The sequence below is a fragment of the Tasmannia lanceolata genome, unplaced genomic scaffold, assembly GCF_043159265.1.
Source record: "Tasmannia lanceolata isolate RefF3 unplaced genomic scaffold, GAP_Taslan_0.1 ptg000003l, whole genome shotgun sequence".
Lineage (NCBI taxonomy): Eukaryota > Viridiplantae > Streptophyta > Magnoliopsida > Canellales > Winteraceae > Tasmannia > Tasmannia lanceolata.
This window is the reverse complement of record NW_027518680.1, coordinates 62,271,967-62,342,467: the sequence shown is the minus strand read 5'-3', so window position 1 is coordinate 62,342,467 and position 70,501 is coordinate 62,271,967. Positions and strand designations below refer to the sequence as shown.

The following is a 70,501-nucleotide window of genomic DNA, read 5'->3' as shown; positions in this document are numbered from 1 at the left end:
TTGATATCAAGAGAACAATCTTCTTATCTTGAAACTCATATTCTCCCTCCAACCTCGTTGGTTTCATTCCAACAAAGTGGTATCAAAGCATAGGTTTAAGGTTGATCATGGCTTCCAATATGTTGCAACCTCAACTTCCTCGATTCAATGGCAAGAACTACAACCAATGGAGCATCCAAATGAAGGTTTTGTATGGATCTCAAGATCTATGGGATATTGTTGAGACCGGCATTGAAGAACCGGAGGATCAAGCGGCTCTCACTCCACAACAACTCAATGAGTTGAAGGACAATCGAAAGAAAGACAAGAAGGCTTTGTTCTTTATCTATCAAGCGGTGGATGAAGTCATCTTTGAACGAATTTCATCGGTGACTACGGCAAAAGAAGCATGGGATACACTCTATACATCGTACAAAGGAGAAGACAAAGTAAAGTTGGTAAGATTACAAACCCTTAGATGTGAGTTTGATGCATTAAGGATGAAAGATTCGGAATCGGTTGAAGATTTTTTCAATCGTGTTATTTCTCTTGTGAATCAATTGAGAGTAAACGGTGAAGATATTCAAGATCAAAGGATAGTAGAGAAAATCCTTAGAAGTTTGACTCGAAATTTTGAGTATTTTGTTGTTGCAATTGAAGAATTAAAGGATCTTGCTTCTTTATCCATAGAAAGTTTGTTGGGATCACTCCAATCCCATGAACTACGAATGAAGCAATTTGATTCTTCTCCTCTAGAACAAGCTTTTCAAACTCAAATCTCTTTTAGGGGAGGCTCTAGAGGAAGAGGAAGAGAAAGAGGAAGAAATTCTTTTTGTGGAAGGGGGAGAAATGGTGGAAAAAGAAATCAAGAATATGAAAAAGATGAAGGTGGTTCTTCTACAAGAGGAAGAGGGAGAGGAAGACCTCTATCCCAAATTCAATGCTATCATTGTCAAAAGTTTGGTCATACCATGAAGTATTGTAGAAAGAAGATTGCGGAAGAAAGCAAGAAAGACTCCACCTTCATGCATGAGAAAGAAGAAAGTAAAGAAGAAGACACACTTTTTCTTGCTTGTAATGTGCAAGAAGTGGCTCTTGAAGAGACGTGGTATATTGATAGTGGTTGTAGTAACCACATGACCGGCAACAAAGGCGTATTTGTAAAGTTGGATGAATCTCTCCAAAGTGAAGTTCGAACGGGTGATGACAAGAGGCTTTCCGTAAGGGGAAGTGGTGATATTCTTGTTCAAACAAAGAAAGGCGCCAAGCGTATCTCCAATGTTTTCTATGTTCCCGGTCTAAAGCACAATCTCTTGAGTGTTGGGCAACTTCTAATGAAAGGGCACGATGTTCATTTCAAGGAAGATGTATGTGAAATCAAAGACAAGAATCATGTTCTCATAGCCAAGGTGAGAATGACTCAAAACAAGATGTTTCCTCTAAAGTTTCAAAGTGAAGCTTTTCCTTGCTTCAACACTATTGTCAAAGATATGTCATGGCTATGGCATCTTCGCTATGGTCACTTGAGCTTTAGCACTTTATCTCTCATGAACAAGAAGCATATGGTGAGAGGCGTGCCGAATATCGACCGCCAAGATCAAGTGTGTGAAGGATGTTCACTTGGAAAGCATCAAAGAGACTCTTTTCCCATTGGAAAGGCATGGAGGGCATCAAATCCTCTTGAGCTAGTGCATTCGGATTTATGCGGGCCTATGCAAACAACATCAATTGGAGGTAATCAATATTTTCTCACCTTCATTGATGATTATAGTAGAAAGACATGTCTTTATTTTCTTAAAGAAAAATCGGAAGTCTTTGGATGTTTTAAAACTTTCAAGAGCTTGGTTGAAAAGCAAAGTGGTTTCATGTTGAAAACTTTGCGTTCCGATAGAGGTGGTGAATATGTTTCTCATTAGTTTGAGAATTTCTTGAAAGAGAATGGGATTCGGCATCAACTTACCACTTGGTACACACCTCAACAAAACGGGGTTGCCGAAAGGAAGAATCGGACGATTATGGAATTGGCTAGAAGTATGTTGAAAGCTAAAGGGATGCCTAATATGTTTTGGGCGGAAGCCGTTGCATGTGCTATTTATCTCTTCAATCGGGCATCATAAAAAAGTATTCAAGGTATGACTCCTCAAGAAGCTTGGAGTGGTCATAAGCCTTGTGTTTCTCACTTGAGAATTTTTATCTCTTGAATCGGGCATCATCAAAAAGTGTTCAAGGTATGACTCCTCAAGAAGCTTGGAGTGGTCATAAGCCTTGTGTTTCTCACTTGAGAATTTTTGGTAGTATTGCCTACTCTCATTTGCCGGATGAAATAAGAAGAAAGTTGGATGATAAATCTGAAATATGTATCCTTGTTGGATATAGTGAAAATTTAAAAGCGTACAAGTTGTTCAATCCCATGACTAAGAAGATTGTCGTAAGTAGGGATGTGAAGTTCAATGAATAAGAACGTTGGAATTGGGATCAAAGTGAGAAGAAGAAAGAAGTTTTGGTAGATATGGATGAAAGCAAATATACTCATGATGGTGGAATTGAAGAAAATGAAGAGGATGTGGCTCCTACTATCACTCCATATTCTTCTCCATCTTCTTTGGCTCCATCATCTTCATCGTCTTCAACAAGCCCCAACTCTCTTCCAAGGAAGACGAAAAGCATAAGAGAAATTTATGAAAAGTCTAGAAGAATTACAGATGAAGAGTTGGCAAATTTTGCTTTGTTTGCCGATGCCGATCCGATTAGTTTTGAGAAAGCATGTCAAGAAGAAAAGTGGAAGCAAGCAATGAATCAAGAAATGTGTTCAATCCAAAGGAACAATACTTGGGAGCTAACAGAGCTTCCAAATGGGCAAAAGACTATCAGTGTGAAGTGGGTTTACAAGATAAAGTTGAATGCAAGTGGTGAAGTTGAAAAGTATAAAGCTCGCTTAGTAGTAAAAGGCTACAAGCAAAGGTATGGCATTGATTACAAAGAAGTGTTTGCTCCCGTTGCTTGTCTTGAGACAATTCGTATGGTTCTAGCTTTGGCGGCATAAAATAGTTGGAAGGTTTATCAAATGGATGTCAAATCGGCATTCTTAAATGGGTTTCTTGAAGATGAGGTGTATGTTGATCAACCTCCCGGTTATGTGAAGAAAGGTGAAGAAAGCAAAGTGTGCCGATTGAAGAAGGCTTTATATGGCTTGAAACAAGCACCAAGGGCATGGTATAGTCGCATTGACGGATATTTCATGAAGAATGGTTTTAAAAGGTGTCCTTATGAACACACCCTCTACATCAAAGAGAACACTAAAGGTGAGCTTTTGATTGTTTGCTTATATGTTGATGATTTAATTTTTACTGGCAATAGTTCAAGTATGTGTGAAGAATTCAAAAGAAATATGATGCAATAATTTGAGATGACCGACATGGGTCTTCTCCATTTCTTTCTTGGTATTGAGGTCAACCAAAGAGAGGATGGAATTTTTATTTCTCAAAAGAAGTATGCAAAGGATTTGCTAAAGAGGTTTAGAATGGAAGGTGCTACACATATTAGCACACCTATGGAAGTTGGTTTGAAACTATGCAAGAATGAGGATGAGAAAGGAGTTGATGCAACTCTTTATAGAAGTCTTGTCGGTAGTCTCATGTACTTGACGGCTACAAGACCGGATCTTATGTTTGCGGTGAGTATGTTTAGTAGATTTATGGAATCACCAAAAAGAAGTCATTGGGAAGCCGGTAAAAGAATCCTAAGGTATGTAAGTGGAACGGTTGATCATGGGATACCTTATGGAAGAGTTAAAGATTCAAGTTTGATTGGTTATTGTGATAATGATTGGGGCGGAAGTGTTGATGATAGCAAGAGTACTTCCGGCTATATTTTTAACATTGGTTCGGGTGCAATTTCATGGGCATCAAAGAAGCAAAAGGTTGTTGCTCTTTCTATGGCGGAAGCGCAGTACATTTCATTATCTTCGGCGGGTTGTCAAGCTCTTTGGCTACGATGGATATTAGAAGAACTCAAACATCCTCAAGAACGTGGTACACATTTATTTTGTGATAATAGTTCGGCTATTTCACTCACAAAGAATCAAGTTTTTCATGGCAAAAGCAAGCACATAAGGATCAAGTATCATTTCATTCGAGACTTGGTAAATGGTGGAATTGTCAACATTCGTTTTTGCAAGACTCAAGATCAAGTTGCAGATATTTTTACGAAGGCTTTGAAGACCGATACATTCATCAAGATGAAGGCAAAACTCGGTATTGTAGTGGTCTAGCTTAAGGGGGGCTGTTGGGATTTAATCTTGACCACTAGATCATGATCATCTATCCACTTGACTTCTTGGCTTGGAAGATTCTTGACCATATTGGAAATCTCCTTTGTGGCATTTAATGGCCTAGGGACTATGTTTTGTATTTTGGAATTGTGCTAGTCATTTACTGTGTGTTAGTGGTATTTAGGGAAGCTAAGATTACTTAAGTCTTATTAAATTCGGATTTGGAATGTAGGTTATGTTTTAGACTATGTATCTTCTTCATTTGCAAGTTCTTTAAGTGAAATTTGAAGGGTTTTGAGTAATACAACAACTTGGGTTACTTTCTTTGTGTGTTTGATATCAAGAGAACAATCTTCTTTTCTTGAAACTCATATTCTCCCTCCAACACCTTTGCGGATGGCGACGACTGCATGTGACTCCCTGCCATTGGCAGATATGGAGAGAATTGTTCCATGAGGTCAAGGCTCCCTTAGGATCGGTTATTACATATTTGAAGGCGAGCAAAGCTAGTCGATCGGTTTCGTTTCCTGTGGTGCCTGATTCTACTGATAAGAAGAGCAGAGGTGGAGGGTGACATGGAAGAGAAATGTTGAACTCAATAACCCACAACTCATTTTATTGGGAAGATCCATGGCAAGTGAAAAGAATCCCTTGAACTCTAAAAAAGCAAGCCTGGGTGGAAGATGTAGAGTCATCTTCAAACCCTTCTATTTATCGTATGTACTGTGTTGGACTTCTACTGGCTGAATATGGGTCGATGACCAGTTCTCTCGTTTGGTAAAACACATTTAATGCCCACAAAAAAATCGACCCTAAGATAATTTAAGTGTGCCGAACGGTCTGGCTTTTGGATGCGAGAGCAGCCATCTCAGATGAATTAAATGAATAAGACAAAAGCTTATGAAAAGTGCGCCTATGTGGCTGTTCTCTCATGCAAAAGTAAGCTGTGGAATGCCTTTCCGCGAAATTCCTTGGGAAATCCCTTTTAACGATTCTTATGTTTGACCAAATTATATATTTGCTATGATTATCAAACCAAGATTGGAATAGTTATTTCTAGGCTTTCGAACATTTAAATGGACCAAACAGACATTTTACTTGTCATAGCCATCAATGTTCAGTGTATTATATTAGCTCTCATAAGGATTGGAATCTTTCTTTCTTTTTTTTAACGCTTCCAAAGTTTTAAATTATGTTTGACCAAATATTATATAAGGCCCTGTTTGTTTTGGATTTTGAGAAAGCAATGGTCCAAACAGAGAGGAAGCTCCACTTGTCATAGATATTAATATTCAGTGTATTATAGTAATTTTCCTAGGACTCCATTTCTTTTGAACCTATTTTTACTGTCCAAAACCTAGGGCTGCAACTCGGGTCGGCCGGGTCGGGTTTTGGAGAACCCAACCCTACCCGAGAAATATCTCGGGTCGGGTCGGGTCGGGTTTTTTTTTGGAAAACCCACGATTCCCAAACCCGGCCCTACCCATGATAAATCTCGGGTCGGGTCGGGTTTTTTCACGTTGACGCAATTTTTTAAGGAAAATTCTTGTTTGGCAAGGCAACTCAACTCATAGAAGCAGAAATTACACTCACATTACACTTGAATCAAACAATGATGTAATTACACTCACATTACACTTGAAGCAAACAATGTTGTAATCAAACAATGTTGTAATTACAATCAAACAATGCTGAATCAAACACTTGAATCAACTCAACTCATAGAAGCAGAAATTACACTCACATACAATAACAGTGGGTGCGTAGGTTTTCACTTTTAACTTTAAAACTAACAATAGAAAAAAATGTACATACTATAACTTATGTAACTCGGGTCGGGTCGGGTCGGGCCCCTTCAAACCCGGCTCGACCCGAGATTCATGCGGGCTTTTGAATGCTCAACCCGGCTCGACCCGAAACCCATGAAACCTGAACCCAACCCAGGCTATTTTCGGGTCGGGTCGATGCGGGTCGGGTAAAACCCGGCTCGAGTTGCAGCCCTACCAAAACCTTCTAGTTGTGAATATTATTTGTATAAGACGTACCGGCCCATGAATATCGCTGCTGCGGAGCAAAACAAATTGAATTAGTCTCGGGAAGTGATATATCCACCCCTTTTGATTACTTGGGACACCCAGCAGCAGTGTATCAATGACTGCAGTGGGGCTGATGTGGGGCTGATTGCCATGTACCCTTCTTGCTGAGTGTCCCAAGTAATCAAAAGGGAGGATATATCACTTCCCATTAGGCTTTGTCAACTGGGATGTTTATTCTTATTATCGACTTGACATGAAGAGAAAGGTCTATCAATTTTATTCACTTATTCAATTAAACCAATGATTCGTTATTGGAGCAGATAGCAAGGACTATTTCAACAGACATGCATTTGTTTTATTTTCGAATTGATTTACATCTTTCATTAATGTTACGTTTCTTTCGACGTAAAATGTGTGTAAAACAAATTTTACACCCATTTTTAAGTTAAAATGGATGTAAAAATTGTTTCTCGCCCATTCTATGTTGAAAAAAGCGGACACTATTGGAAACTATTTGATGTAGTTAGTAATAAGCTCTGGCTGTCCGCCTATCAAGAATTCTACCTCCTGGCTAATTTTGTTCCACTTAATCTCTCTTTTATGGCCACATATTTTTCTAGCTAAGGAATGGGAAATCTTTCTCCTATTACATGAATCAAATGTTTCATTTCATTTGGTAAAAGCCATCTCTTTCTCAACAATACCTTTGTCATTTGATCCAATAGTGTTCTGTTATAAATATTGATTACTTAAAGTATTAGAGCGGAAAGACCCATTTGATAATGAACTATTGGTTCTATCAGAAAAAAAATTTCTTGGAATTTTTTTTCTTTCCATGCTTTAGGCATTTGGAATAATTTATTGCCTAAAATCACAGGATAAAATCTTGATTGGATATAATTTGTTGATTGAGCGTGTGAGAAGCATTTCGAACGCCATTAAGAACTGGGGATTCAAATAAAAGGCATTGAAGATACATGTACTAATCGAAGCGACACGAAGGATAGAGGTTATGCGTCATCTTGTCATTTGGATAGCGGCTGGTGGACGCTTAACAGTGCACTTGTTGTTAAAGTAGTTATGAACTATCAATCCACAACCGTCTTTGAAATATATAAACAAGGGAAATCTCTCTATCGACACATCAATACGCAACTTGTACCTTTTCTTCTTTCTAGGAGTAATTTGTAGCTTAGATCTGTTCTTCCCTCTACTTTTTCTCCCTACAATTCAATTGTGTACAGTAAAGGCATCAATGGACATTGCCTCGAAGAAGGTATTCTCTGGTCGTGTTTTGTTCTGGTTTTTTAAATTTATTCTCTCTACACTAAATGAATTGTTAAATTCCTTATTCACAAGGCAATCAAAATAAAGGTGATACAGTTCAGATCGACGAACGCAATCCTTAGGGTTGTGGAGGAAAAACAAGAAGTAGAATTCTTGTCAAAATATTAGAAAAGATTTTCTTCTTTAACAAAATTTCCATTACAGTGTCTGGTGCACTTTTAATAGAGGAATACAAGAGAAAAAACATACAACCTAGCCCACTAACTAGTTTAGGGACTTGTAAACTCATAATTAACTTAGTAACTCACAAACACATTAATCATCCTAGGAACTTACTAACACTGTCGACTAAAACAGTCATATCTCACTAACCACTTGTCCGAATTTTTCATCCCTATACTCATTGTAAACATCTTTCAAAGGGATAAAACTTCCTAGTTCACCATTTATCCAAATTCTTTCATCTAGTTATCCAAAAATTGCCTTGAAAATCAGGCAGAAACACGGAGCGGGTATGCACCTGCATCAATCTCCCTCAGTTTAACGTCAACTCGTCCCTGAGTTGAAAGAGTCACTTTCATGATTTGGAATAAGATCATACACATTGAAAGTAGCAGAAACACCGTAATCACTGAGTAATATAATCCTGAATGCATTGTCCCCATTCTCTTCAGCACTCGAAACAAACCATCCGCACGATCTTGAAGTTTGCCAAAACTTCCCTGGTTCAAGAAAACGCGTCCTCAAGTTTTGAAGGATCGAAGAATGTTCATCAACTGAAACTCTTGAGGATAAAAACGTGTTTCATAGTCTCCAAGATGAAGAGATGTTATGTCACGATCTTGAATTGACTCGAATTCATAAATATCCATTTTATGCTTCAACATAAGATATAATAAAAACGGATCAATATAAATTGATAAAAAATAGATGAAATATTCTTCCATAGACCCATATTTCTAATCAACATCTGTCTATCTAATGTGCTCTTACATCCTCTGCTACATCCAATTCTTTTTGTGATGAATTCGTCAAATTGCCATTGAAGTTCCTCGTGCTTCTCATTAGCTTCAACGAAAAGTATAGCATAGAAGATGCCATTTTCCTTGGTCTCTTGATCAAATTCGGTCTTCGAAAGAAAAGAGTTACTCTCCTCCTTGTCTGGTTTCAGTCCTCTTTCTATCCTAGAGGGTGATAAAGAGACCTTAATTCCATCCTTAACAAAAGAGTGGGTGTTCTTGAAGCCATCGTGGATGACTTTGTGGTCGAACTCCCTAGGCTGGCCCAAAAGTAAATGAGATGCATCGATAGGTAGTATGTCACACCAAATTTCGTCTCGATACTTAGTGCCAATGGAAAAAGGAACAAAGAAACACTTAGAGACCTTTACCTCATTTCGATGATTAATCCAATAATTGGAGAGACATTCGAAAGATAGTCGAAGGATATTTCTCTCTCTTATATAAATAGGAGTGGAGGATTTTTTCACCAATACCTAGGTCATATTTATATTGAACACAATTAGGGTTTAAGGGTTTAAGAAGGGAAGAGAGAGAGAGAGAGAGAGAGAGAGAGAGAGAGAGAGTCGTCATGGAAACGAAAAGCAGGAAAATGAAATGTTATTTATGGTTTTGAGTAGGATTTTAAAATGTTACGAAAATACCACTCATGAATAGACAAAAATGAACAAAAATATCAATCCAAAATAATTTCAGACCTAAATGAACAAAACGCCCTAAATTTTCATGAAAATATTCATGTTTATGATTAAATTTATTTTAATAAGAGAAATGCAAAGAAGATATGCAGGTCACTCAAATTTCCATCTCTATTCTGTCTTCTTTTCAAAGATGCATTTTTATAATAGAAGTGCCATATTATTTAATTAAATAACAAGGGAAATGTTATCAGCACTCCCGTATTTTGATGATCACACTCCTCCCTTTATTAAAAAGTACGGTATGGCCCACACCACAGGATGATCCAAACCGTCCACTAGATTGGCCACAACCTAAATAGATTTTTCCCCCAAAATCATTTCCATATGTTGATCCTAACCCTCCGATCAATAGAGTGTTGGATCAACCCTCTAATATTGAGTCCCTCTATAGATCGGAGGGTTAGGATCAACCTACGAAAATGATTTTTGGGGCACAACCTATTTAGGTTGTGGCCCATCTAATGGACGGTTTGGATTATCCTATGGTGCGGGCCATACCGTTTTTAATAAAGCGAGGAGTACGATCATCAAAATACTGGAGTGCAGATAACATTTCCCAATAACAAATATGCCCCTATTTTAGTATACTTTTCAATATTCCGATTTCCAAAGCCTTTGCAAGATTGATTTACTTTGGCAAATTGTTCGGCATAGATCACGTTCGCCAAGTACATGCCGGTGCGTGCACACCGTCAAAGGGAACATATAGTGGTGTTGTATCCTGGAGATAGGTCGCAAGAAACCCGATTGCATATTGATTGTGAGTTCCGGATTGCGTACATTACTATTGACAGTGAGTTCATATTCTTCATTCTAGCTGTTTGATTTGTTAATTATATTGTGGAAATATATATGTACCCTATTTTCCCAATATATGGTTCACGTCTTCACGCTATTCTTATCTTCTCCTTTTTCTTTGCCACACTGTATGTTATATGCTTGAGATATTAAAACCTCTTTGTAAGTGAATACCTTTTCTTTTTTCACCCACAAAAGTACACATTACAAATTACAGAGGGGGTAGAGAATGTCGCGCATACAATATCTCTACTAAAGGTATGGATTTGAAGATTTTGTCTTGTTTTCTTTAGCTATTGCTAGTGAAGAACCATAAGTTTGTTGTGGCTATGACAGATGAGATAAAGTTACTCCATTGATAGCTCGAAGCCTCATTCACTCCAGCTAACACTTACAATTTATCGAATAAAATATTATTTTAAACACACATCTTTTCAAAATAAATATATTTACAAAATAATTTGTGAATCTTCGATTAAATACTTGACATTGCTATTGAATCAAATTTGTTACTAAGTTACACTAGTCAGAATAAGTTCTCATCGAATCAGATTATATGAATCATCTTTACTGAATTACACTATCAGGATAAGTTCTCATTGAATCGGATTATCTGATTCATCTCAGCCCGTGATTGGGCCATTATTTTTACCCCCATCAGGGCACTTGAGATGGTTGGAGGAGGAAGAAGGGTCTAGAGGAGGAAGAATGGTTTGCAAAGCATGCATGGGGGAAAGGCTTTTGAGAGATAGTCCCATAAACTCATTTTCTTGTTTCCACAAAGTGACAAATAGTCTCTCTAAATAAAGGCATGACCTTAAAAAAAACATAAAAATGATACTTTTGAATTAGGGAAAATTATTAAACTATAGGGGTAGAAGTGGATGTGTCGGAAACTAGAGGGGGTGTAAATGTAATTTTCCCTTTGAATTAATAACGAACAAGCTTTTCTAATGTCTTCATGAAAATTTTCTAAAGGATTCATTAGCCGACCCCAACTAGTTCCCCAACTAGTTTGGGACAAAGGCTTAGTTGAGTTGAGTTGAGAAGCTTTTCTAATGTCTTTGGTTTTATTGGATGAAAAATTCAAAGAATCCCTTCTCGACTTAATTTTTAAGACATTCGGATATCGGTTAGCTACTTCATTAGCAATGTAATCTTTTGAAGGGATAAACCACCACCATGTCATTGGCCTTTCTTCACACCCTTTGAAAGTTATCTCAAAATTGAAAGATTAGGTGACTAATAAGTTCTCATTTGGATAAGTTCTCATTTATAGTTCATCATGATCTTTTGAGGGATCAACACAACTTATGTTTATCATGGTCTAAATGTACAAGCAGCAGACTTGCCTGTCAAAGAGTCTTACTTAGTAATGGATTAAATTTGTTTGAGAAAGCCATTTAATTATATTTATTTCATTTAAAAAGAATTACGCCATTAAATGTATACTATTACTTTTACCTTCACTGTTTTTTTTTAATTTAAACTGTCCATTTGGAGGGCATTGAAAAATTAACATTTACTAGTAGGTGAGATCATTTGATAAAATTCTTGGTGGGACCTATCCATTTTTGGGTTCTTCCAATCCATCCACTAATATTGTTAATAATGTAAAGTAATCAGCCACCAAAGTACTCATGGTTTACCAGTCCCCACGAGCAATTATATTACAAAGGTGGGTGGGTAATTTAATCTCCTGCTTCAAAGAACTATATAACCTATACATCATTACTAGAAAGCATGTTCATTACATAATATGCATATACATCATATGGTTCCATGCCAATAATTTAAGTGATGATTATTATTATGTGCGCAGAATCTTGGCATCAAATTTTTAGCCACCCACCACTTTTTAATTCTTTTTTTTCTCTTTTCAATGAACAAACATAACGTTATTAAAGAAAGGAAATAAAAAGTTCAATGTAGGGGGAAACAACCTAGAGAAATTAGAAACCGTGGAAATCAACATTAAGGCGGGACACAACCATCTTCGATAAACACCTTAGTAATTACTAAGATAAGATGAACCCTCATGTAAATCTGGCATCCCAGTTTGCATATCTCGATAGATGCCACGTCCAAGATATAAGTCTATGATCACATGCAATTCTCTGACGACGTCATCCATCTGCATTCGATGTCTTGGCGATTTTGCACAACAAGAGACACCGATTCTGTACATTGAGACCATACATTCATGCATTCTAGGTCTCATAGTGCTATGATTTTCGTTGTTCGTATTGTTGACAACTGGGACTTCTTCTGAGAGCAATTGTGGGTCAGTGATCTCCATTACTCGATCTGGTAGAGCCATCTTAACGAACTGATAGAGACTTAGGCCATCCATAAACATGCTATCGGTAGGACTTTTTCCTGTGAACATCTCTAGCAACAAGATTCCATAACTGTACACGTCTCCATGTGTAGATGCCTTTCCACCCATACCATGCTCTTTCCATTTAAACATGAATATAAAAATCCAAGCTTTGATCTTGTTATAATGAAAATATGAGATGTTGCAAATTAAAGCTTCATCGCATAATTAAGTTAATTAACGAAAAATTCAGAATTTTTATAAGACAATAAAAAAGAATAAATTTTTTTGAGAAAGCCATTTATCTGGAGCAACATATCCAATAGATCCCTTCATCATCATCGAGCTACTATTTTTGTTAGGACGATTAGCAGTGGCTTCAAAAATAAACTGTGCTACCCAAAATCACCTACATGGCCACCCATGTCATCATCAAGGAGAACATTGCTCGGGTTTAAATCACAATGAACAAGTGGTATTTGTCCATGGTGATGAAGATAATCCAATGCAGAGGCCACATCAATGGCTACGTTTAGCCTTTGTATAAGGGTCAAGTTCATCAGTGGATGTTGCCCATCTCTACTTTGATGCAACCACTTCTCTAAACTCCCATTAGGCATGTACTCAAAAACCAAAGCTTTGAAATCATTGCCTTGGTAATCAATACTTGAGCAAGAAGTTAAGATCTTAATGATATTCCGATGCCGAATGTTTCTTAAGGCTTCACATTCGGCGTTGAAGCTCTTTGTAGCTCCGTGTCGTTGAAGGTTGAGAACCTTCACTGCAACAACCATTTCATTGTGTTCTACAAATCCTTTATAAACGGCACCATAACTTCCAGCACCAACCAAATTTTCCAAAGAGAACCCATTGGTTGCTCTAAGGAGCTCCGCATAAGAAAGCTTTAAACATCGATCATCCAAAGATGATGTAACAGAAGGATTCTTTCTCGAGTGTCTTATCCAATAGAAGGTAGCAAAGAAACAAGATGATATAGTAAAGAATAAAACCAAACCGACTATTGAAATTATTACTCATAGAGAATGAGATATTCCACGTTTCTGATAAACTTGGGCAGGGCATGCTGGCAACTGTAGTTCTAGGATACCCCCACAAAGCTTGTTGTTTCCTTGAACTGAAATCCCACTCGTATTTCTAAAAATCCCTTCTTTTGGTACTTCACCCACAAGATCATTAAATGACAAATTTAGATACTCGAGAAAGAGAAAGTTTTCCATGGATTCTGGAATCTTTCCAGACAAGTTATTGTGGGAAAGATCTAGCTGTTGAATACCTTTTAAATTGATCAATGATAAAGGAATGGTTCCTTGAAAGAGGTTATGATCCATATAAAGGTATTCCAAACTAAGACAGTTGCCTAACGTGCTGGGAATTTCTCCTGATAAATTATTGTATGAGATATTCAATCCCCCAAGTTGTGTCAAGCTTCCAACTTCTGATGCAAGGGACCCTGTGAAAGAATTATGGGATAAGTCAAGGTATATCGATAGAGAGGAAAGCTTAAGAATTTGTGTGGGTATGATACCACTAAGCTTATTTTGACGAAGGGTTAATTTATTCAAATATCCACAATTTCCAAGACTTGATGGAATGCTTCCTTGTAATTTATTTTCAGATAAATCGAGTCTTAACAAATGAGTTATGTTGCCAAGGGAAGATGGAATTTGGCCGAACAGTCCATTTGTGTACAAGGTCAATACTTGCAGCTTGTTAAGCTTTCCAAGTACAACAGGAATAGTACCTGTGAGAAAATTCATCTCCATGCCCACTGCCGTTAATCCTGAGAGATTTTCAATACCTGAAGGGATGCTCCCAAATATCTGGTTGCTTCCTAATGTCAGGTATGTCAGTTGAGTTGAGAGATTAGCTATAGAGTTGGGCAGTGCACCACTTAAGTAATTGACTGCCAGTTGTAGTACTCGTAAACTAGTACAATTGGTTAAGGAAGTGAGAAAAATCATGTCGTTGGATTTGCCTCTGCTTCCTAGCTGATTATGTCCGAAGCTAAGAAAATAGAGATCTTGAAGGCTTCCCAAATTCGTAGGCAATAATCCACTAAAGCTATTGGTACCAAAATCAAGATATGAAAGTCGTGACGCATTAGATAATGAAAGTGGAATGGCTCCTGTGAATAGGTTTACATCCATGAGAAGCGCTTGTAAATTAGGAAGAGAGAGGCCCAGGTCGGGCGGAAGGCTTCCATGCAAATGGTTATCCGCCACAATGAATATAACTAGAGATGAGAGATTGTAAAGCGAGGGAGGAATCATACCAGACAAATTAATCGCTCCGAGTTCAAGAGATTCTAAGGCTGCTAGTCTTCCGAGCTCATACGGGATGCTTCCTTCCAAACTATTCGATGTTAGCTCTAACTGGATAAGTGACGAAAGGTTCCCAAGCGTAGGTGGGATTTTTCCTGTGAGGTTATTATGTATAAGGTTTAAGAAAGCGAGCCGAGAGAGTGAGTGGAACTTGTTGGGAACTCCCCCAACAAAATTATTGTAACTTAAATTCATGGCTGTGAGTTTTGGGCAATGGGCTGTTATATTGGCCGGTATTTCACCTTGATATGAATTAAGGCTTAGATTGAGATAACGCAAATGGGATAGACGACTCATGTGTGGGGAGATTTGACCGTAGAATTGATTGTTTGTGAGGTCAATTTCATTGAGGAAGGTGAGATTTGTTATGTGGGGAGTCATGGGTCCAACTAAGCCTTGATCGGCAAGGTTCAAGGCAATGACCCTTTGCGGATGGCGACGACTGCATGTGACTCCCTGCCATTGGCAGAAATGTAGAGAATTGTTCCATGAAGTCAAGGCGCCCTTAGGATCAGTTATTACATATTTGAAGGCGAGCAAAGCTAGTCGATCGGTTTCGTTTCCTGTGGTGCCAGATTGTACTGATAAGAAAAGCAGAGAATGGAGGGTGACATGGAAGAGAAATGTTGAACTCAATAACCCACAACTCATTTTATTGGGAAGATCCATGGCAAGTGAAAAGAATCCCTGTAACTCTTAAAAAGCAATAGAGTCATCTTCAAACCCTTCTATTTATAGGGAGGAGAGAGAGAGGAGGGTACATTTTGATTTTCTCTCTGCACTGTACTTCTACTGGCTGAATATGGGTCGATGATCATTTTTCATTTCGTAAAACACATACAAAAATCGACTGTTAAGATTTACGTGGGCCCCTTCACATTAGATAATTTTAAGTGGGCCGGACGGGCTTTACTTGACTTAGCTACCGTCCAAATGAGGGGCCCTGTGCAATGGGTGCAGAGATTCTCCTAGATTTCATGAAGAAACACCGTCAGCTGACTTTTGCATGAGACAACAGCCACCTCAGATTAATTAAATGAATAGGACAAAAGCTTGTGAATAGTGAGCCTATGTGTCTGTTCTCTTATGCAAAAGTAAGCAGTGGAATGCCTTATTTTCAGGCTTTCAAACATTTAAATGGTCCAAACAGAGAGGAAGCTCCACTTGTCATAGCCATCAATGTTCAGTGTATTATATAAGGCGTTCAAACTAACTAGGATTGCAATCGTTTTTTTACGCTTCCAAAGATTTAAATTATGTTTGACCAAATATTATATAAGGCTTGTTTTGGATTTTGAGAAAGCAATGGTCCAAACAGAGAGGAAGCTCCACTTGTCATACCTATTAATATTCACTGTATTATAGTAATTTTCCTAGGGTTCCATTTCTTTTGAACCTATTTTTACTGTCCAAAACCTTCTAGTTGTGAATATTATTTGTATAAGACGTACCGGCCCATGAATATCGCTGCTACGGAGCAAAACAAATTGAATTAGTCTTGATATATCCGCCCCTTTCATAACATCTATTTATAATAAAAGAAATCCTAAAATTTAACTTAAGGCTTAAGCAACTAATCGTAGCCGTCCATCTAAAATAACATAAATAAAACCTAAAACTTGACTAAAACTTACCTAAAATAGTAATTCCATAATAGACACTTACCATATCCTAAAACTGCCTATAACTTAGCCAAATCAAGTCCAAATCGCATAATCTTGGTCTCCTTAAATAGGTAATCGAAAAACCTCCCTAAAAACACCAAAATTAGGCCAAAAGAACAAGATTTGATGCCCTAAAAAAATACCTCAAAAAAAATGACGAAAATACAATTTTTTTAAAAAAAGAAACTTTTCCACGCCAACGAACAAAGCTATTCTTGGTGATTTTCGTCCGCAGCAGACATTTACCTCATTTCGATGATTAATCCAATAAATGGAAAGGCATTCGAAATGAAGGATATTTCTCTCTCTTACATAACTAGGAGTGTAGGATTTTTTTCACTAATACCTAGGTCATATTTATATTGAACACAATTAGGGTTTAAGGGTTTAAGAAGGGAAGAGGGAAGAGACTAGAGAGAGAATCGTCATGAAAACGAAAACCGGCAAAATGAAATGTTGTTTATGGTTTTGAGTAGGATTTTAAAATGTTATGAAAATACCACTCATGAATAGACAAAAATGAACAAAAATATCACTCCAAAATAATTTCAGACCTTCGATATGGGGCTAAATGAAATGTTGTTTATGGCTTTGAGTAGGATTTTAAAATGTTAAGAAAATACCACTCATGAATACACAAAAATGAACAAAAATATCAATCCAAAATAATTTCAGACCTTCGATATGGGGATCTAATGGGCACAGTTGGATCCGGCTGTTGTGCCCAAATCCTCTCCGCTACCATTCGGATCTTTTGGATCCATTGTGCCCGCTCATTTAATAAAGGGGATTTTTGTACAAGTCCCCTTGTAATGAATATAAATTACACTTCGTTCCCTCCCTAAACACAAAATATCAAGATCTCTATCCTTCAATAGCCTACTTTATGTGAAGTTTTTTTTGTTCGACTAACTCTAAATTTTTAGAGCAGTGGTGAATTCAACTCCTTAAAGGATGAATTCACCCCCTTGAACGGAAATCGTTAAGTTTTAATGGCTCTTGGAGTTATGCTTGCTCCTCCATCCGATAAATATATCCTAACAATTCTATTTCAGGGGGTGAATTTATCACTGCCCAATTTTTATTATTCTTAAAATACCGAAATTAAATAACCCACCCTCTCTACGCAAATTAAATACCCGTCTCTCTTCTCTCTCTCTCAAATATTAAACTATCCAATTGGAATTTTAGATAGATGCCAAGACAATTTAGAAGAGGGGGAAATAAGAAGCATCCAACGAATACATAATGATCTTCAAACACGAAGATAAAGGATGCTGATCAAAATTCAAGATAGACGAGTTCTTGATCATAAGCTGCAACGTAAAGAATGTCTAAAGAGTTAAATCCCACACAGAGATAAAGAAATTGCTAATCAAAGAAAAATCAATGACCATCAATGTCACGCCCCGAACCCAGAATTCGAGGTAAGGTGCACGTGATAGCCGCCGCATACCCATAGGGTCGCCCCCACAAGCATGCAAGGCTCCTTTACAATCAACTATTCTCAACATTCAGAGTAACTAGTAAATGCGGAAATTTTAGTCTCAATTAGAGCTCAAATGAAATACAAATATAGATTAGGTCCATAAGTCTAAATCCAAACAATTCTTATTAGACGACAATCACCTTAATAACGTAATAAAAGTCTCTAGCTCGAATAATGAAAGAAAGCAAGAAATTTCCTAAGCTCCAATCCAAGTGCCTGATCTCAGCAAGTCTACTGCCGCTCCTCTGTGTCTGAAAATTGTTAAACCACATAATGAGCTAACAGCCCAGCCGGTTTTCCAAATCCAAGCCAGCTAATAGGAAAACGAAAACAAAGCTGGTGCGGAAAAGAAGTAACATGCCATAAAATTTAGCCAATGCAGAAATTGATAAGAATTAAAAAGATCATTTCTACATAAGCTATATAAGAAAGATACATGTTTTTACAAAAACAGTTCCAACCACTCGGTTATGCAGTTTTCCACTTGGAAATCAATGACAAGAATATATATTTTCAAACACTTGATTTTGCATCTTTCCACTTGGAAATCAAATACTTAACAGTCTTCTCTGTGGCCAATTTCCAACCTTATTGGCAAGTAGCATACCCAAGGCGAACACTCGTTCGCAGGACTCACAGGTCCTAAAGCGCGCAATTTAATATTATCAATAGCCAGAGGACTCCCTACTGGCCGCCTGAGATCAACCTTACGGGCAGATAAAATTTGACCGGTCAACGTGATCACGTCCAGTGTACTCACCCACTGGCAGGTTGGGCACTAGATCCCCACCAGAGATCAACCTTATTGGCGGAATCCATTCCATACCAAGACTGTATACAATTATAGATAGAAGCAATTTAATGTTTGCAATACCGTGCCATAAATTTTGTAAACGCTTCAAGCCATAGGGGACTCCCCCCATTCCAATCTATGAAAACCATATCGTAAACAAAGTGCTTTTCAAATTGTTGCTTCATGAATTCTAGTTTTCAAAATCATGTTCTTCATAAAGCTTTTTATGTATAGGAATGAAAACATTTCAAGACTAAAGGATACCATGCATAATGACATTCAACTATTTAGAATAACATACTAAAAAAACGGTCAGTGAGAATCTTCTCCAAAACAAGTTCCAAGTGAGTAGATATGCAAAAATTGTAATAGAAAGCTTTCAACTTAGCTAAATGTAAATATTTGATAATACACTGACATAGGGTAGGATCACCTACCTTAAGCGCTATTCCAAGAATTTCCTTTAGCGAAGTACCCAGTTTGAAACTTGCGGCTGCTAAATTAGTAGAGATTCACCAACGGATGGAGTTTATGGGCGAGATCCAATGCTATTATAAAACTATCAAGAAATGCAACTTTTATAAGTTGTTTGCAGATTTCTTGAATCCGCACAATGAGGGCAGCATAGGCTTCCAATGGCTAAAAATATAAAAATCTACTTGAGACAAGAGTTGCAAGGTAAGGCTCATCAGTTTCTAAACCTTGGAAGCAAGCTTCAAGTAGCAAAAGAAATCCATTGCAAGTCTGGGGTAGAAGTAGATATCATAAGGCTTCTGTGCATTTTGAAACTCACGACCCTTCTCACCTTCTATATGATTTCCCTCAAGATTTTAGTGATTTTCGTTCATGTATAGAGGCACCCTCTTTCCTAGAAAGTAATTCAAATCAATTAGGCAGTTACCATTACATTTAGTGTCTTACTTTATTAAGAATAGAATCCTAATTAAATAGAGAATTAAAGACCTTCAATTAGCCTATGAAGCAGCTCCTTTCTAAAGATATGATAACCCAATATTTCCCCCCATAGGAACTGTCCAAAACGATGTGGCTCACATGCCTTTTTCGTTGCAAGCAATATTTTGAAACAAGGAATTATTGACCGTCCCTTTTCCTTTTTGAATATGTAGATGCTACCTTATTCTCTACTAGCTGAAAATCCATAGGAGGAAACCTACCAAGATTGAATCTTGAAATGATAGAGCTTCCTAAAAAATCCTACCCACTAGTGGAAGATTCTATTCAAAGCCAAATTTAACTTTAGTGAAGGTGTTATATACGGTCAACCTTATTGCTTCCCAAAATGAGCAGCCTTTTAAAAGGTGTTTAAATGGACTTTACTCCATTGATGATAATAGCACCCTTTACCATTTTCAATAAAATTAATCTTAAGTTCATTTGGTATTAACTCCCATTTCAAAGAAAATTCACAAGTTTCATTTTGGTAACGACAGTCATTTCTAAGCAATTAATCCTGAGCTTGATTTTTGGTGATGACACCCATTTCAAGAAGTTAAAACAAGTTCAAGCATTGGGGCTGGGTGTTACAATCAAGGACTCAAGCATGCACGAACAATCAAGAAGACCCAACTCTCTCAAATAAGTTCTAAATTACTGTGCAAGTAATTCGCCCTTTGCAATAGACTCTGACATTCGGATTATCCCAATGGAAGGCTTCCACAAATAAAATACGGCTCAATTCAATCCCAAAAATTTTCTCAAAACCCAAAAGACACCCCAACCTCGATATAAGTACACCTTAAAAAACACTATATTTTCCAGACCTCACTCAATTCTCTCCTGATTAGTGGAGAGGTGATGTTAAGGTCTTCCCTCTTGGATCGTAACATCATCCCCTTACCCTATTTCGTAATCCCATAGTTATGATCAAGATCTAGGATTGATTCTCCCAAAAGACCAATGTACCGACTCTAGGCAATAAGAGTTTGCCATTTCACTTCCTCTATGTGTATAATCTAAATGTGTCCGGATGGAAGATTTCTTCTACAAACTCAAGAATGAAGTAAAATATGATATTATTCCCATCATTAGAGGGTGTATAATCTTAATTTTTATTGCATCACCTATCCACGATATGTTCATAATATCGATGGTCTGAGTCATCCTATATCACATTAGAAATTTTACGTGATTGGAATGCCTAATGATGGGTTTCCGGTTACACACATTCATTGGATTTTGTGTTGATCTGTCTGTTTCCAATTCAAAATAATTTTGGACATAAAGATATGAATCCATGGACACATTTGAATCTAACGTTTGTGCCCATATCCTATCCATCAACGTTCCAATCTTTTAAATTAATTGGATTTGGATGCATTAACACCCCAGAGTTAGGCGTCAACAATCTCGAAAGTATTTTGTGTGGGAAGATAATATTGATACTCACTAAATCAGATAAAGTTGTAGGAAGAGTGCCGTTGTTCTATTTCCAACAAATCTCAATTTCATCCCTCCGGGAGAAGGGGAGGAGACAAATCTAGAACTATTCATCAAAGATGAAGATGTGCAAGAAGCCAAGCACAAATGGTCAAATTGCCTTGTGGGATACTTTTTGGGTAGATGACCCTATTTCATCACTCTGAAAGAAAACCTCTCTCGTAGATGGAACCTCAAAGTAGACCACCAGATGTTTACTTTGGAGAAAGGCTTCCTCCTATTCAAGTTTTCCAACTCTGAGGATTGCACTCGTTTTCTCGAAGTCCCCAGTCACAATTATGGTGGTAGGCCATTAATCCTCCAAAGGTGGACACCCAAAACTTGCCCTCGAGATGAAACTGCCATTGCATTTTCCCCTTTCACGTTACTTACATGTAAATTTGAATTGATAAGATTAACATGCTGAATGGATTAGGTCAAAGGAAAAGATGTATGACTCTAAACTTCTTTCCTCTATATTTGGGATTGATAGATTTCTTTGTTTATATTTTTGCATTATCTCAACAATAAAATCTTTATACAAGTGTAAATAAATGCTAAGAGTATTAGGGTCTCCTTGGGTGCATTGTGAATTAGTCTATATTTATCTGCAAGAATATTTTAACTTAATTGTATTTCTAAATAATGACATTAGTTAAGAGTTAATTATTAACTAGATATCATTTATGTCTCGTATAACTCTTTTATTTCAATTTTGTAATTTTGAGTACAGTTGGAGCTCTAATAATTAATGCCGCTATAAACAATAAAAGGCAACCCATCTATTGCGATTTCCAAAAGGCGCCTTTGAGCTAGAGATCACCAACTAAAAATTCACTTTTACCATCAACAATAAAAAGCAGTTACCTCAACCCTAGCCCAACACAACGTAGATCTCAACCGTAAGCAGACCCAATCTGAGGCTCGGATTGTAAAGGGTCAATTGTAACCTAACCAACCTCTCAATCTATCAACCCTAATCCAACCCATCTAACCCGATTTTCAAAATTGGTCGGGGTTAGTTTTGATTGGTGTATGTCGAAAAAACATAAAAGATACACAAAAAAATAACTTTAAGATTTTTGATATTGCAATAAAAAATTTAGCTGACAACTATTTTGCATGTAGCAAAATTTCATCGTACTACACCATCTTGACGAAAACGTCAAAATGATGCCATTCTAAGTTGTTTCTCGATGATAACACAATTTTCGAGGAACTTTAATTCCTTATACGACGCATGGAAAAGACTCAGATTTTCCACATCTAGGGGATAATGCAAAAAACTGTAGAGAATATGGAAACAACGAGTGAGGTTTGTAGTAGTGGGATCCAGCGATCGACACATTCTCCGCAATAATCAGGAATCATTATCTTTTTTGGCAAACATAAGAAGACATTCCCTATCACCCGTCACCATCATCAAGGGATCTTCGTCGTCAACTTTTGGCACTATTTATCAAATTGTTAGAAATTTGGGAATTCTATTCTTTTTGGAAATTGTTTTGTAATCAAACACATATCGATGTTTAATCTATATACATTTGAGGGGGCGTGGTAGAATATGTGGGATCCAATGGTTGGATTCGGTAAGTTCTCACCGTTGGATCATCTTGGAGGAAGATTAGGTAAGTTGGGTAAACAAGGCAACTAGAGAAATTAGGCAAGTGGATTAGAAGTGGCAAGCAAGAGAGATTAGGAAAGTAGATTTGATTTGGTAGATTTGATTAGGATTATTTCCTTCTATAAATATCTTAATTCCATTCCATGTTTATAAAGTAAGTGCTCTATATAAGCACACATTCATCCCTTGTAAAAGTATCCAAAAGTTTAGTGAAATCTCCTAAATTTATCAGAGAAATAGATGATTACTCATTTTCTTCAAAATAGAAAATTACAACTTTATTTAATCCTAAGAGGTGAAATGCAACTTTTCTAGTTAATAAGAGTCCTAGCTAAATATCCTTCTTACCTACAAAATACGTGAGAGTCATAGCTAATGGCAGGAATACTACATAATATTCATTTTCTAACTAGTTAATATCTAATAAGAAGATAAGTGCTAAAAATAAGATAAATAGTTCGCATTACTATCATTCGGCATTACTAGAAACAACCGCGCTCTTCTCCTTGTCGAAGCTCTTTCATCCGTCCGAGTGTTTTAAAGTTTCGTCTTCGTGCATCCATTTCCGGCATCAAAACCGACTTTGAGGGCATGTGTGGACGTAGGTAATGTTCTTTCTTGGAAAGTAAAACTTTCCAAGAAGGTTTTTTCTTTGGAATTTTGAACTCTGAGGTTTGGTTCACACACTTCAATTTTCTAGGCTTTTAAATTAATGTTTGGCTCACCTCCTTTAACTTTCTGGAATTGATTGAGGAAAGTTTTATACGATGAAAAACTTTACCTACATCCAAATATGCCCTTTAGGATTCTTCGCTAGCAAAATCCTTTTCTGTTTGCAACTTCCATGAAAAAGGAGTGAGGTACTGCACATTCGTTACCGTCCAATACTTCTCATTATAAGGAAAAATTATGGGAAAAATACATTTACACCCTCTCAACTTTCTGACACATTCGACGATGACCCTATAGTTCCAAGTCATCAACTACACCTCCTGACTTTTCAATGGGTTTTTTTAACGTGACGGAATGGACGAAAATGAGGAAATGCCTATAATGCCCATGTCTTCTTCTTCATAAAATTCCTCAAAATTAGGACTTTTACAGCTGAAGGATAACCTCACCAGGAAACCTCGTCGTGAGGGTAGCAATCGAAAAAAGGGTATTTTTGTCCTTCAAATATTAACCCAGGTTAGTTTGAGCAATTCCCTGAGGTTAAAGTGACGGCCCGTCAACAGAGGGGGGTCTACCTTATACACATTGAAAAGTTAGGGGGTGTAGTTGATAACTTTCAAACTGTAGGGTCATCGTTGAATGTGTCACCAAATTGAGGGGGTGCAACATTATTTTTCCTAAAAGTTATATCTCCACCGTAGTGGGGACTCCATCACACCAGGTAGGCCCTTCCGTTTCCTTTATTTGCAAAAAGAATCTTCTGCTTTGACGATTTGCAAATAGAGTAATCAAGTTGGTTGAATTTTGCAAATCAGGTTAGTCCATCTTTTTGGGACTAAAACAGGAGATTTTATACGGTGTAAGCCCTTATAGTCCCTTATTTTTCAAAAAGTACTATACTGACCACACTATAGGATGATCCAAACCGTCTATTAGGTGATGGGCCACAACGTAAGTCGGTTGTACCCAAAAAATCATTTTCCATAGGATGATCCCAGCCCTCCGATCTATAGAGGAACTGCTAGTTATGGGAACCTCTATAGATCTGAGGGCTAGGATCATCATATGGAAATGATTTTTTGGGGAACAACCTATTTTCGTTATGTTCCATCACATTGACGGTTTGGATCATCCTATGGTGTGGTCCCTACAATACTTTTTGAAAAATAAGGGACTATAAGGCTTACACCCAATCATATCTCACAAAATAGAAGTTTTTTTTTTTTTTTTTGGTCTCTTCACGTTACCAAATTTGTCAAATTGTCTGTCCAAGTACAAGGTAATTCCAACGTCATATCTCCGGCCGTTATCTTGAATCTAGAAGGTTCTTTTTTTCCAAACAAAGCAAATTACCAGAATTGTTTTGCAAAAGCCTCAAATTTATATCTCCACCCTGTCAAAATGAAAGAAGCGTGGAGATATCACTACCCTTATGATTTTCTATAAAATGACACCTTCTCTTCTCTTGTTTTCCACGTTAGGGCTGAGAGAGAAAAAGCGATGAAGAAGAAGAAAAAGAGAGATGGAGTCGTCTTGAGAAGGTGAGGAGTTAAATTCTTCCGTATTGTGTTCTTTTATTCTGACTGATAGATCTAGGGTTGTTGGTATTCATTTCTTTAACTGTTTTTCTTTATCCTGTCCTCTGATTCTCATGATAATGATGTAAATCTTTTGGCACTGTTTAGATTAAAGGAAGTTTTTTCGAAAAGTTTGGAAAAGAAACTTTGTTTTCACCAGAAGTATTTCTTGCAATCCAAACAGGGCATTTGTGAATCACATTAGATCATAAATAACTACCTCATGAGATTGGATAAGAAACCAGGTTAGAAAAACAAATCAGAAATGCCTTTCTCATGCAACGGCCAGCCGCTAAATGACTTTCTATGAAAGTCCCTACCAAAACCCTTTTACACACTATAAAAGATAATTTGAACCATGGTTGTTCCATTTTTATCTAAAAGGACCTTCAATTTATATTATTTCCCACTAAATTTTGAAAAGGAAACCCATCATTAATAATTTCACATCACACAATAGATTCAGACTTTAGCTTAAATGGTTTCGCATCACACACCACACGGTTACCTCGCATCGGAATTAATTACTCGCAGATATGCTTGAATGACCGTCCAATACTTTTCATTCTAAGCAAGCTTAAATTAGTGTAAATCCTATCTCCACCCCTTTCGTTTCTCCCTAACAGAAAGCAAGAAATTGAAGAGGATGGAAATATCGACAAATTATATGGTAAACACTCATGTAGATTGGTATTGGTGCTACAACAGAAGTAGCAGTTTTGATATTTGATCCTCCAGCAACACCTTACAAAGTGTGTTGCTGTTTGATCAAATGTCTAGGGCGATACCGCCAATACCCATCTACATGTGCATTCACCCTATAAAATCTCAGAAATATAAATTTCTTTTAATAATATTAATATAAATACAATTGCTAGCCATTTTTTTATCCTTTCGCTGCACTCTTAAATTCTTTCATCCATTACAACTAGTTAATTGAAGCCCTAACAAACGAGCTTGATTAAAAGAGAAATGGTAGAAGTAACCAAAACAATAGATGAAAATACCTTTGTCTTTTTTTGTTTCCATGCTTATACGTAAATTCCAATTGACAGGATTAACATGGTGAATGAGATGGGTGATATAGGAAAAAGAGGTACGAGTCTAATCTTCTTTCATCTTTTATATGTGGATGGAGTATAGGTTTCTTTGTTTTTATAACATTATCGAAATTATTGGAGTTATTATATGGTGCCGGAGCGTAGGTGGTGCGTCAAAAGTTCCGCCCTTGGTATTTGATCCAACAGAAGCCTCTTAAAAAGTGGGCTACCATTGGATCAAATATCAAGGGCGGTACCACATGCATGGTACTTCACACCAGGGCACCATATAAACACTCGAATAATAAAACTTTTAAACAAATGTACATCAATGCTAGTGCTAAGAATATTAGGGACTCTTTGGATACACTGTATTAGTCGCTATTTATCGATGAGATTCTCAACTCAACTCAACTCAACTCAACAAAGCCTTTGTCCCAATATTTATCGATGAGATTATTTTAATTTAATCTTTTCTGTAAATAATAACATTAATTACAACCTCATTATTAACTAGATATCATGCATGCCTTCTAAAAATCTTCTACTTCAAGTTTCTAATATTGAGTATAGTTGAAGCTATAATAATTAAAGCTCTATAAACAATAAAAGGCAACCCATCTAACCCGATTTCTAAAAGAGTGCTTGCCCACAAAATCCACTATTACTATCAACAATAAAAGGCAATTACCTCAACCCAGCCTAACCAAGGTAGCATTATCTCAATGCGAATCCCTCCCATTCTGAACCTTGGGTTGGAAAGGGTCAACTGCAACCCAACCTGCCTCTAAATCTCTCAACCCTAATCCAACCCATCTAACCTGATTTCGTAAATGGATCTGGGTTTGTTTTGCATTGGCCTATAGTGAAAGCTGAAAAAAAATATAAGGTCAATTAACTTTAAGATTTTAAAAATCACAGTAAAAAAATTTGGGGGACGCAGTTGGATCGAGTTGCCCAATACCTTAGTCATAATCCAATTGGGTTGTCTTTTCACAAGCCTAACCCAACCCATGCCAAAATCCGGATGACCTAGTTGGATTCGGGTTGAGCCCGACCCAAGTTCCACCCGTAGTTACATTTAAGCCACAGCTAATTCAATAGTCAAGACAGGAAATCCAAAACTCGACCGTACCACAACAAGCTTTTAACTTGCTGCAAGCTTTTTTCTAAGCTACCCACATGGGTTATAGTTGTCAATACTGCCACCAACAACTGGTAAACTTTTAAAAATATCGGGTAGATCGTAAGCATCTTTGGAATCCAGTTTCGTATTTGCAAATAAGCTTAGGGCTCGTTTGGATACCACCTGCATTTGTATTTTGATTTGGATTTGAGTTTTGGATACAAAACACATCAATCATCTTCATGATCATGTTTTAAGAGAGAGAGAGAGAGAGAGAGAGAGAGAGAGAGAGAGAGAGAGAGAGAGAGAGAAAGAGAGAGAGGGAGGGAGGGAGGGAGGGAGGGAGGGATGTCTCACTGCTGCCGGAGCAACGTCGAGGAGCAGCGATGGTGAAGGAAGTTGCCACAAATATTGATTTCCAAATAATGTCTCGCAGAAAAGATTTGAAAATCGGAATTGTTTGCACTGTTGTAGCTGATTTGGAAATCTAAGGTTATGATCCAGTTCAAAATATTAACTAAATCCAAATCTAAATCTTGTTGGTATCCAAACGTGGCCTTATTTTAATCTAATCTTATTTGTAAAATATTAGATATTGAGGCCTCTTATGAAGCCATTAAGTATATGTCATTTCCAATGCTTAGAGTCATTATTTTCAAATAATCATATTTAACTTCAAGACCATTTGCAGATAACATTTTCTGCAAATAACTCTGATGGAGATCCAAAAGTGACCCTTAGCCCATGTTTGGCAAACATGAATTTGTTTTTTTATGGAATATTAGCTTACCAACTGTTGAAAAGGGGGCAAAGAGAGTAGGAGAAAGAGAGAATTGAGAGGGTATGATTGGGGAGATCCTAAGGGGGTGTAGAATAAGGAAAACAAGAACTCACTTTTGAGTAGAATTTCTTATTTTCCCTATCTTCAGCGACTTTCTCTCTCTCTCTCTCTCTCTCTCTCTCTCTCTCTCTCTCTCTCTCTCTCTCTCTCTCCAATTGATAAACCAATATTCCACGGAAAAACATTCATTGCTGCCAAACATGGCCTTAGGGCCTCTTTAGATGCTACAAAATTTTATTCTTAAAAACAAATAAGATGAAAAATGATAAATTTCTATTAATCTTAGACAATTACGATTTACTGAAATATGTCCCTGAGTTATGTCATTCAAAGATAAGCATAGAAGGAAAAGCTTATGAAAGATAATCCTAATCTAATACCTAAATGCTTTATTGCCTAATCTACAACAACTTAACACCCTAGAACCAATTTTACTAGATTTGATATACTAACATAAGTTTCTTTTGGTTTAATCTTATTTCTAAAGAGTATTTATATGGTGACCGAGTGTGAAGTTCCGCGTGTGGGCGGTACCGCCCTTGATATTTGTTCCAACAGCAGCCCACTTTTTTAATAGGCTGCGGTTGGATCAAAATCAAGGGTGGTACTTTTCACGTACTACCCACACAGGACTTCACGCTCGGCCACCATATAATTTCTCATTTCTAAATAGGACATTATGGCTTCTTTGGCTTCCAAAGAGGCCATTAAATATGGCATTGCTAAAACCACTTATAGCCATTATTTGCAAACAATGAAACAATCATATTTAACTGAAAACTACTTGCAGGTAAGACCATAAGCAAATAATTTTTACTGGCATCTTAAGAGATTCCTAATAACCATAATTGTGGGAATTACACGCAGTAATCATACACTTTTGGTTAGCCCATCACAGTTTCTTCAACATGATATGGATCATTGATCCATTTGGGTTTTACTATTGATGACAATAGCCTAAAAGTCACACACATATGATGATCTATATGCACACTTAACTCCTCGAGACCGTTCCAGATAAGCATGTTCAATCAAACCAGAGAATCAATCCAATTAATGATTCAAACCATCTCTCTCTCTCTCTCTCTCTCTCTCTCTCTCTCTCTCTCTCTCTCTCTCTCTCTATATATATATATATATATATATATATATATATATATATATATATATATATATATATATATATATATACGAGAAAGGGAGACCAATATGATACAATAAATATGGTATTGGAATAAGAGTTTGTTTACATTTTTTGGTTTAGGGGAGGGGATATAACAACAAATATTAGTTAAAGAAGAGTTTATAATAAAAGAAGAGTTAATAATAAAAGAGATAAACTCTATATTCAATAATAAAACATAATGCCACAATTGACACGGTAAAGAAGAGTACATTTAAAAGTGACCAAAGGAGTGTTGACACGTGTGGACACGCGTGTCGTGTCGGACACAACACAACACATGTGTCAGCAATAAATTCAAAGTGTCAGCTAAATCATAACAGTAAATATAGGATTGATGATTGGGTCACATTTTTAGTGAAATATATGAGCGTTTGCATGTTTTCACCTTTCTTTTTGTCATCCCCAACTTGCTTAATAACTTGAATACTGTGCTCTGGTTCTGTTTGACTTCTTGTTGAAGCTGTCCTTGTATAACTTTTATGTCAGGCTAATATCTTGAGCCTGAAGTCTTTATCTTGCTATCTATTCCTTGCTCATCAACTAATGTAGGATTCTGTTACTCCAGCATTTGTGCTTGATCCATCCAAATGATGGAGGGAAAGAGAGAACTTCTGTATGAAGTACGAAAACGGTCACAGGGAGCCCCTGAAATGGTACAGTCATGGAGTCGGCGGGAGCTTTTGTAGATCGTCTGTGCAGAGATGGGAAAAGAGAGGAAGCTGGCTTAACAAAGTCTAAAATGATAGAGCATCTTTTAAAAATTGTATCTGAGAAGAAATCTAAAAAAACATTGACAACAAACACTTCAGGTCACACCCTTCCCCAGGAAACACCCAAATCTCTTCCCAAAGACATAGGAAGATGGATCACCCATCACGAGTGGCCATTGTAACCAACCATTTTCCAGTTGACAATGGCAATTTAATGCACTGCAAAAACTTAGCTTGTAGGGCAATTGTACGAAAACAAGATGAGTTTTGCGAGAGATGCTCGTGTTGTATATGCTACAAATATGATGATAACAAGGATCCCAGTCTTTGGATGGTTTGCAACTCCAACCCTCCTAATCAGGGCAATTCATGTGGCATATCTTGCCGTATTGAGTGTGCTATTAAGCATGAAAGAGCTGGCATTGCTGAAAATGGACAATATACAAGATTGGATTGGTGCTTTTATTGCGTATCTTGTGAGAAAGTGAATCACTTGCTTGGGTAAAACTGCCTACATGCTTATTTCTTTTTATAATTGTGTTATTAAGCTTTACTTTATTGTTGGGGTTTGGGATTTTCTTCAATATAAAGACCCTATCGTCATGTTGTGTGTGTGTGTGTGTGTGTGTGTGTGTGTGTGTGTGTGTGAATCTTGGCATAGGCATGCTATTTAACATCTTTTTTTCTACTAATATCAATTAGAATAGACCTAGAACTTTATGTGCCCTCCCAGCATAAAAATGTTGGCCTATCTAGAGGCTATTAAAGATTCTCAAATATGAATATCTGATTCTTGTGATTGTGGTTGTTTCGAGTGTTTGAAGCTGCCAGAGAAATGGTGCAGAGCGGGCAGCCTTAGGCTGCGTACCATATGTTGGTTAAGGCTTCGATGCACATTGTTTGGACTATGGAAGTTGAAAAGGCTTTTATATATCTATTTTACTGTGGGATTCGATGTAAAACACTTGGGATGGAAGGATGAATGAATGAGGCTAGCTCTTCTGGCATTTTGTTGGTTTCCAATGAGGAGTTTGTGCCAATATGTTGAGGACCTTTTCATTGCCAGGCACAGTAACCTGTTTCCTCCTATGATTTGTGGACACGGACAAGAGTGTCACGTGTCGACACTGGCACAGAGTGTCGGACACGGAAAACCACCAAAATTTTGAAACATTAATACGTCTAAAATAGAAAGTATATAAAATCATAGTTTGTCGATATGGATTCGTGAGTCGAGTTTCAACATGGATATGAGTTGTCTTCCATGGCAACATCTAAAAATATAGAAATTGTGACACGAACGTACACATAAAATTATTGATTATTACACAAATATGTGTCCAGACACCCAAATTAACCGACACACCTAGCAATACAATTTAAAAGTGTCCAAAGGAGTGTCGACATGTGTGGACATGCGTGTTGTGTCAGACACGGCAGGACACATGTGTCAACTATAAATTCCAAGTGCCGGCTAAATCATAGGTACTTTCCTCTCTATTGGGTTCCTCAAGAACCACGCTGAGAATTGAATTTGATTTTATCATCTCGAAATTTGGATTTGCCAAGGCAACACTTCCCATAATGAGAACATTGTTGTTAAAAAACTGGGGAAACATGTCTTTCTGTTGATGGTTATTACTGATTGGGCGGCTATGTCTCAAAGTTGTTCACATAACTGAATTATGAAGAGATAAAACAAAGATGTTATGTAATATGGTGTCTAACAAATTCTATCATTATACATTATTATATCTATTAACTTTCAAATTGTGTCATTATGCCTTAAAGTTGCAAATTTTGACAATGTGGTGTTTTGGAATTCTGCAGTTTTTTTTCTTCATAACTACTTGTATACAAGAAGGATTTTTCTTATGCTTTAATACATGTGATATGTAACGTTTTGAATTTCTAATATTTGTTTCTACACGTAATATTTGATGCCTATGTGTAATCTATATGACATCTTTATTAGTTCCATAATTCTAGGTATTTCATACCTTTTTTTGAATGATTCTAGGTATTTCATACTTATTACAAGCTTTTTCTCCTGTTAATAATTATTAATGCAACGGAAGAAAATTTCTACTTGAAAACTCTATTACCCTTACACTTGTAAATGGGGGAGCTATACTCATGTTTTACATGAATTGAGTGCTAGTACTGCTAGGAAACATGTTAAATATCCATTTTGTTTTCATTCCAAAAGCTTGAGTAAATTAGATATTTATTTATTATGTAATTAGAAATAGTGATTTGTATCTTATAATCTATAACTTTTTTGTTCCTGAGTGATTTAGAGTATGTGAAAATAAATTTCATGTTTCAAACGCATGTCACTCTTTTTTTTATAATTATCATGTTTTCTCTTATTACTGTCACATATTTGCAGTTATAATTTCGAGTATGTATCTTATAAATGTTTTTTTGAATTTTTTATTAATTCCATCTAATTTATACGTGTCTTATATCCTATGTCATTGTATAGAATACCTATATCTGTATTTGGGTCAGATATTTTGGAAAATATGGAGTCATATCTCCATTCCTGCGGCCATGTCCATATCCATGTTTGTATTTTGGGTATCATAAGGCAAGCTTCTAATGCTTCAAGGAGTGATTTTTCTCGGGCACTTTTTTTTTTGTTCTTCTCCTTTTGATTTAGCCTTGGGGTTCACCTCGGCCGCTTTGTAGATTTTCCTTGATTTGATTAGTATATCTGTCATTTACCCTTTGAAAAAAGGCTATGATTTAGTTGACACTTTGAATTTATTGCTGACACACGTATCCTTCCATGTCCGACATGACACGCATCTCCACCTGCGTCAACACTCCTTCGGACACTTTCAACTGTACTAGTATAAGTTATTGTGGGTGTGTGGACATGTTTTTGTGTTGAGTCAAGTGTGACATTCTGTTTTATTTTTGCATATTGTGTTTACCTCTTTTAATATTAACTATTCTTTTATTATAAACTCTTTTAAGCTCTTCTTTGACTAATATTTGTTGTGGTATCATATATACTTTCTATTTTAGAAGTGTCCCCATTTCCAAATTTTGGGGGTTTGCCGTGTTCGACACTTCGTGTCCGTGTCAACACGCAACACCTGTGTCTGTGTCCACTAATCATAGATAAAAGTTATATTTCTGCTCAGGCATCTATTAAGTGTGCAGTGTAACCTGGTTAGTTTGGATTTTGCCAGTTTTCTATTTTGAGGAAAGGGATTTTTTTCCTTACAAGTACACATATCACAATCAATTACTTGAAAAAGTCACTTGGTTTTACTTGAGGTTCTTCGTTACATCCTGTTATTAACCAATTGCAATTACAATATCGGCACTCGACTATACTAACAGTTTCATTCGGTCGTACTGTCAGTTTTTGTGAATGATTATTTTTGTTTATCCTTGTTAACATGTTTCCAAGGAACATCCTGAGGTTGGGTGAGAAGCGAAAAGCATTCAGTTTAGGATTATCTGTACTTTTATGGTTAACCAGGATAAAGTAACAGTTACGTTGGTTTCTTACGAGAAATGGAATCAATGGATACCTGCACATGGAAAAGACATGTTTAGTTATTGTTTATGTGAGGGCAAAAGAGCTGAGGTACATGCCTGTTTACCAATTCTTCCTGCAATCATGTGATGATGTTTCACCTAAATCTCGCAAAAGACCTGTCACATGGTTGATATTGTTTGCTTTTATTGGCGTAGAGGATTTGATATAGTATTTGTTACCTTTTATTATGTTTCTGTGGTTTTGTTTAATTCCTCAAGACCTTGTTTCAACTTTGAACCATGAACAAGCTCTTTTTTTCCTTTGTGTGACAATCCCGGCAGGATTCCCATTGTACGAGAATAATGTATTGCTTTTTGGGTAAATTTTATATGTTACAGGGCATCAGTCTTGTTCACTGTTAAAGGGCTGGGAGGCCTTGCTCTATATTGTAAGCAAAATTTAAACAAAACCTACTGGTGATGTTAATCTTCAAACTTTTTTCTTTGGCGTTTACTAGACTTTGTAAGCTTCGTACCTTTGAACCTACTTAATTGCATTTCTGGCTCCTAACTTTGGATTGTTACTACTTGAAGCATCAAAATCTCAACTTTTAGTCGCTTGAAAATTCTCGGACAGAAAATGATGTCCCTACCTTATCCTGATCTTTTTTCGTTTCGTATGTTGTTTTTATGAGAAGTTAGCAACTGTAATACAAGATGTAGATCACTGTTTAAACACCCTTTCCCCTCTTCATCTGAGTTAATGATTAATTCGTCCTAGTTGACTCCGTTTACATTGGGTAAGTTATTGTCCTAGTGCGAGTTTACAAACAATGGTTGAAAGGCTAACTAAAACTCTGCTTTCAAGTCAAACCCTTTCTCGTTTGATGCAGGTACGATGCTGGAGGCAACAGCTAATAATAGCGAAGGATGCTAGATGAGTTGATGTACTGTGTTATCGGGTCTCTCTAAGCCGCATACTTCTCAGTGGAACCAAGAAATACCAAAAGCTACATGAGATTGTGGATGAAGCAGCAAAGAAGCTTGAGGCAGAAGTTGGATCTTTGGCATGTGGCATTGTCAACAGGCACTCATCTGGTACAGAGGTTCAGAAGCTGTGTGATTTTGCATTGGAGACGCTAGACTCTATACTTTCTTGTGTTTTGAAAGTGTTCCCTGATTCTAAGATGCAGGGTATGGATTGCTTGGAAATCCCTATAACATGATAGTATATTTTGCTTGCTCGTAAGGCAAACATGGACAGTATCAAGAAGTCATTTTGAGTGCTTAACATTTGCAGATGCCAGTTTGATGTCTCCCACCATTATCAGCTTCGAAGATGCGTCTTCGATTTCTGTTATTGTGGTTTTGGGCTCAGAAGATGCAATATCAGGAGAGGTTGCAGGTTACACCGTATGGCATCAAAAAGCTGATACTACTGACTATCCAGCAGAACCAACCTGTACTTTGCTCATACCAAACACACGATTTTTGGTATCAGATCTTGGTGCTTCCTCTTCGAGACAGGGTTTGAGCTGAAGAACAAGCTAACTGCGCCCTCATCGTGGATGAAAATAGGGTTAAATGCAAGATTCAGAACATGCTCTTAAACCAGCCTGTGTGTGGAAATCGAGTTGGTGGAGAAGGCGACCATCAATCTTTGTGCCGTTGGCATGGTCTTTGATCTCATCCTCAGCGACATGGAGATGCCGCTGGTATAAAAGACGGGCCGAAGGTAAAGCATTCTAGTTCTTGTAGGGATAAAATTGCCATTTCACTCTTGTTGGTATGATCTTCATTTGTTTTCAGCCATACATTTATGGAATCGCTTACATGAAAATTGAATAACATTTCTTTACATGGGCTATGTGTCTCATCTCATGCAAAAGCTAGTTTTGGGGAAAAATTGTCATTCCATCACATCGAACTCAATCAGAGGATAAAATGACTAGAAAATTTACCCCATAGCGGCATCTAATTTTGAGTCCAGCAGTTCTGTACTCAAAGTCATTTATCAAACGAAATGATATCAGCACAACCATATTTTGATAATATGCATGAACTCACCTTGCTCAATATGCTTAACCTGTTGTTACAATTCCCAAAAAGCTTTAAACCACGTTGAACAGCTGGCTAAAGCACATGTTACAAGTTGAGTTCGTGCCTAAATCATTTAGCTTCTCAAAATAGTGCCTAAATGAAAAAAACGCCCAAAATTCTAATGAAAATATTCATGTTTATGATTAAATATATTTACAAAATAATTTGTGAATCTTCGATTAAATACTTGACATTGCTATTGGATAGGCAGCATAGTAAGCACCATGACTATCCGATCACAATCAAGACCTCTGACTAGAAATTCGATGCATGAACTCACCTTTCTATCTACACGATGAGCTTCTCTCATGATAATAAGAATAAACATATACCTGTAGGTATAACTCTACGATACATGTTATATGACATACACGTCAAGATGTAATTCTAGATCGGTTAATATATTCACGAACTAGGTGTTACTAAATTCCATTTGGCATGCATACTATCTTTTGAGGGATCAAGTCAACTTATGTTATGGATTAAATTTGTTTGAGAAAGCCATTTAATTATATTTATTTTATTTAAAAAGAATTACGCCATTAAATGTATACTATTACTTTTACCTTCACTGTTTTTTTTAATTTAAACTGTCCATTTGGAGGGCATTGAAAAATTAACATTTACTAGTAGGTGAGATCATTTGATAAAATTCTTGGTGGGACCTATCCATTTTTGGGTTCTTCCAATCCATCCACTAATATTGTTAATAATGTAAAGTAATCAGCCACCAAAGTACTCATGGTTTACCAGTCCCCACGAGCAATTATATTACAAAGGTGGGTGGGTAAGTTATCTCCTGCTTCAAAGAACTATATAACCTAAACAATTTTACTAGAAAGCATGTTCATTACATAATATGCATATACATCATATGGTTCCATGCCAATAATTTATGTGCGCATATACATCATTTGATAAATGAGATGCATCGATAGGTAGTATGTCACACCAAATTTCGTCTCGATACTTAGTGCCAATGGAAAAAGGAACTAAGAAACACTTAGAGACCTTTACCTCATTTCGATGATTAATCCAATAATTGGAGAGACATTCGAAAGATAGTCGAAGGATATTTCTCTCTCTTATATAAATAGGAGTGGAGGATTTTTTCACCAATACCTAGGTCATATTTATATTGAACACAATTAGGGTTTAAGGGTTTAAGAAGGGAAGAGGAGGGGGCCGGGAGAGAGAGAGAGAGAGTCGTCATTGAAACGAAAAGCAGGAAAATGAAATGTTATTTATGGTTTTGAGTAGGATTTTAAAATGTTACGAAAATACCACTCATGAATAGACAAAAATGAACAAAAATATCAATCCAAAATAATTTCAGACCTAAATGAACAAAACGCCCTAAATTTTCATGAAAATATTCATGTTTATGATTAAATTTATTTTAATAAGAGAAATGCAAAGAAGATATGCGGGTCACTCAAATTTCCATCTCTATTCTGTCTTCTTTTCAAAGATGCATTTTTATAATAGAAGTGCCATATTATTTAATTAAATAACAAGGGAAATGTTATCAGCACTCCCGTATTTTGATGATCACACTCCTCCCTTTATTAAAAAGTACGGTATGGCCCACACCACAGGATGATCCAAACCGTCCACTAGATTGGCCACAACCTAAATAGGTTTTTCCCCCAAAATCATTTCCATATGTTGATCCTAACCCTCCGATCAATAGAGTGTTGGATCAACCCTCTAATATTGAGTCCCTCTATAGATCGGAGGGTTAGGATCAACCTACGAAAATGATTTTTGGGGCACAACCTATTTAGGTTGTGGCCCATCTAATGGACGGTTTGGATTATCCTATGGTGCGGGCCATACCGTTTTTAATAAAGCGAGGAGTACGATCATCAAAATACTGGAGTGCAGATAACATTTTCCAATAACAAATATGCCCCTATTTTAGTATACTTTTCAATATTCCGATTTCCAAAGCCTTTGCAAGATTGATTACTTTGGCAAATTGTTCGGCATAGATCATATTCGCCAAGTACATGCCGGTGCGTGCACACCGTCAAAGGGAACATATAGTGGTGTTGTATCCTGGAGATAGGTCGCAAGAAACCCGATTGCATATTGATTGTGAGTTCCGGATTGCGTACATTACTATTGGCAGTGAGTTCATATTCTTCATTCTAGCTGTTTGATTTGTTAATTATATTGTGGAAATATATATGTACCCTATTTTCCCAATATATGGTTCACGTCTTCACGCTATTCTTATCTTCTCCTTTTTCTTTGCCACACTGTATGTTATATGCTTGAGATATTAAAACCTCTTTGTAAGTGAATACCTTTTCTTTTTTCACCCACAAAAGTACACATTACAAATTACAGAGGGGGTAGAGAATGTCGCGCATACAATATCTCTACTAAAGGTATGGATTTGAAGATTTTGTCTTGTTTTCTTTAGCTATTGCTAGTGAAGAACCATAAGTTTGTTGTGGCTATGACAGATGAGATAAAGTTACTCCATTGATAGCTCGAAGCCTCATTCACTCCAGCTAACACTTACAATTTATCGAATAAAATATTATTTTAAACACACATCTTTTCAAAATAAATATATTTACAAAATAATTTGTGAATCTTCGATTAAATACTTGACATTGCTATTGAATCAAATTTGTTACTAAGTTACACTAGTCAGAATAAGTTCTCATCGAATCAGATTATATGAATCATCTTTACTGAATTACGCTATCAGGATAAGTTCTCATTGAATCGGATTATCTGATTCATCTCAGCCCGTGATTGGGCCATTATTTTTACCCCCATCAGGGCACTTGAGATGGTTGGAGGAGGAAGAAGGGTCTAGAGGAGGAAGAATGGTTTGCAAAGCATGCATGGGGGAAAGGCTTTTGAGAGATAGTCCCATAAACTCATTTTCTTGTTTCCACAAAGTGACAAATAGTCTCTCTAAATAAAGGCATGACCTTAAAAAAAACATAAAAATGATACTTTTGAATTAGGGAAAATTATTAAACTATAGGGGTAGAAGTGGATGTGTCGGAAACTAGAGGGGGTGTAAATGTAATTTTCCCTTTGAATTAATAACGAACAAGCTTTTCTAATGTCTTCATGAAAATTTTCTAAAGGATTCATTAGCCGACCCCAACTAGTTCCCCAACTAGTTTGGGACAAAGGGTTAGTTGAGTTGAGTTGAGAAGCTTTTCTAATGTCTTTGGTTTTATTGGATGAAAAATTCAAAGAATCCCTTCTCGACTTAATTTTTAAGACATTCGGATATCGGTTAGCTACTTCATTAGCAATGTAATCTTTTGAAGGGATCAACCACCACCATGTCATTGGCCTTTCTTCACACCCTTTGAAAGTTATCTCAAAATTGAAAGATTAGGTGACTAATAAGTTCTCATTTGGATAAGTTCTCATTTATAGTTCATCATGATCTTTTGAGGGATCAACACAACTTATGTTTATCATGGTCTAAATGTACAAGCAGCAGACTTGCCTGTCAAAGAGTCTTACTTAGTTATGGATTAAATTTGTTTGAGAAAGCCATTTAATTATATTTATTTCATTTAAAAAGAATTACGCCATTGAATGTATACTATTACTTTTATCTTCACTGTTTTTTTTAATTTAAACTGTCCATTTGGAGGGCATTGAAAAATTAACATTTACTAGTAGGTGAGATCATTTGATAAAATTCTTGGTGGGACCTATCCATTTTTGGGTTCTTCCAATCCATCCACTAATATTGTTAATAATGTAAAGTAATCAGCCACCACGAGCAATTATATTACAAAGGTGGGTGGGTAATTTAATCTCCTGCTTCAAAGAACTATATAACCTATACATCATATGGTTCCATGCCAATAATTTAAGTGATGATTATTATTATGTGCGCAGAATCTTGGCATCAAATTTTTAGACACCCACCACTTTTTAATGTTTTTTTTTCTCTTTTCGATGAACAAACATAACATTATTAAAGAAAGGAAATAAAAAGAAGGGAAACAACCTAGAGAAATTAGAAACCGTATTGAAAATCAACATTAAGGCGGGGCACAACCATCTTCATCGTGGAAGTTGCATATCTCAAGATGAGGGTATGAGAAAATGTTTGGAATGATTCTTTTCCTCGAACCAATCAACTTCGATAAACACCTTAGTAATTACTAAGATAAGATGAACCCTCATGTAAATCTGGCATCCCAGTTTGCATATCTCGATAGATGCCACGTCCAAGATATAAGTCTATGATCACATGCAATTCTCTGACGACGTCATCCATCTGCATTCGATGTCTTGGCGATTTTGCACAACAAGAGACACCGATTCTGTACATTGAGACCATACATTCATGCATTCTAGGTCTCATAGTGCTATGATTTTCGTTGTTCGTATTGTTGACAACTGGGACTTCTTCTGAGAGCAATTGTGGGTCAGTGATCTCCATTACTCGATCTGGTAGAGCCATCTTAACGAACTGATAGAGACTTAGGCCATCCATAAACATGCTATCGGTAGGACTTTTTCCTGTGAACATCTCTAGCAACAAGATTCCATAACTGTACACGTCTCCATGTGTAGATGCCTTTCCACCCATACCATACTCTTTCCATTTAAACATGAATATAAAAATCAAAGCTTTGATCTTGTTATAATGAAAATATGAGATGTTGCAAATTAAAGCTTCATCGCATAATTAAGTTAATTAACGAAAAATTCAGAATTTTTATAAGACAATAAAAAAGAATAAATTTTTTTGAGAAGCCATTTACCTGGAGCAACATATCCAATAGATCCCTTCATCATCATCGAGCTACTATTTTTGTTAGGACGATTAGCAGTGGCTTCAAAAATAAACTGTGCTAACCCAAAATCACCTACATGGGCACCCATGTCATCATCAAGGAGAACATTGCTCGGCTTTAAATCACAATGAACAAGTGGTATTTGTCCATGGTGATGAAGATAATCCAATGCAGAGGCCACATCAATGGCTACGTTTAGCCTTTGTATAAGGGTCAAGTTCATCAGTGGATGTTGCCCATCTCTACTTTGATGCAACCACTTCTCTAAACTCCCATTAGGCATGTACTCAAAAACCAAAGCTTTGAAATCATTGCCTTGGTAATCAATACTTGAGCAAGAAGTTAAGATCTTAATGATATTCCGATGCCGAATGTTTCTTAAGGCTTCACATTCGGCGTTGAAGCTCTTTGTAGCTCCGTGTCGTTGAAGGTTGAGAACCTTCACTGCAACAACCATTTCATTGTGTTCTACAAATCCTTTATAAACGGCACCATAACTTCCAGCACCAACCAAATTTTCCAAAGAGAACCCATTGGTTGCTCTAAGGAGCTCCGCATAAGAAAGCTTTAAACATCGATCATCCAAAGATGATGTAACAGAAGGATTCTTTCTCGAGTGTCTTATCCAATAGAAGGTAGCAAAGAAACAAGATGATATAGTAAAGAATAAAACCAAACCGACTATTGAAATTATTACTCTTAGAGAATGAGATATTCCACGTTTCTGATAAACTTGGGCAGGGCATGCTGGCAACTGTAGTTCTAGGACCCCCACAAAGCTTGTTGTTTCCTTGAACTGAAATCCCACTCGTATTTCTAAAAATCCCTTCTTTTGGTACTTCACCCACAATATCATTAAATGACAAATTTAGATACTCGAGAAAGAGAAAGTTTTCCATGGATTCTGGAATCTTTCCAGACAAGTTATTGTGGGAAAGATCTAGCTGTTGAATACCTTTTAAATTGATCAATGATAAAGGAATGGTTCCTTGAAAGAGGTTATGATCCATATAAAGGTATTCCAAACTAAGACAGTTGCCTAACGTGCTGGGAATTTCTCCTGATAAATTATTGTATGAGATATTCAATCCCCCAAGTTGTGTCAAGCTTCCAACTTCTGATGCAAGGGACCCTGTGAAAGAATTATGGGATAAGTCAAGGTATATCGATAGAGAGGAAAGCTTAAGAATTTGTGTGGGTATGATACCACTAAGCTTATTTTGACGAAGGGTTAATTTATTCAAATATCCACAATTTCCAAGACTTGATGGAATGCTTCCTTGTAATTTATTTTCAGATAAATCGAGTCTTAACAAATGAGTTATGTTGCCAAGGGAAGATGGAATTTGGCCGAACAGTCCATTTGTGTACAAGGTCAATACTTGCAGCTTGTTAAGCTTTCCAAGTACAACAGGAATAGTACCTGTGAGAAAATTCATCTCCATGCCCACTGCCGTTAATCCTGAGAGATTTTCAATACCTGAAGGGATGCTCCCAAATATCTGGTTGCTTCCTAATGTCAGGTATGTCAGTTGAGTTGAGAGATTAGCTATAGAGTTGGACAGTGCACCACTTAAGTAATTGACTGCCAGTTGTAGTACTCGTAAACTAGTACAATTGGTTAAGGAAGTGAGAAAAATCATGTCGTTGGATTTGCCTCTGCTTCCTAGCTGATTATGTCCGAAGCTAAGAAAATAGAGATCTTGAAGGCTTCCCAAATTCGTAGGCAATAATCCACTAAAGCTATTGGTACCAAAATCAAGATATGAAAGTCGTGACGCATTAGATAATGAAAGTGGAATGGCTCCTGTGAATAGGTTTACATCCATGAGAAGCGCTTGTAAATTAGGAAGAGAGAGGCCCAGGTCGGGCGGAAGGCTTCCATGCAAATGGTTATCCGCCACAATGAATATAACTAGAGATGAGAGATTGTAAAGCGAGGGAGGAATCATACCAGACAAATTAATCGCTCCGAGTTCAAGAGATTCTAAGGCTGCTAGTCTTCCGAGCTCATACGGGATGCTTCCTTCCAAACTATTCGATGTTAGCTCTAACTGGATAAGTGACGAAAGGTTCCCAAGCGTAGGTGGGATTTTTCCTGTGAGGTTATTATGTATAAGGTTTAAGAAAGCGAGCCGAGAGAGTGAGTGGAACTTGTTGGGAACTCCCCCAACAAAATTATTGTAACTTAAATTCATGGCTGTGAGTTTTGGGCAATGGGCTGTTATATTGGCCGGTATTTCACCTTGATATGAATTAAGGCTTAGATTGAGATAACGCAAATGGGATAGACGACTCATGTGTGGGGAGATTTGACCGTAGAATTGATTGTTTGTGAGGTCAATTTCATTGAGGAAGGTGAGATTTGTTATGTAGGGAGTCATGGGTCCAACTAAGCCTTGATCGGCGAGGTTCAAGGCAATGACCCTTTGCGGATGGCGACGACTGCATGTGACTCCCTGCCATTGGCAGAAATGGAGAGAATTGTTCCATGAGGTCAAGGCGCCCTTAGGATCAGTTATTACATATTTGAAGGCGAGCAAAGCTAGTCGATCGGTTTCGTTTCCTGTGGTGCCAGATTGTACTGATAAGAAAAGCAGAGAATGGAGGGTGACATGGAAAAGAAATGTTGAACTCAATAACCCACAACTCATTTTATTGGGAAGATCCATGGCAAGTGAAAAGAATCCCTGTGACTCTTAAAAAGCAATAGAGTCATCTTCAAACCCTTCTATTTATAGGGGGGAGAGAGATGTTGGGTATATCATATAACCCATGTATGTTCTAATATAAGCCCAATAGGTAATGGACCAGGTGTAGTGGGCCCATTTGGGCTGGAGCCCATTAACCTCTTCTAACCCTAGTGTATCTCTATATATAGGGGCTGGAGGCAACAAACTTGGTATTCCAAACTAGATACCTTGGGTGTAATGCTTTAAGCATCCTGCTTAAACCTAATAACCCTAACAATCTTAAAGCATTAATGTTTTAGGGTTTAATCAACGCCCACAAAAGGAAGAAGACGGATTTCTCCCACAGCCTCCATCTCTTTCTTTCACTTGACAGAGACTGATGTTCTTGCGTTTTATTTTTGAGAGAGAAGCATACGAGAGATCAAAACCCTTACCCAACTCTCGTTACCCAAAAATAAAAACAGAGAACCCTCGTTGGAAATACACAGCCGTGGGTTTTCATTTTTGGGCGTGGGTCTCTTCTCCACAAGAATCTTTTTTGGGCGTTTTGGAACCGAATGAAGATGAAGAAAGGGAATTGATTTTACACCCTCCTTGGTATCGTTCAAGACACCCTTGTCTTAAAACCCATCTCGTGAGAAATTTTTCTTCACCACTCACCAGGTTCTTCATCTCTGTAAGGAGACAAATCCATGAAAACCCATCTGATTGGGTTAATCTCACGTTTGGAAAGTCTTGTTTGGAACCTGATTTGAAATAAAACCCATCTGTTGAAACGCAAATCTCAAGTGGGTTTCTTCCATCGTATTTGAAGTGGGTTTCACACCTGTCAAACCTGTTTTGGGCGTGGGATTCTTTTCTCTCGAATTGCTTTGGGCGTGGGATTCTTATCTCCTTAATTGATTTGGGCTTGGGATCGTCTCTGCCTCGAGCACCAAGCAGACATCTGTCTCTATCCAACACTAAAAGAGGAGATCTAAATGGTGGTGGTTCTTCATCTGCTGCAAATACGATTTTTGCTTGGAGGCTGAAACATTGGATCCACTCTGAATCCTACCCTCTCTACATCATATTGGGCGTGGGTTTCTTCAGACCCACAGATTTTTTTTCTTTGGGCGTGAGATCTGTTTTTTGGCCTTTTCAAACCCTCGGTATTTCGCTCAGATCATCTCACGGCAGAAACGTTTTTTGGGACACCTTGTTGTTGGCATCCAGTGGTTGTTATTTACAATTTGGGTGTTATTCGACTTTTGCACTTAGGTGTTATTGGAATTTGGACCTTGCTGGCTGAATCCAAACTTGTCGCTGCTAATCTTGGTGGCCGAATTGCTTTGGTCGAATTCTTCGTGATTGAATTCTCTCCATTCAGGTGCACTCTTTCCAACTTTTATTTCCTTTTAAAAAGTATAATGGACAAGAGTTCTCTTCCCTTTGAGATGATCAAGCTTCAATCCTTTGGAGGTTCAGAATTTACCTCATGGAAGCGAAAGACTCAATTCGGTCTAAAATACATGAATTGTTTTTACACCGTTTTGAGTACCTTTGCTGAGACGGATGAAGAAGTTGATGAATCTCAATGGCTTAGAGACGAGGATTTCTGCAAAGACTACTTGTTGAATTGTCTTTCAGATCGTCTTGCAGAAACCTATAGTAAATTTAACACTGCTAAAGCAATATGGGACAACTTAGATGCTCAATTCAAGAAGGAGGAGGAATTGTCCAAGACCCATCTTGTGGACAAATTCATGGATTTCAAGTTTCAAGAAGACAAGGAAATCACTCCTCAAGTTACTGATCTAGAGAATTTGAGATCTAAGTTGAATAATGAAAAAATAGCTGTCTGTGATTCGTTTCTTGTGGGTGCAATTATATATAAATTACCATCTGCATGGCATTCTTTCAAAACCGAGATGTATCGGAAAAAGGTGCAAGTGGGACTGGATGATCTCAAACGATTCATTCGAATCGAAGATGAGAATCGAGCTAGGAATAACTTGGAGATGGTTAGACAGCAACAGTCTGCTGCTAACGCGGTAACATATCCCAAGAAATTTCCTCGGAAATCCAAGTCACCTAAAAGTGAACATCCCAAGTTGGAGGCCAAAAAGACTATCTTTCAGAAAAAGAAGGGCAAGTGCCACAACTGTGGGAAATGGGGTCATTTTGCTGCAGAGTGTAAACAACCTAAGAAGGCTAAATCTGACACACCACAAAAGGAAGCTCATATGATGGTGGGCAGTGCTGCGCCTAAGAGTTTTATTGCCATGTTAGGCAATGGTAAGGCCAGTACTTCTTCAGACTGGTGGTTAGATACAGGAGCCACCTGCCATGTTTGCAACTCGAATAAACTGCTTACGGATGCTGTTGGCGTGAAAGAGACCGTTACAGTGGCTAGTGGAGCTGAGGCACAGGTGACTCACACTGGAACTGCGAACCTGGTCCTTTCTTCAGGTAAAATACTCACTTTAAAAAATGTTAAAGTAGTTCCTGCTATTCAAAAGAATTTAATTTCTATTAGTCTTTTAGACAATGCTGGCATGTGTTCATCTTTTTTGGGTGGTAGAGTAACTTTAACTGTTAACTCTTATTATTTTGGCTGTGCTTTCTTAATCGATGGTATGTATAGACTGAGTTTAGCAAATGAAACCGTTAGTCAGGTTAGTTCCACTTTGATTGATCCTAAGTTGTTACACACTAGATTGGGACATGTGAACTATAGGAAAATGGTCACACTTGCTAAAACTTATAATATACCTTTAGATACATCGATTAGATTTGACAGGTGTGAAGTGTGTGCACAAACCAAGATCACTAGAAAACCTTTTCGTTCGGTTTTTAGGAGCACACAACTTCTTGAGTTAATACATTCTGACCTCTGTGACTTTAAAAGTTTCACTACTCGAGGTGGTCGGAAGTATTTAATCACATTTATAGACGATTTTTCTAGATATTGTCATATTTATCTCCTAAAATCGAAAGATGAAGCTTTTGATAAATTTAAAATTTTCAAGAATCGTGTTGAAAATCAATTGAACTTGAAAATTAAGCGATTTAGGAGTGATAGAGGAGGAGAATACACTTTGACAGAGTTCAAGGAATTATGTGCCTCTAAGGGCATAATACTTGAAACTACTGCTCCTTACTCACCTCAATCTAATGGCATAGCTGAACGTAAGAACCGGACGTTAACTGAAATGTTAAACTCTATGTTATTGACAGCTGGCATGCCTACTAGCTATTGGGGAGAAGCAGCTTTAACTGCAAATCACATCCTGAATAGAGTACCACACTCTAAGTTGCCCTCTACTCCTTATGAGTTATGGCATAAACATCCTTGTAGATATGACACTCTTAAGACTTGGGGCTGTATTGCTTATGTGAGGATACAAGACCCTCGGAGACCTAAGGTAGGACCTAGAACCAACACTTGTGTTTATCTAGGTGGTGCAGAAGATAGTGCTGCTGATCGGTTTTTGGATCTATCTACCAATTTGGTTATAGAATCTAGAGATGCAGTATTCTTTGAGAATAAATTTCTCAGAGATCATGGTTTGAACCTACCTGGCGATACTGAAATGGTTACAGAATCGCATGTAGAGTTTGAACAGAATACTTCTGACACCTGTCCTACACTGATTTCTACATCAGAACCTTTAAGAGTTTCTACAAGAGATAGAGTACCCAAGAACTTTGGTGAGGATTTTGTGACCTACCATGTAGAGAATGATCCATCAACCTATAAGGAAGCGATGAGATCTAGGGACTCTTTGTTGTGGGCAGAAGCCATTGATGATGAAATGAGCTCTCTGTTACAAAATCAAACTTGGCAGCTAGTCGATTTGCCAAAAGGGGCTAAGACTGTAGGCTGTAAGTGGATTTTGAAGAAGAAACTTAATCCTGACGGATCCATAGCTCGGTATAAAGCACGTTTAGTAGCTAAGGGCTATACTCAAGTCAGTGGGATAGACTACTTTGATGTTTACTCACCGGTCTGTCATTTGGCAACGATAAGAATTCTTCTTGCTTTGGCTTCTATTGAGAAGTATGTTGTGCATCAAATGGATGTAAAAACGGCTTTCCTTAATGGAGACCTCACTGAGGAAATCTACATGAACCAACCTGAAGGGTTTGTCATGGAAGGTTTCGAGAACAGACTTTGTAAGTTACACAAATCTTTGTATGGTCTTAAACAAGCACCTAAATTGTGGCATCAAAAATTTGACAAGGTAGTAAAGAGCTTTGGTTTTCAGACCAGTTACTCAGATAAATGCCTTTACTATCGTTCTGTGTCGAATAAGGTTGCGATTATTTGTTTGTATGTAGACGATATGTTGATTCTTGGTTCCGATCTCTCTGTAGTGAGTGACGTGAAAACCACTTTGGCTCAAGAATTCGACATGAAAGATCTTGGTGTGGTTGACACCATTCTTGGTATGAAAGTAAGTTTTGAAAGGCAAGGGATTACTCTTAGCCAAGCCCATTATATTGAAAAACTACTTTCTACATGGGGATACAGTGAATGTAAACCGATTGAGACACCATTTGATTATACCAAGAAGCTGATCTCTAATGGAGGAGACAGTGTGAATCAGTTAGATTATTCTAAACTGATTGGTAGTCCCATGTATGCTATGAGTTGCACTAGACCAGACATAGCCTTTACAGTTGGCATGCTGAGTCGTTTCACTAGTAATCCTGGCCATGAGCACTGGGATGCCCTTATGAGGCTGATGAGATACCTTAAGGGTACTCAAGGATATACTCTATGTTATACTGGCCATCCTCCTATCCTGGAAGGGTATTCTGATGCATCATGGGGATCAGAATTAGGAGACAGTAAATCTACCAGTGGTTATGTTTTTACACTGGGTGGAGCCGCTGTTGCATGGAAGTCAAAGAGACAGACTTGTATTGCTCTGTCATCTATGGAATCGGAACTTTATGCTTTAGCTTCTACAGGAGATGAAGCAGAGTGGATAAGAGATCTGATCCTGGACATTCCATTGACCCATTTAAAGATTAACTCTTTAAGTTTGTTCTGTGATAATCAAGCTACAATTACGATTGTGAAAAACTCACTCTTTAATGGTAAGAGGAGACATGTCAGGCTGAAACATGCCACGCTGAATTATCTTCTAGAACAAGGTATTATCACTTTGGTTGATGTGAGATCGAAGGATAATATGGCCGATGCTCTTACGAAGGGACTGAACAAAGATCGAATATTCAAAACTGCGGGGGAGATGGGGTTAAAGACTGTGTAGACGTGTCTTAACCTACATTCCTATTATTTTGAATTTTTTCAAATCTCCCTATCTTGGCCAAGATAAGCACTTGATATGTTTCAATGATGTTTACAGTTATCTTTATGTCATTCCACATTTGATGACATGTCCTTCTTGGGAAAGGTTGTTTCATTCCAAACTTGATGATACAGCTTAACTCAATTTGGATATGATGCCTGTAACATTCCAAATGGAAACATGGAATGGTTCTTTGTAAAGAAACTGTTTAGGTCTGGTTCTTGATTGAAACTTGACATTGATGCTTATTGATATTGATATTTATTTTTCAGCCATTATGAAATTGTACTAAGTTCTTCTGGTAGAACTAGATACTTTTAGTAAAATACACAAATGATTGGATTCATTTTTTAATGAAATTCATATTTGATAATTTACAGGAATTGGCGAAAATGAAGGAGATTGCCTCAATTTGGATCTTGATGAGGATGACTTACTTGATGAGTGAATCCTTATAGTGCAGTGGAACTATTATTTTCTTTTCCGTTGATTAAATAGTTCACCTACATATAAAACTGCTTATGTTTGAGTTTAGATTATTTCTAAAACTCTTGGTTATTCTTTAAAGTATTTTTTGTTTTCAGTTGGATTACAAATCTTTATTGATATGGTGATATGGATGATTCAATAATTTTGTTTGGACATCACATTATCTATCTATTGGATTGTGCTATATGTAGAACATAGGAGGAGATTGTTGGGTATATCATATAACCCATGTATGTTCTAATATAAGCCCAATAGGTAATGGACCAGGTGTAGTGGGCCCATTTGGGCTGGAGCCCATTAACCTCTTCTAACCCTAGTGTATCTCTATATATAGGGGCTGGAGGCAACAAACTTGGTATTCCAAACTAGATACCTTGGGTGTAATGCTTTAAGCATCCTGCTTAAACCTAATAACCCTAACAAGAGAGAGGGGGGTACATTTTGATTTTCTCTCTGCACTGTACTTCTACTGGCTGAATATGGGTCGATGATCATTTTTCATTTCGTAAAACACATACAAAAATCGACTGTTAAGATTTACGGGGGCCCCTTCACATTAGATAATTTTAAGTGGGCCGGACGGGCTTTACTTGACTTAGCTGCCGTCCAAATGAGGGGCCCTGTGCAATGGGTGCAGAGATTCTCCTAGATTTGATGAAGAAACACCGTCAGCTGACTTTTGCATGAGACAACAGCCACCTCAGATTAATTAAATGAATAGGACTAAAGCTTGTGAATAGTGAGCCTATGTGTCTGTTCTCTTATGCAAAAGTAAGCAGTGGAATGCCTTATTTTCAGGCTTTCAAACATTTAAATGGTCCAAACAGAGAGGAAGCTCAACTTGTCATAGCCATCAATGTTCAGTGTATTATATAAGGCGTTCAAACTAACTAGGATTGCAATCGTTTTTTTACGCTTCCAAAGATTTAAATTATGTTTGACCAAATATTATATAAGGCTTGTTTTGGATTTTGAGAAAGCAATGGTCCAAACAGAGAGGAAGCTCCACTTGTCATAGCTATTAATATTCACTGTATTATAGTAATTTTCCTAGGGTTCCATTTCTTTTGAACCTATTTTTACTGTCCAAAACCTTCTAGTTGTGAATATTATTTGTATAAGACGTACCGGCCCATGAATATCGCTGCTACGGAGCAAAACAAATTGAATTAGTCTTGATATATCCGCCCCTTTCATAACATCTATTTATAATAAAAGAAATCCTAAAATCTAACTTAAGGCTTAAGCAACTAATCGTAGCCGTCCATCTAAAATAACATAAATAAAACCTAAAACTTGACTAAAACTTACCTAAAATAGTAATCCCATAATAGACACTTACCATATCCTAAAACTGCCTATAACTTAGCCAAATCAAGTCCAAATCGCATAATCTTGGTCTCCTTAGATAGGTAATCGAAAAACCTCCCTAAAAACACCAAAATTAGGCCAAAAGAACAAGATTTGATGCCCTAAAAAAATACCTCAAAAAAAATGACGAAAATACAATTTTTTTTAAAAAAGAAACTTTTCCACGCCAACGAACAAAGCTATTCTTGGTGATTTCCGTCCGCAGCAGACATTTACCTCATTTCGATGATTAATCCAATAAATGGAAAGGCATTCGAAATGAAGGATATTTCTCTCTCTTACATAACTAGGAGTGTAGGATTTTTTTCACTAATACCTAGGTCATATTTATATTGAACACAATTAGGGTTTAAGGGTTTAAGAAGGGAAGAGGGAAGAGACTAGAGAGAGAATCGTCATGAAAACGAAAACCGGGAAAATGAAATGTTGTTTATGGTTTTGAGTAGGATTTTAAAATGTTATGAAAATACCACTCATGAATAGGCAAAAATGAACAAAAATATCACTCCAAAATAATTTCAGACCTTCGATATGGGGCTAAATGAAATGTTGTTTATGGCTTTGAGTAGGATTTTAAAATGTTAAGAAAATACCACTCATGAGTACACAAAAATGAACAAAAATATCAATCCAAAATAATTTCAGACCTTCGATATGGGGATCTAATGGGCACAGTTGGATCCGGCTGTTGTGCCCAAATCCTCTCCGCTACCATTCGGATCTTTTGGATCCATTGTGCCCGCTCATTTAATAAAGGGGATTTTTGTACAAGTCCCCTTGTAATGAATATAAATTACACTTCGTTCCCTCCCTAAACACAAAATATCAAGATCTCTATCCTTCAATAGCCTACTTTATGTGAAGTTTTTTTTGTTCGACTAACTCTAAATTTTTAGAGGAGTGGTGAATTCAGCTCCTTAAAGGATGAATCACCCCCTTGAACGGAAATCGTTAAGTTTTAATGGCTCTTGGAGTTATGCTTGCTCCTCCATCCGATAAATATATCCTGACAATTCTATTTCAGGGGGTGAATTTGTCACTGCCCAATTTTTATTATTCTTAAAATACCGAAATTAAATAACCCACCCTCTCTACGCAAATTAAATACCCGTCTCTCTTCTCTCTCTCTCAAATATTAAACTATCCAATTGGAATTTTAGATAGATGCCAAGACAATTTAGAAGAGGGGGAAATAAGAAGCATCCAACGAATACATAATGATCTTCAAACACGAAGATAAAGGATGCTGATCAGAATTCAAGATAGACGAGTCCTTGATCATAAGCTGCAACGTAAAGAATGTCTAAAGAGTTAAATCCCACACAGAGATAAAGAAATTGCTAATCAAAGAAAAATCAATGACCATCAAGGACTCAAGCATGCACGAACAATCAAGAAGACCCAACTCTCTCAAATTAGTTCTAAATTACTGTGCAAGTAATTCGCCCTTTGCAATAGACTCTGACATTCGGATTATCCCAATGGAAGGCCTCCACAAATAAAATACGGCTCAATTCAATCCCAAAAATTTTCTCAAAACCCAAAAGACACCCCAACCTCGATATAAGTACACCTTAAAAAACACTATATTTTCCAGACCTCACTCAATTCTCTCCTGATTAGTGGAGAGGTGATGTTAAGGTCTTCCCTCTTGGATCGTAACATCATCCCCTTACCCTATTTCGTAATCCCATAGTTATGATCAAGATCTAGGATTGATTCTCCCAAAAGACCAATGTACCGACTCTAGGCAATAAGAATTTGCCATTTCACTTCCTCTATGTGTATAATCTAAATGTGTCCGGATGGAAGATTTCTTCTACAAACTCAAGAATGAAGTAAAATATGATATTATTCCTGTCATTAGAGGGTGTATAATCTTAATTTTTATTGCATCACCTATCCACGATATGTTCATAATATCGATGGTCTGAGTCATCCTATATCACATTAGAAATTTTACGTGATTGGAATGCCTAATGATGGGTTTCCTGTTACACACATTCATTGGATTTTGTGTTGATCTGTCTGTTTCCAATTCAAAATAATTTTGGACATAAAGGTATGAATCCATGGACACATTTGAATCTAACGTTTGTGCCCATATCCTATCCATCAACGTTCCAATCTTTTAAATTAATTGGATTTGGATGCATTAACACCCCAGAGTTAGGCGTCAACAATCTCCAAAGTATTTTGTGTAGGAAGATAATATTGATACTCACTAAATCAGATAAAGTTGTAGGAAGAGTGCCGTTATTCTATTTCCAACAAATCTCAATTTCATCCCTCCGGGAGAAGGGGAGGAGACAAATCTAGAACTATTCATCAAAGATGAAGAAGTGCAAGAAGCCAAGCACAAATGGTCAAATTACCTTGTGGGATACTTTTTGGGTAGATGACCCTATTTCATCACTCTGAAAGAAAACCTCTCTCGTAGATGGAACCTCAAAGTAGACCACCAGATGTTTACTTTGGAGAAAGGCTTCCTCCTATTCAAGTTTTCCAACTCTGAGGATTGCACTCGTTTTCTCGAAGTCCCCAGTCACAACTATGGTGGTAGGCCATTAATCCTCCAAAGGTGGACACCCAAAACTTGCCCTCGAGATGAAACTGCCATTGCATTTTCCCCTTTCACGTTACTTACATGTAAATTTGAATTGATAAGATTAACATGCTGAATGGATTAGGTCAAAGGAAAAGATGTATGACTCTAAACTTCTTTCCTCTATATTTGGGATTGATAGATTTCTTTGTTTATATTTTTGCATTATCTCAACAATAAAATCTTTATACAAGTGTAAATCAATGCTAAGAGTATTAGGGTCTCCTTGGGTGCATTGTGAATTAGTCTATATTTATCTGCAAGAATATTTTAACTTAATTGTATTTCTAAATAATGACATTAGTTAAGAGTTAATTATTAACTAGATATCATTTATGTCTTGTATAACTCTTTTATTTCAATTTTGTAATTTTGAGTACAGTTGGAGCTCTAATAATTAATGCCGCTATAAACAATAAAAGGCAACCCATCTATTGCGATTTCCAAAAGGAGCCTTTGAGCTAGAGATCACCAACTAAAAATTCACTTTTACCATCAACAATAAAAAGCAATTACCTCAACCCTAGCCCAACACAACGTAGATCTCAACCGTAATCAGACCCAATCTGAGGCTCGGATTGTGAAGGGTCAATTGTAACCTAACCAACCTCTCAATCTCTCAACCCTAATCCAGCCCATCTAACCCGATTTTCAAAATTGGTCGGGGTTAGTTTTGATTGGTGTATGTCGAAAAAACAGAAAAGATACAAAAAAAATAACTTTAAGATTTTTGATATTGCAATAAAAAATTTAGCTGACAACTATTTTGCGTGTAGCAAAATTTCATCGTACTATACCATCTTGACGAAAACGTCAAAATGATGCCATTCTAAGTTGTTTCTCTATGATAACACAATTATCGAGGAACTTTAATTCCTTATACGACGCATGGAAAAGACTCAGATTTTCCACATCTAGGGGATAATGCAAAAAACTGTAGAGAATATGGAAACAACGAGCGAGGTTTGTAGTAGTGGGATCCAGCGATCAACACATTCTCCGCAATAATCAGGAATCATTATCTTTTTTGGCAAACATAAGAAGACATTCCCTATCACCCGTCACCATCATCAAGGGATCTTCGTCGTCAACTTTTGACACTATTTATCAAATTGTTAGAAATTTGGGGAATTCTATTCTTTTTGGAAATTGTTTTGTAATCAAACACATATCGATGTTTAATCTATATACGTTTGAGGGGGCGTGGTAGAATATGTGGGATCCAATGGTTGGATTCGGTAAGTTCTCACCGTTGGATCATCTTGGAGGAAGATTAGGTAAGTTGGGTAAACAAGGCAACTAGATAAATTAGGCAAGTGGATTAGAAGAGGCAAGCAAGAGAGATTAGGAAAGTAGATTTGATTTGGTAGATTTGATTAGGATTATTTCCTTCTATAAATATCTTAATTCCATTCCATGTTTATAAAGTAAGTGCTCTATATAAGCACACATTCATCCCTTGTAAAAGTATCCAAAAGTTTAGTGAAATCTCCTAAATTTATCAGAGAAATAGATGATTACTCATTTTCTTCAAAATAGAAAATTACAACTTTATTTAATCCTAAGAGGTGAAATGCAACTTTTCTAGTTAATAAGAGTCCTAGCTAAATATCCTTCTTACCTACAAAATACGTGAGAGTCGTAGCTAATGGCAGGAATACAACATAATATTCATTTTCTAACTAGGTAATATCTAATAAGAAGATAAGTGCTAAAAATAAGATAAATAGTTCGCATTACTATCATTCGGCATTACTAGAAACAACCGTGCTCTTCTCCTTGTCGAAGCTCTTTCATCCGTCCGAGTGTTTTAAAGTTTCGTCTTCGTGCATCCATTTCCGGCATCAAAACCGACTTTGAGGGCATGTGTGGACGTAGGTAATGTTCTTTCTTGGAAAGTAAAACTTTCCAAGAAGGTTTTTTCTTTGGAATTTTGAACTCTGAGGTTTGGTTCACACACTTCAATTTTCTAGGCTTTTAAATTAATGTTTGGCTCACCTCCTTTAACTTTCTGGAATTGATTGAGGAAAGTTTTATACGATGAAAAACTTTACCTACATCCAAATATGCCCTTTAGGATTCTTCGCTAGCAAAACCCTTTTCTGTTTGCAACTTCCATGAAAAAGGAGTGAGTTACAGCACATTCGTTACCGTCCAATACTTCTCATTATAAGGAAAAATTATGGGAAAAATACATTTACACCCTCTCAACTTTCTGACACATTCGACGATGACCCTATAGTTCCAAGTCATCAACTACACCTCCTGACTTTTCAATGGGTTTTTTTAACGTGACGGAATGGACGAAAACGAGGAAATGCCTATAATGCTCATGTCTTCTTCTTCATAAAATTCCTCAAAATTAGGACTTTTACAGCTGAAGGATAACCTCACCAGGAAACCTCGTCGTGAGGGTAGCAATAGAAAAAAGGGTATTTTTGTCCTTCAAATATTAACCCAGGTTAGTTTGAACAATTCCCTGAGGTTAAAGTGACGGCCCGTCAACAGAGGGAGGTCTACCTTATACACATTGAAAAGTTAGGGGGTGTAGTTGATAACTTTCAAACTGTTGGGTCATCGTTGAATGTGTCACCAAATTGAGGGGGTGCAACTTTATTTTTCCTAAAAATTATATCTCCACCCAAACCGTCTAGTAGGTGATGGGCCACAACGTAAGTCGGTTGTACCCAAAAAATCATTTTCCATAGGATGATCTCAGCCCTCCGATCTATAGAGGAACTGCTAGTTATGGGAACCTCTATAGATCTGAAGGCTAGGATCATCATATGGAAATGATTTTTTGGGGAACAACCTATTTTCGTTATGTTCCATCACATTGACGGTTTGGATCATCCTATGGTGTGGTCCCTACAATACTTTTTTGAAAAATAAGGGACTATAAGGCTTACACCCAATCATATCTCACAAAATAGAAGTTTTTTTTTTTTTTTTGGTCTCTTCACGTTACCAAATTTGTCAAATTGTCTGTCCAAGTACAAGGTAATTCCAACGTCATATCTCCGGCCGTTATCTTGAATCTAGAAGGTTCTTTTTTTCCAAACAAAGCAAATTACCAGAATTGTTTTGCAAAAGCCTCAAATTTATATCTCCACCCTGTCAAAATGAAAGAAGCGTGGAGATATCACTACCCTTATGATTTTCTATAAAATGACACCTTCTCTTCTCTTGTTTTCCACGTTAGGGCTGAGAGAGAAAAAGCGATGAAGAAGAAGAAAAAGAGAGATGGAGTCGTCTTGAGAAGGTGAGGAGTTAAATTCTTCCGTATTGTGTTCTTTTATTCTGACTGATAGATCTAGGGTTGTTGGTATTCATTTCTTTAACTGTTTTTCTTTATCCTGTCCTCTGATTCTCATGATAATGATGTAAATCTTTTGGCACTGTTTAGATTAAAGGAAGTTTTTTCGAAAAGTTTGGAAAAGAAACTTTGTTTTCACCAGAAGTATTTCTTGCAATCCAAACAGGGCATTTGTGAATCACATTAGATCATAAATAACTACCTCATGAGATTGGATAAGAAACCAGGTTAGAAAAACAAATCAGAAATGCCTTTCTCATGCAACGGCCAGCCGCTAAATGACTTTCTACGAAAGTCCCTACCAAAACCCTTTTTACACACTATAAAAGATAATTTGAACCATGGTTGTTCCATTTTTATCTAAAAGGACCTTCAATTTGTATTATTTCCCACTAAATTTTGAAAAGGAAACCCATCATTAATAATTTCACATCACACTATAGATTCCGACTTTAGCTTAAATGGTTTCGCATCAAACACCACACGGTTACCTCGCATCGGAATTAATTACTCCCAGATATGCTAGAATGACCTTCCAATACTTTTCATTCTAAGCAAGCTTAAATTAGTGTAAATCCTATCTCCACCCCTTTCGTTTCTCCCTAACAGAAAGCAAGAAATTGAAGAGGATGGAAATATCGACAAATTATATGGTAAACACTCATGTAGATTGGTATTGGTGATGCAACAGAAGTAGCAGTTTTGATATTTGATCCTCCAGCAACACCTTACAAAGTGTGTTGCTGTTTGATCAAATGTCTAGGGCGATACCGCCAATACCGATCTACATGTGCATTCACCCTATAAAATCTCAGAAATATAAATTTCTTTTAATAATATTAATATAAATACAATTGCTAGCCATTTTTTTATCCTTTCGCTGCACTCTTAAATTCTTTCATTCATTACAACTAGTTAATTGAAGCCCTAACAAACGAGCTTGATTAAAAGAGAAATGGTAGAAGTAACCAAAACAATAGATGAAAATACCTTTGTCTTTTTTTGTTTCCATGCTTATACGTAAATTCCAATTGACAGGATTAACATGGTGAATGAGATGGGTGATATAGGAAAAAGAGGTACGAGTCTAATCTTCTTTCATCTTTTATATGTGGATGGAGTATAGATTTCTTTGTTTTTATAACATTATCTAAATTGTTGGAGTTATTATATGGTGCTGGAGCCTATGTGGTGCGTCAAAAGTTCCGCCCTTGATATTTGATCCTACAGAAGCCTCTTAAAAAGTGGGCTACCATTGGATCAAATATCAAGGGCGGTACCACATGCATGGTACTTCACACTAGGGCACCATATAAACACTTGAATAATAAAACTTTTAAACAAATGTACATCAATGCTAGTGCTAAGAATATTAGGACTCTTTGGATACACTGTATTAGTCGCTATTTATCGATGAGATTCTCAACTCAACTCAACAAAGCCTTTGTCCCAATATTTATCGATGAGATTATTTTAATTTAATCTTTTCTGATTACAAGCTCATTATTAACTAGATATCATGCATGCCTTCTAAAAATCTTCTACTTCAAGTTTCTAATATTGAGTATAGTTGAAGCTATAATAATTAAAGCTCTATAAACAATAAAAGGCAACCCATCTAACCCGATTTCTAAAAGAGTGCTTGCCCACAAAATCCACTTTTACTATCAACAATAAAAGGCAATTACCTCAACCCAGCCTAACCAAGGTAGCATTATCTCAATGCGAATCCCTCCCATTCTGAAACTTGGGTTGGAAAGGGTCAACTGCAACCCAACCTGCCTCTAAATCTCTCAACCCTAATCCAACCCATCTAACCTGATTTCTTAAATGGATCTGGGTTTGTTTTGCATTGGTCTATAGTGAAAGCTGAAAAAAAATATAAGGTCAATTAACTGTAAGATTTTAAAAATCACAGTAAAAAAATTTGGGGGACGCAGTTGGATCGACTTGCCCAAGACCTTAGTTATAATCCAATTGGGTTGTCTTTTCCCAAGCCTAACCCAACCCATGCCAAAATCCGGATGACCTAGTTGGATTCGGGTTGAGCCCGACCCAAGTTCAACCCGTAGTTACATTTAAGCCACGGCTAATTCAAGAGTCAAGACAGGAAATCCAAAATTCGACCGTACCACAACAAGCTTTTAACTTGCCGCAAGCTTTTTTCTAAGCTACCCACATGGGTTATAGTTGTCAATACTGCCACCAACAACTGGTAAACTTTTAAAAATATCAGGTAGATCGTAAGCATCTTTGGAATCCAGTTTCGTATTTGCAAATAAGCTTAGGGCTCGTTTGGATACCACCTGCATTTGTATTTTGATTTGGATTTGAGTTTTGGATACAAAACACATCAATCATCTTCATGATCATGTTTTAAGAGAGAGAGAGAGAGAGAGAGAGAGAGAGAGAGAGAGAGACAAGACAATTTAGAAGAGGGGGGAATAAGAAGCATCCAACGAATACATAATGATCTTCAAACACGAAGATAAAGGATGCTGATCAAAATTCAAGATAGACGAGTCCTTAATCATAAGCTGCAACGTAAAGAATGTCTAAAGAGTTAAATCCCACACAGAGATAAAGAAATTGCTAAAGAAAGAAAAATCAATGAGCATCAAGGACTCAAGCATGCACGAACAATGGAAGGCCACCACAAATAAAATACGGCTCAATTCAATCCCAACAATTTTCTCAAAACCCAAAAGACACCCCAACCTCGATATACGTACACCTTAAAAAACACTATATTTTCCAGACCTCACTCAATTCTCTCCTGATTAGTGGAGAGGTGATGTTAAGGTCTTCCCTCTTGGATCGTAACATCATCCCCTTACCCTATTTCGTAATCCCATAGTTATGATCAAGATCTAGGATTGATTCTCCCAAAAGACCAATGTACCGACTCTAGGCAATAAGAGTTTGCCATTTCACTTCCTCTATGTGTATAATCTAAATGTGTCCGGATGGAAGATTTCTTCTACACAGTCAAGAATGAAGTAAAATATGATATTATTCCCTTCATTAGAGGGTGTATAATCTTAATTTTTGTTGCATCACCTATCCACGATATGTTCATAATATCGATGGTCTGAGTCATCCTATATCACATTAGAAATTTTACGTGAGTGGAATAACTAATGATGGGTTTCCGGTTACACACATTCATTGGATTTTGTGTTGATCTGTCTGTTTCCAATTCAAAATAATTTTGGACATAAAGATATGAATCCATGGACACATTTGAATCTAACGTTTGTGCCCATATCCTATCCATCAACGTTCCAATCTTTTAAATTAATTGGATTTGGGTGCATTAACACCCCAGAGTTAGGCGTCAACAATCTCCAAAGTATTTTGTGTAGGAAGATAATATTGATACTCACTAAATCAGATAAAGTTGTAGGAAGAGTGCCGTTATTCTATTTCCAACAAATCTCAATTTCATCCCTCCGGGAGAAGGGGAGGAGACAAATCTAGAACTATTCATCAAAGATGAAGAAGTGCAAGAAGCCAAGCACAAATGGTCAAATTGCCTTGTGGGATACTTTTTGGGTAGATGACCCTATTTCATCACTCTGAAAGAAAACCTCTCTCGTAGATGGAACCTCAAAGTAGACCACCAGATGTTTACTTTGGAGAAAGGCTTCCTCCTATTCAAGTTTTTCAACTCTGAGGATTGCACTCGTGTTCTCGAAGTCCCCAATCACAACCATGGTGGTAGGCCATTAATCCTCCAAAGGTGGACACCCAAAACTTTCCCTCGAGATGAAACTGCCATTGCATTTTCCCCTTTCATGTTACTTACATGTAAATTTGAATTGATAAGATTAACATGCTGAATGGATTAGGTCAAAGGAAAAGATGTATGAGTCTAAACTTCTTTCCTCTATATTTGGGATTGATAGATTTCTTTGTTTATATTTTTGCATTATCTCAACAATAAAATCTTTATACAAGTGTAATTCAATGCTAAGAGTATTAGGGTCTCCTTGGGTGCATTGTGAATTAGTCTATATTTATCTGCAAGAATATTTTAACTTAATTGTATTTCTAAATAATGACACTAGTTAAGAGTTAATTATTAACTAGATATCATTTATGTCTCGTATAACTCTTTTATTTCAATTTTGTAATTTTGAGTACAGTTGGAGCTCTAATAATTAATGCCGCTATAAACAACAAAAGGCAACCCATCTATTGCGATTTCCAAAAGGCGCCTTTGAGCTAGAGATCACCAACTAAAAATTCACTTTTACCATCAACAATAAAAAGCAATTACCTCAACCCTAGCCCAACACAACGTAGATCTCAACCGTAACCAGACCCAATCTGAGGCTCGGATTGTAAAGGGTCAATTGTAACCTAACCAACCTCTCAATCTCTCAACCCTAATCCAACCCATCTAACCCGATTTTCAAAATTGGTCGGGGTTAGTTTTGATTGGTGTATGTCGAAAAAACATAAAAGATACAAAAAAAAAATAACTTTAAGATTTTTGATATTGCAATAAAAAATTTAGCTGACAACTATTTTGCGTATAGCAAAATTTCATCATACTACATCTTGACGAAAACGTCAAAATGATGCCATTCTAAGTTGTTTCTCTAAGATAACACAGTTTTCGAGGAACTTTAATTCCTTATACGACACATGGAAAAGACTCAGATTTTTCACATCTAGGGGAAAATGCAAAAAACTGTAGAGAATATGGAAACAACGAGCGAGGTTTGTAGTAGTCTCCTTATAATCAATCCCATGCGGGAATGCATTTTTTACATCCATTTGATAAAGATTCCACTCATGGTTAACCGCAATAGAGATAAGGATTCTAACGGATCCCATTTTAGCTACTTGAGCAAAAGTCTCCTTATAATCAATCCCATAGGTTTGGGTAAACCCTTTGGCCACTAGCCTTGCTTTGTATCGCTCTATTGAGCCATCACTACTATGTTTAATCCTGTAAACTCACTTACACCCGACAGGTTTTATCCCAACTGGCAACTGGACTATATCCCATGTATGACTTTTTTTCCAATGAAGAAAGTTCTTCTTGCATAGCCCTCCTCCATAGAGGTTGGGAGTTAGCGTCATGAAAGAAGGTGGGTTCAACTTTATCAGAAATTTTTGAAAGAAAAGAAGAGTGTAAAGTAGATACGTTACAATACAACAAATGATTTTGGATGGGATACAGACACGAGTGATATGTAAAAAAGTCTTTCAAGTGATGAGGAGGGTGAGAGGTACGATCAGACCTGCGTAAGGGTGGAGAGTCAAGAGGGTGATCATCTTCAGGGGATCGGGCCACAAGTACTTTGTCTTGTTCATGGTCGCCTTGTCCTCCCTTATCTCCACTTTCTTCATCATTATTTATAGGTCTTTCTTGATCTTCTTGAATTTGGACAAAAATTTTCTCATTTTCACTATTTGTTATAGGAAACATCCCAGAATACTCCCCCTGAGTCCTTTTTCCAGTATTATTTAAACTGTGTTCTTGGAAGAAGGACTCATCTTCATTAAATTTGACATCCCGAGAGCTGTAAAGTTTTTTACTTTTTGTATCGTAACAGTTGTTCCCTTTTTTTGTAGATGAATACTCTAAGAAAACACATTTAATGGCACGCGGATCCAATATATCTCTTAGTTAAGAATTATTATAAACAAAGCAAATAGATCCGAAAATACGTAAATGAGATAAATCAATCTTTCTAACTTTTAAAATTTCAAGTGGAGACTTATTTCCAAGAATCTTGCTTGTGAGCCTATTAATCAAATAACATGAGGTGAGAATGGCTTCAGACCAAAAACTTTTGGGAACATTCTTCTCAAACATAATCGATCGAGTAACCTCTAACAGGTGTCTGTTTTTCCTTTCAGACACACCATTCTGTTGAGGTGTGGAGATGCATGAGGTTTTATGAAGAATACCTTGATCTAAGAGATATTTTGAAAAAGTTTTATTTTTATACTCGGTTCCAACAGAAATACTATGGTCTTTACATTTAATTAAGGCATCTTTGTTTTTTTGGGTATGTTTTTTTTCTTTTTTTTAAAGGTTTAACTGCTGATTTCCTTAGGTTTAATTAAGTTCATGGCTTAGAGAATTTGTGTTGATGCAACTATTGTGCAGTTATTAATGTTGTTAAAAACTTTTGTTTCACTGATTTGTCCCATGGAAAAAATTTATATTGAATACATCCATGACAGAATATCAAGAGAATCCGAGTGCTCACTCGCTTTTTTAAAATAATTGAATTGAGATATATATATTTTAGTAAAATTATTTTCAGCATCTTATGCAATCTTGATTGATTGATTTCTTCTCTTATTATTTGCTGGGAGTTTCATTGATTTCATTGCCAAAGATCCAAGGGATCACTAAAGTAATGTTAATAACAGCCCCCACTAAGGGTTTGTCTTCAAAGATGGAAGAGAGAGTATTGGTCTTGAAGATATAGTTTTTATATGGTGTAAGCCCGAATAGTCAAGTATTTTTCAAATTGGATTGAACGGCCCACATTGTAGGTTGGTCTAAATTGTCCATTTGTTGTGCCACAATGTAAATTAATTGTGCCTGAAAAAATCTATTTCATAGAATGATCCCAACCCTCTGATCTATAGATGTTTCTTTTTTTAAGACTACCTTAATTTTCTTTTCTCATCATAGCACTATTTACAGTTTGGAAGGTTTAGATTAGCTGATCATTGCGCCATTTTTGGATTATAGCCAATCAATGATTTAGAATCTTATACTAAGCCCCTGTTTGTTTTGGATTTTGAAAACTGATTGTGAGTGTCACTCCCTCTCTTTTTCGTATATAAAAAGAATCTCAAAACGATTCTATTTATTCTCCTTTGAAACCGGTGATAAATTAGAATAGGCAAAAAAATCAGATATATTTCTATTTAGAGGAAGTCTAAACCGAAGGAAGCCCTTGCAATAAAGAGGTGAAAGGACTCTCCTATTGGCTACACATCACCATCATGTCTAGAATTCCTCTTCTATTTATTCTCCTAGATATTCTTATTTCGGCGAGACCCTCTAATATTCCTCACCTATAAATGTACGATTTCCTTTTGATTTGCTGTTTTTGAAGACAATTTCTGTTTTTGAAAGGGTGGTTCCCCCTAGGAACTAACCAGGGGGAACCACCCTTTCATCTGCCCATAGATTGATTATTGGACATTGGATAATTAAAGTAATAGAAAGGCACAGGAGATGAGAAGAAAGAGGCCGTAGAATAGAAAGCTTATTCTTACAAGAACGAGTAGAGGCGTCGACTCTGTTGATTTAGTGAACGTGAAGGTATGAAGAAGGTTACAAATTCAACATTCGAGGTACGTGATAACGTATTGATTTAGTGCTTTGCTTTTCCAAGTATCTTTGACCTTCGACTCTCTAAGAAACATGTTTGATCTTTCTAAGAACCTTATGAAATTGTGAACTATGATTTTATCGGTTTTAACATGCCTTTGTTCCATAATAACGTCGTTCCTTGTGAATCTCACACTTGGCTCATTCGAAATTGAATACTATGACTCCAATACAATCAAATAATCAAATGTTGTATGTTATCTTCTTCAACCATGCTAAGAATTTTGGATCTCAACAACTCTTGCTAGAGCACGGTTAGACATTGTTATTTCGATACTTGGCTTATTGTCTTTGATACCCATGTGATACCTGGAGGCTTAGATTTATCAACATTTAAAAACCTATCAAATGGACGGCTATGATTATCCCATCGGTGCATTTTTGTAGCTCCGCAATACGCTCATCATACATCAATGCTTGGAGTCACCCTATCTCACGTTAGAAATTTTACTCTTAAGTGGGGCCGTTTACTTGACTTCCGCTGCCGTATACACGAGGGATGGTTTGGAATGGATGTTGTCTTTCTGCAGAAAATGACATAAGAGATTTTCCTCCAAGAACACTTTGTGAAGGACGGAAGGACGGAAGGATACAAAACCTGCTACCTTAGTTTTTAAACCAAGGAAAAGTAAAAAACGGCGCTCTCCCTTAGATTAAAAATCAAGAGAGAGACGGTTTTTCACTCTCCACCCTTTTTTTTTTTTTTTTTTTTTTTTTACTGTCAGACATCATATAATTTCTTTACATTTAGAAAAAGTAAAATGACTTATGCTTGAGCTATGCTTGAACATGGTTGGTGGTGTTCAAGGATCCGAATTGAATTTGGGCACAACAGTTGGACTGTAAATGTGTCCATTGGATCCACTTCATAAGGTCTGAAATTATTTTGGATCTTGACGGGTTGTTAGTAACAAAATCCGATGGAGATTTATGGCAAATCGTATGAAAACACCCTTCATATTCTTGTTCATATTTATGGCAAGGGGCCATTTTTCTAACTTTATAAAACCATACTCAAAACCAGAACATTTTCTTTCTCTTCATTTCGTTCACCATTTTTAACGTAGGTAGGACCTAGGACATGGACGGTCTGATTTGAAATAGATTGTGACTCAAATGTATGATCCGAAAAGCATATTGAAGAAATCCGACTGAAAAGGGTTATGATCGGATCGTGACCAAGACATTGTGGATACGATCCAACGGCTACCATTATCCGATTATTAAGATTTTGCCATTTGAATGCTTATATCCAAACCCTTAAATTGGACTCTTGCAAATAGGCTTTATGATAAAAGCATTGATTGAGTATAGGGATTGTGGAGAAGAGATTACATTTGAGAAAAGTCTCAATTAGCCTAACCGTTGCCCATTCTTCTTTTAATCCATCAATCCGACGGCTACTATTATCCGATCTTTAAGATTTTCAAGCTGCCATAACTATACCGTTATCTTTCCAATAAGATTAACCATTGATTTTCACGATTCAATTGATTATTGATCCAAACAAGATCAATGGCTGGTAATTAATCAATGGGACCCACCGTTTCATCTGCCCATAAGTTGATGATTATTGGACATTGGATAATTAAAATAATAAAAAAGCACAGGAGATGATTAAAAGATGCACACTATCTGTTCGAGAGAATGCCCGAACGAAAAGCAGTCTCCTAGTCTCCTATTATTGCTGCAAATACTCGTTGTGGGAATTTCTTTCATGCCTTTTATATGTTTAAGGAGATGATGGACGAGGGTTTGATTCCCAACGAATTCACTTTGGGCAGCCTTCTTAAGGCGATCTCTGGTCTAGGTGATGTATGGGTTGCAAAAAGCTCCATGGTTGGTCTGTAAGGACTGGTTTTGCATTAGTTGTTGGTGTGCGGAGTTCCCTCATAACCATGTACTCAGAATGCAAAATCTTGGATGATGCTCGGAGGATTTTCTGCGAGGTCCCTCTTCCTTTGCATGAGGACATTCCGACATGGAATTCGGTCATATCCGCTAATGTTTCAAATGGGAATTAGAGTGAAGGCTTTCAATTGTTTTTAGACATACTCTGCATAGGACTTGTTCGTCCAACATAATTCCTTATGCTAGCATGCTCAATGCTTGTACTTCTGTTGGAGCAGAAGAGTATGGGAGGATAATACATGGAAAAAAACGTCAAAGATGGGCTGTTCAACAGGACTACTGTGGGGATTTCTCTCGTTACATTTTATTATAAGTGTAGTGTTATTGGTGAAGCCTAATCTCAGTCTAATCTGGAAAGTACTGTACATCTTTATCAGTGGAAGTGCAGATATCAGTCTTCAAGTGGGAGATTGTTATTTTTATACAAGGGGTAGTTTTGTTCTTTCGTGAATTAGGTTTTTTTTCTTTATTGTAACGCGTTTCTGAACGCCATATAAAAGGGATGTGATATCAGGAGACCCGATTGTGAGAGAGGCGTGAGGGTTTGTAATCGTTGGCTTATCACTCTGCCGTGGACGTAGCCCATACCAAACTGATTGGGTGAACCACGTAAATATGTGTGTGAATCTTTCGTTTATCTTTGCATCGTTATTCTGCTTCGTTGTTAATTCCTAACATGTAGGAATTTAAAAGATGCAAACAGAATGTTCGAGATGATATCCCCAAAGAATGTAGTTTCATTGAATACAGTTGTCAGAAGTGCTTAGCACTATGATAACCATTGATTTTCACGATTCAATTGATTGTTGATCCAAACAATATATATGGCTGGTAATTAATCAGTGGGACCCACCGTTTCATCTGCCCATAAGTTGATGATTATTGGACATTGGATAATTAAACTAATAAAAAAGCACAGGAGATGATTGACCCTCTCACTTCGACCCCACACTTTCACTTACAAGTTACAACTCAAAAGCGGGAAAATCTAAAAGATTCACACTATCTGTTCGAGAGAATGCCCGAACGAAAAGCAGTCTCCTAGTCTCCTATTATTGCTGCAAAATTAATACTCGTTGTGGGAATTTCTTTCATGCCTTTTATATGTTTAAGGAGATGATGGACGAGGGTTTGATTCCCAACGAAATTATATGATGCCCGACCGTCAAAATGTAAAAGACGGAAGGAGACAAAACCTGCTGCCTTAGTTTTTAAACCAAGGAAAAGTAAAAAATGGTGCTCTCCCTTAGATTAAAAATCAAGGGAGAGAGGGTTTGTCTCTCTCCGCCCTTTCTTTTTGACGGTCGGACATCATATAATTTCTCTACATTTAGAAAGAGTAAAATGACTTATGCTTGAGCATGGTTGGTGGTGTTCAAGGATCCGAATTGAATTTGGGCACAACAGTTGGACTGTAAATGTGTCCATTGGATCCACTTCATAAGGTCTGAAATTATTTTGGATCTTGACGGGATTTTGGAAATTTCGGCTAAATAAAAGCTAAATTTTTATTATTTTATTACTTTGCCAAATTTTAGACCGAAATTTCGGTTAGAAAAAGCGGTATTTTGTGCTAGTACCTAATTTCGACCGAAATTTAGTTATTTCGGACGAAATCGAAATTTAAAACCTTGATCATTTGTCAATATCAAAATTTCGACAAAAGGAAAAGCTACAAAGAGAAAGATGCAGTTGTTCTAGGATCGTCCAAAATAGGCATCAAGGGTTATTTGTCGTATTATTAAAAAAATGTAGGGTACTATTGGCATGAAAATGTGTTATACTTTGTGTTGATAGACACGTGGTGTAACTGGGAGGGCTGTTACAAACTTCCTAAAAATGTAGTGTCTTCCTAATGACTCTTTGTCTCTCCTAATTCAGCCTAATGGTCATTGGTAGGATTTTATCCTAATCATCAGCCTAAGATTCCATAAATTTGAGTGATTTGGAATGTTGATAATTGCTAAGCAATTTTGGGGAAAGTCAATTCTCGGCTTAATTGTGCAAGAGAACAAACAATATTCTCAGTTTTTAACAGATTTTGTCTTATTCTTTTGATTCATCTGAGCTGGTTGTTATCTACTGCAAAAGTGAGCTGCAAATGTCTTTCCAAAAAATTCCCTAGCAAATCCTGTTGAGAATTGAAACAATAATGAGGGTAGCTCACATGCCAGCTAAATGGGCATCCTCTATAAAAATCAATAGTATAAACCTTTTTAGGGAGAATCCTAAGCAGTGCCTTTTAGATAGACGGATTCTGATTGTTTGATCTAGGTGGGACCTAGGGCGACGTTAGTTTTTTTATTTTTTTGTTTTATGAAAGAGAAAAGAGTTTCTACACACTAGTGTAGATAAGTTATCTACACACTAGTTCTTTATTTAGTTCTTCATGAAAAATTTCTAAAGGGTTGAGTAGCCGACCTCAACTAGTTTGGGACAAAGGCTTAGTTGAGCTGAGCTGAGTTGGAGCGAGCGGAAGAAAGAAGAAATCAATAATCCAAAGATAATAGGGAACAAACCCCGAGAAGAAGCTCAATCTTCTCCACAGCAAGATAAATATAAACTCTTAATAGAGTGCCAAAATTATGTAGAAAATGTAACTTGAATAAAATTTGGAGAAACTCCCAAACATAAGTCTTGCATGAACATAATTAAGTTTCAAGAACATGTACGTTTCAAGAACATGTACGTTTGAGGCTCGCTCCAAATAGCATGAGGTGTAAAATAGTGGGTAGAATGTAGTCGTAACTCAGTCCCTATTTGTAAAACGGCGGCGCTGTCCCATTAATAGCATGATGTGTAAAATGGTGGGCACCAAATTGGGTTGAGATGGTGGGCCCACGCATCAAAACATATGGTGTAAAATGGTGGGCCACACCCATCATTGCACGAGGTGTAAAATAGTGGGCCCTACAATATGCATGGGTTTGGAGAGAGATGCCGAGCCAATCAAATTAAGTGTAAATGGTGGCCGCCCCACCCATTCTATGCTCGGGTATAAAATGGTGGGCCACAACGATATTTCTGTCAATAGACCTTATACATGACATTAAAATGGAATTGTCGTCTTGTCACATGGAATGTAATGGAAGAGAGTGATTCTTCTTGGGGTAGGCAAAGTGGTATAATAAAATAAAAAAATAACTTAAAAGGGGGGCATGAGAATATGAAAACCCTTTGGATTGGTGTTTGGATTGTTGGAATCAAGAATCAGAATTCGCATCCTATTCTGATTCTCCTTGAAAACGGAATGAAAAAGTTAGAACAAAATTTTAAATATAAGATTCTATTAAAAATTTCATTTTGTTCGGGGTGGAATCAAAATACTACCTATATGGGTGGGAATTGGGAAACATATTCTAGCATTTCCCTTTCCTTGAAAATATCCCTAAAAATTTCCCTACTTCCAAACAGCCCCAATGTGGTTGAATTCATCGAGGCAGATCATTGTGAAGATTAATTAAGATTGGTGACACACATGATCTTGGTTCCATCCTGAATGGTCTCTTGTTTATAGGAAATAAGGCTAAAAAAACGAAAAGAAAAGTTTAGATTTTTTTAGTTGGTAAGTTGGGATTGAACCTCCGACCTCAAGGTTGAAGAAAAACCTTAACCAGTTGAGCACTAGGCTCAAGCCCAAGAAAAATTCAGTTTTGTTTGTCAGCCCTAAAATGAGGCTTGATTGATCAAGGAGAGGTCAACCACAATGGGTTAGACTTGTAGTCGGCATTCAGATCAACTGATCCAATCGCACCCACGTTGCACCCGTGCGGCTCAAAAAGTGGCTTCGAGAAAGAGATTTAACAACCATGGCTCATAAAACATTTTCTACTTAATTGATTTGTTCAACATCAAATTATATACTAGCAGTTTACAAGATAGTTTAGGATTTTATTAGGAAGTGAAAGGACGGGTAGGTAAAACCCTCTTTCACCAAACTTTGGAAATTGATTTTAATTAGCCCCTTAAAAGGTAAGAGGGGGGCTTTCACTCATATATGAGGAATGCTAAATTGAAGTATGCTCTTGCAAAAACCCAGTCACGAGGACATCCTATTGGATCCATTGCACTCAACCGCATTAATCTTTCCTTCAATTTCTGCATTTTTTCTATGTAGCTTTAAATGTGGTTGAGTGGTGATGGGGTCCAAAATCTGCAACCAATTGGCTGCTGACACGTGGCCCTCACAGGGACCACTGCAAAGCCAACACCTGTCCCTGCTAGGCATGGCACCTGGACCGATCAGGGACTTCCACCTGCCCCTCATAGGTATGAGACCTGGTCCATACAGGGGCTACCACCTGTCCTGGACAGGTGGCTCAGAACCACTATAAATAGCCCTCATTTGTGCTAAGGTGAGGATCTGAGATCGAAAACCCTAAGCTTTTTGCTCTGACATTGCTCTGCACTCCTGCTCATACTGACTTGAGTGTCGAAGCACCTGTCCGGAGCACCACTCCGGGTTGGTCTTCTGACCCTTTGTTTTCTTGTCTGTGCCCCTGTGCAGCGCAGGACTCCATCAGCTCTTCAGCTGCGGCGTGCCAGATCAGCCCTTCCGGCCCTACCATAACCTGTTACCAATTTTAGACCTAACAGATTTGGTGCCATCCGTGGGACCCGAAACAAAAAGCTGTTCGGAACCGCACTCAATCAATGGTAGGAAAAAACGGAAAGCATGCGCCAACCTTCCGGACGACCCGGGCTACAGCCCCCCCGTGAAGGAAGAAGTGAGCGACTGGCCTCGCAGATAGAGGCCGGGGCAATAGGGGAGCAAAGTCCGATCCGTTCGGACCGCTCAGACCCTACCCCGACCCCAGGGGAGATGCGGGCCCTTTTCCAAGAAATGACCGCTGTGATTGCGCAGTTCAGGAATCCGGCCCCCGCACTCCAGCAGCGCCCAGTCGAGGCTTCTCAGCCCACCCAGAGGAGGGGAAGCTCCCGCAGAGAGCACACGCCCCTGCCCCGGGAACAGACTCGCCACTCCACAAGACGAGATCACCTTTCCCGGGACAAGCATGTGCGCCCCGAGCCTCGCCTACATCACCGGTCACGATCTCCCTCCGTACAAAGGCATGGCAGCAGGAGAGACCCTGCGCACAGAGAGGGATCGCGGCACCGGAGAAAAAGTCCG

The 70,501-nt window shown here is 37.3% G+C and overlaps 2 protein-coding genes and 2 pseudogenes across 3 annotated transcripts; 1 reads left to right on the top strand and 3 right to left on the bottom strand.

The window, feature by feature from the left end:
- Positions 1-12,098: 12,098 nt before the first annotated feature.
- Positions 12,099-12,539, bottom strand: LOC143870013 (receptor kinase-like protein Xa21). The gene has a single exon (XM_077376538.1). It carries the CDS (start codon positions 12,537-12,539, stop codon positions 12,099-12,101), a length of 441 nt encoding a protein of 146 aa, XP_077232653.1.
- Positions 12,540-12,805: 266 nt separating this feature from the next.
- LOC143870012 (uncharacterized) lies at positions 12,806-15,421 on the bottom strand. The gene is made up of 2 exons (XM_077376536.1): positions 13,519-15,421; positions 12,806-13,428 (listed from the first exon to the last, which is right to left on the bottom strand). The coding sequence occupies exons 1-2, from the start codon at positions 15,419-15,421 to the stop codon at positions 12,806-12,808; spliced, it is 2,526 nt and encodes an 841-aa protein (XP_077232651.1).
- A 13,272-nt stretch (positions 15,422-28,693) lies between these two features.
- Positions 28,694-35,100, top strand: LOC143870011 (VIN3-like protein 2; annotated as a pseudogene). Its single transcript, XR_013244919.1, has 4 exons — positions 28,694-28,804; positions 29,750-30,410; positions 34,306-34,602; positions 34,709-35,100. The product of XR_013244919.1 is annotated as a VIN3-like protein 2 (transcript).
- A 4,510-nt stretch (positions 35,101-39,610) lies between these two features.
- Positions 39,611-42,979, bottom strand: LOC143870010 (uncharacterized; annotated as a pseudogene).
- Positions 42,980-70,501: the final 27,522 nt, after the last annotated feature.

Coding starts and splice junctions, on each gene's coding strand:
- LOC143870013 (XM_077376538.1), bottom strand. CDS start 12,539: ATGGGTGGAAAGGCATCTACACATGGAGACGTGTACAGTTATGGAATC.
- LOC143870012 (XM_077376536.1), bottom strand. CDS start 15,421: ATGGATCTTCCCAATAAAATGAGTTGTGGGTTATTGAGTTCAACATTT. Junction 13,429..13,518: donor AAACAACAAGCTTTGTGGGG/GTATCCTAGAAC, acceptor TAATTTCAATAG/TCGGTTTGGTTTTATTCTTT.